Genomic DNA, 72,089 nt, shown 5'->3' with positions numbered 1-72,089 from the left:
TCAGCAGCTTAGGAAACTAAAACTTCAGTATGTCCTAGAGATAACATATTGCCAGGGGTCACTATCCAAAGGACCTGGTGTTTCTATAACTGTACCTTCCTTTCTGAAGCTCCCAAGGTTCCAAAGGTAGAAGAAGTACAACTTTCCTCCTTCACCCCTCAGTTTTACCATGCCAAAGAAGTCCCTAGTCTAGGAGGCTTAAAATCTGAGTCCTTTCTACCCACATGCTGGATGACTTAGCCAAATCCCATTCCCTCTCTAAACCCCAATTCCCTCACCGATGCAGAGTCCTTTTAGTTCTCAGATTCTATCACTTGCTTGAGTTCTTTTGAAATGCAATGCAAGGATTTCTATAAATAAAATTTGGAGGTTTTCTTTATTTCTCAGCTTCCTTTTTCTTAGACAAATCAAGGCAGTAGCTTTTGACACTTCTTAAGTGAAGGCTTAATTTATGTCAGAAGGAGACTTGTTCTCTGTGTGTTAAGGATGAGGAATGGACCTCAATTCCACAGGGACTTACCTTTGTATCTTCCTTAGGTCAAGTGAATGAATATGTCAGTTCCCACCTTGAGGATACCATTTCTCAATAATAGCATGGAAGGTAATGATTCTTGGCCACCTACTCACATCAAAGTATCACTACACAATACTTAAAAGGCACTCTATAATAGCACTTGTGCTGGGATAACTAAATGAGTGGAAAATGTCAGTAATCATAGGTATACATATTTCTGTGGGCTGCATTAGCCGTGGTCCCTTGGAGCCAGTGGGGCTGTTGAACTGATAGGGAAATTGTAAGTATGTGGGCTCAGGTTCTGTGAGGAGCAAATGCAGCCCAGAATATAAAGCATTTGTGGGAGGAAGTTGACAGCTGTAATTGAGGAGCATAATATAATAAGTCAATGAAGTGAACAGGAGAGATAAGAGTAGAATTCACAACTGCAGGATGGCAATAAAAGCCTTATACTTGATCATTTTTGTGTCCTGTTTCTCTGTCCATAGAGAAGAACTCCATAGAAATCAGTTGAGGATTGAATCCTGACCTCATTATTTATAATAGTGCCTCCTGAGCAAATCACTTACCCTCTTTTAGGCTTAGTTCCATCCTTAGCCTCAAGGATTTTGATGCTTTACAAAATAGTTGCAAGTAGCAAATGCATTGGCATATGTAAAAACCACTGTTGATAATGCTTCAAGTCAGCAAAAATATTTCCTGAGTTCTCATTGTTTGCCAGGCACTGTACTAACTACTAATAGAGGGATATTAGATACAAACGAAACAATTCCTTTAGTAGAATAGAAGCTGTGGATTAGAAAGACACATCATAACTACACAAGATCAGGAGGTAAACCATTGCTGTATCCTAAGAGAATCCAACTTATTTTAAAATATTTCTTTCAGGCATTTTAAAGATCTGCCTGATACCATTTTATTGTTGAAAATGATCACTTCCATAATTAAGTGAAAGTAGACTTATCTGCATATTTCATTACTATCAGATAAGTCATCACAAGAGAATTATTACTTTAATAAGAACTATTACAGTCACAAGCCACTGTGTTTGTAATTTCTTTCAAGATTCTGAGAGTTTGGGGATATCCCTTTTTAAAAACTTAGGAATTAAACTAAATTGTCAAGTAAAATTAACTTTCTAAATCATCATTCACAAGCACTAGCCAACCAACATGAGTGTTGGATCCAAGAGAAAAGACCTAATTTGAGGATCCAAAGAACATGTCAGTGGAGGTACCACCTGCTTGAGCCCTAGCTACTTAAAGAACCCAGGACTTAGAGGAGAAGATGAGTTCTCCCAAATGTACGTGGCTCTCAAATTCCCATCCAGATATAAGTCCTTTCTAAAACTCTAAATCAGCCCTTGGGGTCTCAGCACCTCTGTCTTTGGCTTCCTGGTTTGCCCAAGAATTATCCATGGAAAGCAGCTTCCCTAAAACCTACATTCTTTTTATGCTCACATCTTTTTGAGAGCATTGAAGTATGAGGCTATGACAGCTGTACCAGAAAGGTTGTGCCAGATGTAAAGGAAAAAGGATACCCACAGAGCCTTAGGAAAGAAGGCTGCCTGGAGGACAGTTCATTTGAGTTGAGCTTTGATTTGTTTTGATTTCAGAAGATGGAAAATACAAAGAAGGACTGAACGTTCTCCAGTAATTTCTCTGGACCAAAAACTGTGGGTCCAATGAGGCCATCACCCTGGCTCTTCTCAAATGGAAGAAGTTCTACTCTGTTTACTCTTAAAGGAATTCTGTGCTCTCTACCACCAAGGGATAAGACCTTGCCTCTTTCTTTACTCCTAAAAGAAAGCAGGAGGCAGAATAGGTGTTGACCATAGGATGGGATTTGACAAGGACCAGTGTCTGACCTACTACTTCAAAGTCCACATCTTTCCCCATCAACCACAAATCTATCTAGTATCTGAAATTCCTCCACTAGAGTGTTATTTCTTTGAATTTCAAATGCTTTCTGTATTCTCCAGCACACATACCTGGTGTTCAAAAAATATTTCAAGAATGACTATATGGATGAATACCTCAGAGAAGAGTGCACCTTAAACTTTTGCCAGCTACTACTTCATAGAGATTAATTGATAAATTAGTGAAAATAAGGTTATATGAGAATTAAAAAACAAGGATAACTCATTTACAGGGCAGTTTGCAGTTTCCAAGAAAGTTCTACATTCATTATTTTATTTCATTAGCCTGATAACCCTGTATATATCAATTTTTGCTATGTAAGAAACCACTTCAAATCTTGGTGGTTTAAAAACAAAAGCAATCATTTATTTTCAAAGAGCAGGGCTCAGTTGGGGGGGAGGCCCTTCTGATCTCAGCTTGTTCATAGATCTGGGGGTTGGCAGAGGGTCAGCTGATCTAGGCTGAGTCATCTGGGATAGCTTGGCTCTGCTCCACCTTTTGGAGCCCATGAGTTAGCCTGGGCATGATCTACTTGTGGCTGTGGTAGAAACAATATGAAGGCAAGAAGAAACGAAAAAGGCCTCATGAGACCTAAGCTCAGAATAACCATGCTGTCACTTACACCTCATTTTACTGACCAAAGCAAATAATAAGGATGAACTCTGAGACAGGAACTGGGAAAACATATTCCTCCACTTTTGTGAAAGGATCTGAAAAGTCAAATGTCAAAGTGCATGATTATGGGAATAGATAAAATCTTGGGGACCTCAGTGTAATTTATTACAAGCTGTGAAGTAAAAGGGCTAGTGTGACTATCTTTCTGTTCATTCTATGAGCAGGGAACCTGAAGCTCAGAAAGGTAAAGTTATTTTTCCACTGGGCGGAGATGGAACTTCTGACATCAAATGCCTTTTACTTCTACTTAATCATAGAAGAGTTACCTAGGAACCTGGCTGCCACAGTTATATGGAGGGGCCTCTAGGAAAAGTCTGGCATTTGAGAGACTGAATATACAAATATACAAAAATACAAATATATAAATATACAAATATACAAATATACAAATGGACAAAGGATAATTGTGTATACATATTATACCCCATTGTCCATTATATATATATATGTGACCCACAACCTCTGCAGCAACCAGCCTGGGAAGACAACCCACAATCTCTTGAGCAGTTGACCCACAACAGACAGGACTTGGTCAATATCCACCAGCTTCCCTGATTTTGCCTTTGCTTCCAATTTAGGACTAACCGAAGAATGTCAATTAAGCTTCCCTAGCCAATCACATAGGATGTCCCACTTCTATTAATAGTTAACCCATCTCCAGCTTTCCCATGGTGACAACTTCCAATCAAGGCATACCTGAAGCCTTCCTTTTTTTCCACCATAGAGCTTTCCCACTCCCTTGCTTTCGAGTGTCTAACAAGGGATGGTAACTGACTCCCTTGCTATAGTAAGAACTGATTAAATAAATTTTAGCTAGCCTTTGCTTGTTCTCATTCAGATGATTTTAAAAAAAATTTCCTCCCCCTGCTACCTACAGACTGAAGCAAGAGAATTTTTGGCACAGGGTTTAGGAGAATAGTTTTCTTGTTCCCAAAATAATTGCTTCTGATTTCCCCAACTTTTCTCATATCTTAGGTAACCTGCTTCACTCTGAAGAATATGGTAGGAAGTATTTACTTGAGGTAATAGCCGGACAGAAAAAAACAAACAAACAGATCTATGAATGCCTTTTGGAGATCAACCTTTGGCTTTGCTGAATATCCTTACTTTAATGATGTTGCTGTATTCTTGTATCCTTTTCCTGTGATAAATTATAGATTTGTAAACATTGTCATTTTAGGTCTTATGAAGCTTCTTAGGCAATTAGTCTCCAAGTAAATGCCACCATTAGTGCAGCCCAAAACTGGAACCAGTACAAATGTCCATGTGATGAAAATATTATAAACTAGATTGTGGTGACAGTTGCACAACTATGTAAATGTATAAACAAATGTGGTACATCCAGGCAATGTAATACTCCTTAGCAATTAAAAGGAAACAATTACTGATATGTGCTAAGTGAAGGAAGCCAGACAAAAAAACACACATTGAACGATTTCATTTTATGACATTTCTAGAAAAGGCAAACTTACAGAGACAGAAAGTAAATCAGTGCTTACTGCGGGCTATATATGGAAGTGGGTATTGACCACAATCAGGCAAGAGGGATCTTTCTGGGATGATGAAAATGTTCTGAAACTGGATTGTGGTGACAGTTGCACAATTATGTAAATTTAGTAGAAATTATTGAACTGCGCACTTAGAAAGCGTGAGTTTTATGGTATGTATTTTATACCTCAATAAAGTTGTTTTATTTAAAAAGCAAATTGAAAAACAATTGTGCCATCACAAATATGGTAGTTTGAAGCTGTATGTACTCTAGAAAAACACGTTCTTAAACTTAATTCTTTCCTGTGAGCGTGAATCCATAGTAAGTAGGACCTTTTGATAAGGTTACTTCAGTTAGGATACGGCCACCTCAGTCAGGATGGGTCTTAATCCTATCACTGGAGTAGTTTATAAGAGGAATGAAATTCAGGCAGATAGAAAGAAAGCCACTGGAAGCAAGAGCTGAAGGTCAGAAGAACCCAAAAGAGAAGAGCAAGGCCAAGAGACACTGCCTTGTGCCCTGGCATGTGGCAAGCTAAGGACCAAAGGTCACCAGCAGCCAAACTCAGAGTGCCACAGTCTTCAAGAAGAAAACATTATCTTCATGCCTTGATTTGGACTTTTTCCAGACTCAAACAGTGAGCGAATAAATCCCCGTTGTTTAACCTGACCCAATTCATGGTATTTGTTTGAGCTGCCTCGTAAACTAAAACAGAAGAGAATATAAAAATATCATAAAGGAAAAAAGTTGTCATACTAATTTCTAGAAATCAAAGTTTGGCATAACATTACCTTCTCTAGTCTGTGAAAGTTTTGTACTCCCTCCTAAAGCCTGACTCCACACTGGCTGGGACTATGACTTTCTCTGGAGCTCCAGCTTGACCCATTGCCTTAGCTTGGCTGACTTTCAGCCCACAGAATGTAAGCACTTAAAGCATGTAAGGTATCATGAAAATTTTCTTATGTACAAAAAATTGAAAAAATGGTATAATATCCACTACTTTTTAATCTTAGTTTTCCCTTAATTCTTTAATAAATAATTTCTAAGAATAAAAGAAGGTATCCTTCACGTATGTCAAATCAGAAGTCAGTAAATTCTCACTTGGTTTATTGAAATGTTCCATAATGTTTTTTACATCGCAGTTTAAATGGTGTTTGGATATGTGAGATACATAAGTGTATCCCATGAAATCCAAACTAAATGTATCCCCAATTCCATTTCCTCATAAATGGACCCCAAAAATGCCTACAGCCTACCTTTTGCCATCTGACAGTAGGCAATATGAAACGAAGGCAGATTCAGAGTGGGAAAAAGATAGTGATCTTAACTGAATATGATTAAAATACCCTCAGTTGGAAATTCACAAAAACAAAGGAGTACATTGCTAGCCTCTCCCCATACCTCTATTTTGTTTTGTTTTGTTTGTTTCTTTGTTTCCCTTTTTAAGAAAGAGATGGAAGAGCAAGTAATATTGTACAGAGGGATGGGTAGGCTGGGAAACCACAACCTCTTCCACTAACTTGCTTGTGAGATATACTGCATATACCTTCTCCTCTCTGTTCCCTGCTCTTTGTTTGCCAATAAGAATCACTTTATTCTAGGTACGAGTGTAACAATGTATTGATTGTAGATGAATCCAGGTGCCCAAGCCAAAACCATGAGAAACACTTGAAGTTATTCCTTTTTTCATTCTTGGGGATTATTATTTTCCAAGCATCATTTTTATTCACAACAAAAGGCTAGAAGATTGTTATCAAGTCTCCATTTTATGCATTATAAATATATCAAAAAATACCCTTTAGCTAGAAATAAATTAAACCAGATGAAAAAAAATTTTTTTCCAACATGACTCCAGAGAACCTTTTGTAGAAGACAATTGATTTCTACCAGCACACTCATTAATTTTTATGACATCCTTTCCAGGCTTTGGAAACAAATGGAGTTATTAATATTTGAAGACATTGGGCAGTATTTTCTAGGGCACCATTTAAAAGAGAAGGGGGGCTTAGAACCAATGTCTAGTTTTAGAGCTCGACTGATGAAGGGTGAGAGATTCTGCCATTGTCAAGAGAGGTTGGGCTCTGGAAGCATTGGATGCTTCAAAATCTTCAAAATAAATGCTTTTTAATCTCAAGAGAACAGAAAGCAAAGTGTATGAGATCAGGGAAAAGGAGATTTGAATTCCAGAATTGAAACTGAGGTGTGACCTTGGCTAGGGGCTGAGATTTAGTTTCTATCTTCTAAAGTAGAAATAACAATCCCTACTTCCAAAAGACGCTTTTAAGAAAGAGCAACCTATAAAAATGCCTTTTTTAGAAAAAGGGAGAACAGTGTAGAATTGAGTGATTATTGCTTTAAGAATGGCCACTTACTTAGCAGCCTTTTATAGTTACTAGCAAATTGCTCAGCTTTTTAGTGCAAGAAGACCTAAGAAAAAATATGGTCTTTTGTTTCAGGAAATGATGTGCCAAGTTAACTAGGCCTTGCCATCTTGCCATTAAATGGTGGTTGTTCAAAGGTTATTTTAATATTCTAAAAAAGTAGAGTCTTAGTAGTTTTCTTTCTCTCTTTACCTCAGTTTCCCTAGCTGAAAAAAGATGTGGTACTTCAGCCTTTAAGCTTTCTTTCAGCTCAGATACTCTAAAATTCCAAATATCTAACAAGATCAAAGGGGTCTCTGATGCCCTTCACCGCCCCCCCCCCCCCACCATTTCTGGGAACTTCTCTGTGAGTCAAGACTGTGGTCTTTCATCCTGTACAGCTTGAGAATAGAAAAAGGATCCTCTCTACTGAACTCAGCTATAGGGAAGCCCTGTGTGACCGGACACTTGGGACAACTCTCATGGGCCATGTCACAGTGGAGTCCAATATGAACACTGAGATTTCCTCACAATGCACCATATCCCACTGTTTTAGTCTCTTAGGCTCTTCAAAGCAGACACCATGAAATGGATTGACTTAAGCAGTGAGAATTTATTAGCGCACATTTTGAGGCTGAGAATATGTTCAAATCAAGCCATCATCCAGGCAATGCTTTCTTCCCAAAGACCAACTGACAAATATCCTTGACTTGTCTGCCACATGGCAAGCACATGGTGGTGTCTGCTAGTCTCTCCCTTCTTTTCCTGGTTTCCTTGATTTCAGCTTCTTGGTCCTGTGGTGCTTGCTCTTGCTCTTGCTCTTGCTCTCGCTCTCTCTCTCTCTCCCTCACTATTCATTCCATTTATAAAGGACTCCAGTAATAGGACTAAGACCCATCCTGAACGAGGTGAGCCACACCTTAACTGAAGTAACCTCATCAAAAGGCCTTGAGGAATTGTGGGAAGAAAGTGATGGACTAACAGGCAGAGCTGAATGCTCTTACAAAAGCAATGGAGAAAACCAAAATCTGCCCGAGGAACCTGCCTTGGGGGTCAGCAGAACAGGGTAGTGCTACACAATTCCCAGGAGGGTGAGAGACAGAGCTATGAAGAAGCCCAAATGATAAGCATGAGTTACCAAGGACCCATGGCATCCAGGAGAGGCTCCCCTCCCCCACCCCAAAGACAGTAAGCTGGGGTAAAACCCCTGGCTCACTGCAGCCCAGTGAGATGGGAGCAGACATCTTCCTCCATGTCAGCTATTTCAAGGAAAGAGGGAGAGGAGGTTGGGGTGCTTTTCTTCAGTGAATTTGACAAAAACAGCGAAGTCCAGACTGAAATACTTCATGGAAACATGCACTGACTAGCATCATCTTCTGGCCAGTCTGGACATTCCATGGACAAATACTGTTCACACTCTCTGTATCAAACCCATGGAGAAAATCTGCACCCCACTAGAGAGTCCCTGGCCCGATTTTAAAAACTTAAGCTGGGCAATTTTAAAGACTGAGAATAAGTTGAACCCACTATCAAAGAAGAGCTGTGAGAGGAAAAAACAATAGGCAAGAGAGAGAAATTTGCTATCAGAGTAAATTCACCAACATATTCAGATGCCTAGGTATCAGCAAAAAATTACAAGCCATACTAGGAAACAGGAAGAGATGGCCCAGCCAAAAGAACAAAGCAAATATCCTGATGAGGTACAGGATTTAATATAATTAATCAGTGATAATCACACAATTCTCCTAAATCACTTCAAAGAATTTAAAGAAAATATGACTAAAGAAATAAAGGGTATTAAGAAGCCACTGGGAGAGCATAAAGAAAATTTTGAAAGCCTGTAAAAAAAGTAACAGATCTTATAGGCATGAAAGACATGATGAATAAGATTAAAAATACATTAGATGCAAGTAAGACAAATTTGAACTCCTTGAAAACCGAATTAATAATTTTGAGAACAGAACATCTGAACTGGAAAAGACAGGAAAACAGAAGGAGAAGAGAATGGAAAAAATGAAATAGAGTCTCAGAGAACTGAATGACAATGCAAAACCCATGAACATTCTTATTATTGGTGTCCCAGAAGTAAAAGAGAATGGAAAAGGGACAGAAAGAATATTTGAGGAACTAAGGACCAAAAATTTCCGAACCCTCATGAAGGACATAAATATCAACATCCAAGAAGGAAAACGCACCCCAAACAGAATAAATCTGAATAGACATACCCTGAGACACCTACTATTCACAATGGCAAGTATCAGAGATAAAGAGAGGATTCTGAAAGCAGCAAGAGGAACCCAAAACATCACATACAAGGGAAACTCAATAAGATTAAGAGCCGACCTTTCATCAGAAACCATGAAGGATGGCCAACTGGATGGAGCGTGGGAGAGTGTGGGCTGTGGTGTGGACCATGGGACATGGGGTGCAGCGATGCCCAGAGATGTACTCACCAGATGCAATGGATGTGTCATGATGATGGGGAGAGTGTTACTGTGGGGGGAGTGGTGGGGTGGGGGCAGTGGGGGTGAATGGGGACCTCATATTTTTTTTATGTAATATTTTTTAAAAAATGAATAAATTGAGTAGAATTTGAAAAAAAAAAAAAAAAAAGAAACCATGAAGGAGAAAGGAGAAAGTGGGATGATGTATTTAAAGTACTGAAAGAGAAAAACTGCCAGCCAAGATTTCTTCATCTGGCAAAGCTGTCGCTCAGAAATGAGGGTGAGTTCAAAATCTTCACAAACAAACAAAAATTTATAGACTATGTTACCAAAAGAACAGATTTGCAGCAGATACTAAAGGGGGTGCTGCAGCCTGAAAGAAAAAAAACAAGATTTGGAGAAGAGTTTAGGAATAAAAATTATTAAGAAGGGTAAGCTAAGGATAAGAACACAGACAATAGAACAATATGACAACAGAGAGCCAAAGGACAAATGGATGAAGTAAGTAATGCCTTTACACTAATAACATTGGATGTTAATGGATTGAACTCCGCAATCAAAGACATAGACAGGTAAAATAGATTCTTAAAAAATGAGCCATCTATATGTTGTCTATAAGAGACCCACCTCAGACTTAAGAACACAAGTAGGTTAAAAGTGAAAGGTTGGAAAAAGGTGTCCATGTAAATAGTAACCAAAAAGAGCTGGAGTAGACCAGATAAATGTAAAATAACATTATAGTATATGAACAATATTTACTCAGTGCAACTGGAAAATTATTCCTGTGATCAGTATTCTGTAATTTTTTTCATACAAAATTTATACTTGCTTTTAATTGAGGAGGGCTGTAACAGAGATAAATATTTGGATACTTCATATTTCTTTAGCCCTTTCTTATTCATACTCTTTAATTAAAATAATCTATCTGGATCAATAATGATTTAACTTGACTACTGTTGAAAAAGATTTTGAGTTTTTCTGCCTCATAAAATTATGAGTTGGCAAATTGTTATCTGCTGTAATTCATTCCAATAACATGTGAAGAATTCCCAAGTAGGAATTTGATTATCTAGAAAGAATTATGGCCTAAATGGATATTAAATAACTAAACCAATAATTTATTTCATTCTTAGAGATTATTATGTCCAATAGTTATAATCATAATATAAAAATTCAAATTATGTTATAATTAATTTTGATTATATTTGAATTATTAGTTACATTTATAAAGGTTTGCTGTTATGCTTTCTATTTTTTATAATTGATTATATTAAATCAAACTGGGCCTTGCGTTCTCATTTAAAATTTGTAATATCTTTCAATCCATTTTTCTATTTATTTTAAATTCTACAATAAAGGACTTTTTATTTTTTTATTTTTAAAGAAGCTTTAGATTACATAATTGTTACATTAAAAATATGGAGGATTAGCATAAACTCCACTCCCCCTATCCCACCCACACTTTTCCACATTAACAACTTCCTCATTAGTGTAGTACATTTGTTACAATTGATGAACCCATATTGAAGCATTGCTACTAACCATGGACTACAGTTTACATTATACATTGCTACTATACAGGGACTACAGTTTACATTCTGTCCCACACAATTTTATATGTTATGACAAAATAGGCAATGGCCTATATCTGTCACTGCAATGTCATGAAGGGCAATTCCAATGACCCAAAAATACCCTCATATTACACCTATTCTTTCTTCTCCCATCCCTCAGAACATCTGGTAGCCACAGCCTTTATATTAATGATAACAGTTCTTCTATTGCTAGATTAATAAGTCTACAGTAGAATAATACTAACTTTACTTTAGTCCATTGTTCATTCCCAAATTTTGAGGATTTTGAGATGGTGATGCCCACTCTGCTTATAATTGAGAGGGAGCTTAGATCCAATGGGGAAAATGGATGGAACTATCTTGCTTGCATTTGCAGACACTCTGTTCCTTGGGATGGGCATTGTGCATCATCATCTCCTTGTTACTTGTCCTGGATGAGTTCAATGAACTAGAGAGTAGGTGTTGAACTCTGCTGAAATTCAGGGCTCAGCTGGCACATGAATGGACAAAGATTTAAGTCTCTGGGACATATATTTATCAAGTATAGTGCTAATTAGTGTTTCAAATAAAAGGGGCAGAAGAGCATTGTGTAGAGAACCTATAAATGAGTCTAACTCTGCTAAACTGGGGAGGATAGATTCCAAAGTAAGGCCCACTGACAGGGTGCTGAATTCCTGAGCTGTCTGCCCTTCCTATGTTTCTGGATGTCTCTAAAGCTCTCAGGAGCCCCACTATTTGAGGTACTCTTTACTGTGGCAGTCAATGAGATCCTGCTGAGATGTGCATGAGTGTAACCTCTGGAATAATCTCCTTACTCACTTTGAAATCTCTTAGCCATAAAAACTCATTTGTATTTACCATTTCCCACTTTTGGTCAAGGTCTTTTTCCAGATGCTTTGCTAGTTGGTGCTTGGTAATAATCCCTGGGTGCCAGGGAGGCTCATCCTCAGGAGTCATGTCCCACATCCGGGGCAAAGTAGTGCATTTATTTGCTGAGTTTGGCTTAGAGAAAGGCCACATAATAAAGGACTTTTTAACAGCTAAAGAAAAAAAAAGGTCATTGACTATACACTTTGGATAGATCATATGGTGTGTGAATATAAATAAAACTGCTTAATAAACATATAAATAATTGAGAAAAATAGCCGGAAATAACACCTATGTAAAGCAGAGGAAACAGAGATTGAGAGGTAACTAATTTTCTTGTTTGTTTGTCTGTTTTCTGTTTATTATTATTGAAATAATGAAAATGCTTTAATGATGATTAAAGTGATGAATGCACAACTATGTGATTACACCAAATACCATTGATTGTACACTTTGGATAAATTGTATGCATTATTAATATATATGAATAAAAATGATTCACTGTTGGTGGGAATGTTGAATGGTTTAGCCACTGTGGTAACTGTTTGGCAGTTCCTAAAGAAGTTGAATATTCACTTTCCATGTGAACCTGCAACACAACTGCTAGGCATACACCCAAGAATTGCTAGCAGTGACACGAATAGATACTGAACACCAATGTTCATAGCAACATTATTTACAATTGTCAAAGATGGAAACAACTCAGGTGTCCATCAACTGATGAGTGGATAAACAAATTGTGATGTATTCATTCCATAATATTCAATGCTCAATATTATGCAGCTATAAGAAGAAATGAAGTCATAAAGCATATGACAACATGGATGAACCTAGAGAATATTATGTTGAGTGAAGCAAACCAGACACAAAAGGACAAATATGATTGCATTACAAAGAACAAAATATATTGCTTAACATATTGTATGGATTTCATTTATATAAAATGTAAATATAAATCAATTTATAAAGAAAAAATTTGATTATTAGTTATGTAGGGCTAGGGAAGGCATGTTAAGAGTTGTGGAGTTTTTCTTTTTGGAATAATGAAACAATTCTAAAAGTTTTTGTGATGATGAATGCATAATATTGTGATTATTCTAAAAGCCATTGATTATACACTTTAGATAGATCATATGGTATGTGAATAGATCTCAAAGAAACTGCTTAATAAATAAATAAATAATTGTGCAAAAGTAGCCAGAAATAGCGGCTATGTACCACAGGGGAAACAGATTGAGAGGTAAAGAATTTTCTTGTTTGTCTGTTTTTTTTTTAATTATTTTTGAAATAATTAGAATGCTCTAATAATCATTGAAGTGATGAGTGCACAACTATGTGAGTTATATCAAATACCATTGATTGTACAGTTTGGATGAATTGTATGCTTTATCAATATGTATCAATAAAATTGATTTGTTAAAGAAATGGAGAGGCCTGGAGTGCAGAAATTTGGGATTGAAAAGGGAAAGTTTTTATTTGAGAAGAATGATAATGAAATCATTCTTCTTGATCCTTGATCCTATGGATTGAAATGTGTCCCCAAAAAGATATGGCTGAGTCCTAGCTTCTGGTCCTGTGAATGTGAACTTACATGTAAATAGGATTTTTGAAGGTGTTAATAGTTAAGATGAGGCCAAACCAGATTAAGGTGAGTACTAATCCAGTATACTGGTTTCCTTACACAGAGATGAAATGTGGACACAGAGAAACAGAGACAGAGAAACAGCCATGTGATGAAGACAGAGACTGAATTATGCCTCCGAACCAAGGAACACCATGGATTACTGGCTACCGCTGCCCACCCTCCCCCCCCAAACCTGCCCACCCCAGAAGCCAGAGAAGAGGCATGGAATGGATTCCTCCTTTAAGATTTTGGACTTCTTGCCTCCAGAACTGTGAGATAAAAAATTTCTGTGGTTTAAGTAAACTAGTCTGCAATACTTTGTGAGCAGTCCTGGCAAAATGAGAGACATTGTCTCCTTTTTGTTTGTTTTGTAGGTCAAGCCTCAGAGAGACATCCCTGCTTGCTTGTCCATTTTTGTAGCCAGAGTGCTAGCTTCCACATCTTTGAGCTATGGTTAACACTGTTCCTCCTGCCTTATCCCTTCCAAATCACAGAAATATGTGCTTCAACCCAGCTCTGTGAACTTGGGCAAATTATGTTCTTTCTCTGAGCTTTCATGTTTCCATCTGTAAAATGCTAATCTCTCATATTCTTTGGCCAAAAAATTGAATTAAAATCTTGGCATAGCACTTTTGAAAGACTCTCATTTCCATCCTAGACTTGGGGTCAAAACATTATATTATGATGGCTTTCACCTTTATTAATCACAAGGAATTGTCCTTCTTAGAATTTTTCTCTTTTTATTTAGAGGATAAAAAGAGGCAAAAACAAACCTCAGAATCAGTCCTGGGGATAGATGACTCATTCCCAATGTGTTATCTTTTAAATGGTTAATCGATACCTCTGTACCACCCCATTCCTTATCTACCTGAATACCTTCTCAAACAGACAAACAAAATGATTATGAAAAAGGCAATCTTAGAGAGATACTGTCAAGGCTGATGGACTCTTGTAATGAAATTATCCCAACCTCTGCCACCCACAAAGATCTGGCAAGAACAAAAAGATGGGTGTTTGTGCAGCGGCCTTGTCTTAGTGGGTAAGCTGCTCAGTTACTGCCACAGCCTCCCAAATCTCTCAGCCAATAGTAACTCCTCAGCCTCATAGCTGACCCAGAAGGAAGGACATTAGTATTCACTCTGAGAAGCCAGACAATTAGAGTTTTCCTAAAGCTAAAATATCATTGTCAGCTTTGCAAACTTACCTGAGGCTTTCTAAGTTATATTTGCAAGTTCTTACTCACAATGCGGGGAACAAACTGTTGTAGAATGTTGGGATTTAAGACCTAGATTGATCCTAAGGGATCAATAATGCACATTAAGCATCTTTTTTTTTTCTCTCCCCTTCCCTCTCCCCCCCCCCCATTGTCTGCTCTCTGTGTCCATTCACTGTGTGTTCTTCTGTGTCCACTTGCATTCTTGTCAGCAGCACTGAGAATCTGTGTCTCTTTTGTTGTATCATCTTGTTGCATCAGTTCTCCATGTGTGTGGTGCCACTCCTGTGCAGGCTGCACTTTTTTCATATTGGGTGGCTCTCCTTGCAAGGTGCACTCTTTGCATGTGGGGCACCCCTACATGGAGGATACCCCTGCGTGTCATGGTACTCCTTGCATGCACCAGCACTGTGTGTGGACCAGCTCACCACACAGGTCAGGAGGCCCTGGGTTTGAATCCTGGACCTCCAATATGGAAGGTATCAGTTGAGTCAAATCTGCTTCCTGCACATTAAACATCTTTAGTTAAGATCTCAGTCAAGGTGTCATCTAGCTTCACTCTGATGAGGATTACAACTGAGAACATGCAGCAAGAGCTCAGAGATACAGAAAGGGAAATACAGGGTCCAACAAAGAGACTAGAGATAGTAAGAATGAGGTCTGAGTCTGTTGGGTTGGTGGGATTGGAGGGAGGGATGGCTAAGAAATCTTGCAGGACACTAGAGGGAAGAAAGGGTATGTCTTAATTTGCCATGTCCACTATGAAAAATACCACATATTGGATGGCTTAAACAACACAAATTTATTTATTGGCTCACAGTTTGGAGGCTAGAAGTCCAACAATAAGGTATCAATAGACCATGCTTTATTCCAGCATCTGTACATTCTGGTGCTGGCTTGCCAGCAATCTCTGGAGTTCCTTGACATGTAGGTACATCTCTGCCTCCATCACATGATGAGTTCTCTCTCTTTCTCTGGCTTCTTCTGTGTCTGATTTCCTTTGCTTATAAAGACTTCAAACATATTGGATTAAGGCTCATCTTCATGAAGTTTAGCCATAACTTAACTAATAACATGTTCAATGATACTCTGTACCCACACATCCACAGGCCTGGGTAGCAGGATTCAATCCCCAATAGGAGATTATGAGACAACACCTTAGGCTTGGGAAATGTGGGAACAAGAACCCAGTTTAGGTTTCCTCACAGGTTGCATAAGCAACACATTAAAGGGCAGGGATTGGCTTGTCAGGTAGGGACTAGGGACTACACCAGTCCCTAGGCCGTCCATTCTACATTTTATAATATGGCTTTTGGACAACTCTTTCTGAACTGTGTTGCAAGGATGAAAATACTGGACTGGGCATAATAAGACTTCAACTATCATCCTATCTCTGCTAGTAATTACCAGTGTGACCTTGGACAAGTTAGGAACAATATCTGAATCTTAGCTATTTTAGGTGTTCTTTTAGTGCTGTGTTGGACTTGACCTTCTGTTCACTGGACTTTCTTATCTCACTGTAAGGTAAAGGCTAATTTGTAGAGTTTTATCTAATAGAGATGCAAAGAATCTCTGCCAAGTGGAACTGATCACCCCAGAGTTATAGTATATGATTGAACATTAGTCAGTCTTTATATCTAACCCAGCAATCTATTAAATTTCCTACATAAGCCTACCTTTCCTAGTAGTCTTTGGAGGACCAATTTGAAATCTTACTGATTTTCTCATTAATTAATTAGTTCATTAAAATCTTTGAAACTGTTCTTTTAATATTTTTATGAGAGAGATGATTTTACCTTTTTGAAAAATTAGATTGTAGCTGGCAATGCATTTCCAGGATTTAGTTTCCTTATCTGTTAAAAAAAAAAAAGATACATTAGGACTAGAGGATCTCTAAAGGCGTACTATAAGGTATGGGAATCACTAAGTCACCTGAGACCTGTCTTGCCCACCATCCCAAGGTCTTCCAAGAAAGGGGCATGCTCCAAATAAGCAACTGCAAATATAGCTCCCCAGATCCCCAGAGAGGTGGCTAGATCATACTAGAATACCTCATGCCTCAGCAATTCTAAGATTGTTTGGCAGATACCAGGAGCCAGAGTACATTGTTTTGCCCCATTTACTTACATTTCTCTGCCTCCCCCTACTCCCTAACCACTCCTTATCCACCACAACAAACTTCCTGTTTCTGGTTCCACATCCACAGGCTTTTAGCTTGATTAGCAGGGTAAGGCATCACCCCTGAGTGATCACCTCTTTGACACCCTTGAGTGGAAATCAGTGTCTTTTGGCCTTTGCTGAGGCAGCTAGGGTCAAACAACTACTCCACTCAGTCCCAGTGCTATGATGTGGTTGGTAGGTTAGAATTCTTCTCTAAAACCGCTTCCAACTCTGACATCTGATGAATCTGTCCTTCCAAATCTCCAGAGGTTTTTCACCCTCTGCCCTCTAGGCCTGAGAATGTCCAGGGTATATAACTTACTCTAGGCTGAAAGCACCTTGAATTCATTGGGGGTGAAGTTGTGGATGGGAGATGGGGCGTAGAACATGAAAGGTGGTCAGGCAAGGCCAACAGATGCATTTAGCACTTGTTGGATTCATATTTTTGGCTCTGAGCTATAATTAATGACCAATATATAGAAACACTTTTCCATTTTAGGGGATAACTGATTTTGTTACCAGCAGTTTCTGCTGAGCCTTTCTCAGGTCAAATGTCTATTTGCCTGAAAATCAGCTCAATGCTTACAATGTTCAAAAAATAAATATTTTTCTGTTTTGGATTCCAACTTGGCTGCCTGGCCTGACTGCTAATACTCCCTCTTGGCTTGGTGGTATAGCGCTAAATTTTTCTTAACATTTTTCCTCCCTCCAGTAATGTCCCAATAAAATATTTCAAGAATCAAATTAATTCCCAGCATGGATATGAAATAATGCTTCCCAGGCTGCCAGCCATATTCTGTCCCTCAACACTCCTCGTGTTGGTTATGCAGTTGGTTAGGGGATTTTGGGCTGATGTTTGAGCCCAATAAATAACTAATAAATCAAATAATATTCACAGGGCATTAAGTGATTAGACAAGTTACTGTAGAAACAAAATCATCAAATACTTGGATGTGGTTATCCTGGAAACCAAATTTGAAATCAACCAACCAATGGCATACCTAGCATATTTGACTCACTGAGCAGAGGATCTTTTTAAAACACTTTCATCCTTTATGGAACAGAGAGCTTGGGGATCCTCAGGTCAAGATAAAAGACAAGTCTTCCTAAGAACGTTGAGACATTTTTGTCTCTGGGAAAGAAGAGAACTCAATCACCTCCAAACAGGTTCCCATAATCCTTTATATTAGCCATGGGCTTTGGGTACACAGCTCTCTCCAGGTTCATGTACCAGGCAAGGCAAAGAAGTTGGAGGATTGGCTGGTGAGGGTGAACAACACTCCAGCATTCGAGCAAGGAAGTAAGCCTGTGGAGTGGAGAGTGAGAGGAGCTGTAGTCACCAATCTCTCTCCTCTGCCCCAGTGGACCCAACCACCTCTGCCAGGGGTGGGCCTTGACTTCCCAGCCAGCATAGCCCAGTAAGGTCCAGCCCTAGCCTCTGTTACTCCCTATTGCAGCCTCCATGCATCATCCTTACTCTGCCAGGCCAAGAAGTCTGCAGCAGGAGTTTGGCGACTGTTTCCAGTCCCTTCTAAAGCCAGCCTGACCACTGCAAGCAGCAAGTTAGGCAACTCCCATGGCCACCATCTCCATATCAATGATATGCTAGGCCCTGAGCCTCAGCCAAGTTGCAACACCTCCTCTCAGGTTCGTTGGACTTACCTAGGTCAGCTGACAGGGAGGTGAGAATGGTCAACCTCCACACCAGAGAACCAAGAGTGTCTACAACTGCAAGCAGGAGAATCCCATCCATCAGCCATGTGGAATCTAAGCCCCCTCTGGGTTTAGAGGTGGAGTGGACATCACCATCACAGAGTCTACAGGAGGAATATAATATGGATTGGAGTGGACTTGCTGGTATTCTACTATAGAACTATTGTGACTCTAGCAATGGAGGAAGTTAGGTTTTGATTTGAGTCTTGTTTTGCTCTGGGTCTCAGTGGTTGTGGGGAGGAGGAAGGACAAGGAAGAATGGGCAGAGGTGGAGGAGCCACAGGGGGTTTCCAAAGAGATATCCACTCTGGGCTTATTTCTTTGCCCCCAGGGTACCAATTCTGGCCATCAACCACATATTTTGGGGAAGGGAGAAGTTTGGACCTGGCCAACGTGGCCCCCCTGATGTGTGCTTCCCAACAGAGTTATTCCGGCCCCTCCTGGAGGAGCACCAGGCCTCTCACTTCTCCCCACCCTTGCTGACCTATTTTCGAATTTCCTGGAGTAATCAGATTTCGAGGGTGGAGATCTGTTCACAGTGTAATTTATTGTCAGAGCAATGCTAACACACATATTATGAAAGTGGCCACAGTAGTTGCTGAGGGCGGGAAGAGGGTAGAAGGGATGTGATGTGGGGGCATTTTTGGGACTTGGAGTTATCGTACATGATATTGCAGGGTCAGATGCTGGACTTTATATATCTTACCATAACCCACTGAATGTACTGGGTGTGAACTACAGGGTAAACTATTATCCACGTGGTGCAGCAGTGCTCCAAAATGTGTTCACTTAGTGCAGCGAGAGTGCCACAACGATGGGGGAGGTTGTTGGTGTGGGAAGAATGGGGTGGGGAGGTGGGGAATATACAGGAATCTCTTATGTTTTTTATAAAATATCCTTTTTCGTGATGTATGTATCTTCAAAAAATACAATTTATAAAAATGATGGGGTGGGGGGTGGGGAGTAGATTATATGGGAACCTCTTATGTTTTTTTAATGTAACATTCTATGTGATCTATTAACTTTAATTAAAGAAAGTGTTATTTAAAAAAAACCTCAATGAGGTTCTGAGGGGAGGAAGAGGGAAGAATCAGTGTAACATGACGGATACAATTTGTCATAACCTATAAAATTGTGTGGGACAGAGTGTAAACTATAACGTAAACCACAGACTATAGTTAGTAGCAATGTTTCAATATGTGTTCATCAATTTTAACAAATGTTCCACACTATTGAAAGATATTGTTAATGTGGGGAAGTGTGGGAGGGGTGGGGGTGGGGCATGTGGGAATCCCCCCAGTTTTTTATGTACCGTTTATGTAATCTAAAGCTTCTAAATAAATTTAAAACAATGGAAACTGCATTTGTTTAGAATTTAGGCTAGCGAATATTATCAGGGAAGAGTGTATTTTATTATACTGAAGTTCTGAACTGGCAGCACATGGTGATAATAAAGAGTAGACAACTTTAAATTGGTTTTGTTATTGATTTAAAATTCTCTGCAGTCAATGCACCCCTTCATAGCCTACCAGGGAGCCGTCCCATTGCCGCATCCTTAGTACTGGCCTGCAGCCAGATACTTGCAGCCAGGGTTTTAATAATGAAAGACTAGGGCTGCCTTAACTTTTACAAATGAAAGTATCTGCTTGATCTGCATTTCTACAATTGTGGTTATATCTAAATTGTGCTTGGAGGAGGAGCCAGAAAAACAAAGAAAAGTAGGCAAGGGGATGAGAGAAAAGAAAGGGAAGAGTGGTGTATTAGAACAAGTAAAATAAGGGGGAGAGTGTGAGAGCTGGGAGGAATTTGAAACTAATAAGCCATTAGTTTTAAAAAGTGGAATTTAATTTTAAATTGCATGATTCATATATGTACATAGTAGTTTAAGAAGGTAGACTAATTCTATGATGCTGATGACAATGGATAAACCCTTTCCCATCCCTCTCAACTGCTATTTTCACTCTCCAGATGCAGTCACTCTCATCTCTTTTTCTAGTATTTAGCTCCATGTTCCTAAAAATTCTTTCTTGATTTCTCACTTTTAGATATTATCCATTGATTTCCCACCATCAAAGATGAGGATTTACTTTTCTTACACCCCTCTGCCCCTACCCAGGTATATTTCTCTTTTCCTCAAACACTCTTAAATCATAATTTTTGTTAAACTAATATTTAATATTATGACTATGTGAATATTATTCATGACTGAGCCATGAAGAGCACTCTGATTGCATTTATTTTCTTGTCCAACAGCTTGTTACTCCTGAAGTTAATAATTGCCTTGGTTTTCATTTTTTGTTTCTCTGATTGTTTTTCTATATTCCTATCTAATTCATCCCAAATTCTATTGGAAGTATCAAACTTTCCATACATTTAAATACATAGGTATTCTCTCAGTCAGTTCCGTCCTTTTTTTTTTTAGTCCTCAGAAATAGCCCTTCCTGGAGCTTTCTGTCAGTTTGCTCCAATCTTGATGGCTTCTCTCTAGGCCAGCAGCACAGTCAGTATTCTGGGCACTGGGTTCTCCAATACTCTAGGAACTCCCTTAGTTTCTCTTCTGTTGGATCCCTTACTTCCCAGGCTTCATGTCTTCACTACACTTGGTTTATTCCTTCTGTTTTTTTTTTTTTAACATATCCTTTAGTAGCTGCTTGAAAACTGATGTACTGGGGAGGGGTGTGGTAAAATGTTTACCCTTTACATTTCTGAAAATTATATTTATTGTATACCTATGTTTGATGGTGCATAGAATTCTATGTTGGAAATACTTTTTCCTCAGAATTTTGATGGCTTTGTTCCCTTGTCTTCCAGCTTCCAATGTTCCAATCAGCTTTTCAGTGTGCCACACTTGAACTTGGGCAGAGAGACAGAGATAACTAGATATTTGAGGAAAGACACAGACATGGAAGGCAGAGACCGAAACAAACTAGAGAAAAGAAACCCAGAAGAGATAGAGTCAATGCAAGAATCAGAAAATTAAATATCCAAACAAAAGTGCTAATGCCTCATAGAGGTATTGAAATGTTGATAAGGCTGACACCATAGCAGTTCCAGGTCCTTTGTATGTGACCTGGCTTTGTCTGCTTGCTTTTATAATTATTTTTTGTTGTTGTTTTGTTTTTCCTCAAGAAGCTTTTAGGATCTTTATATCTGGTGTCTGAAATTTCATGATGTGTTTTGGTGTGAGTCTTTGTCCATTTATTGTGCAGTTGACCCCATGGTGGACCCTTTCAATCAAGAAATCATGTCTTTCAGTTCTAGAAAAGGTTTTTAAATTATGTTTTTCAAAATTTCCTTCCCTTTGTATTCTATTTTCTTATTATGGAGCTCCTATTGTTTGGATATGGCTTCTGAATCAATACACTTTGTCCCACACAATTTTGTAAGTTATGACAAAATATATAGTGACCTGTATCCATCACTGCAATATCATACAGGACAACTCCAGTGTCCCAATTATACTCCCATATTATGCCTATTCTTCCCTCTTGCATTCCTCAGAACCTCTGGTGACCACTGCCTTTAAATCAGTGATAATAGTCCTTCCATTGCTAGAATAATAATAAGTCTATAGTAAAATAATAATAAGTCTACTTTAGCCAATTGTTCATTCCCCAATCTTGAGGATTTGGGGATGCTAATGCCTACTCTCCTTCTAATTTAGAGGGGGTTTATATCCCATGGGGCAGATGGATGGAGCTATCTGCTTGCAGTTGCAGACACTCTCTGTTCTTTGGGATGGGCATATTCCATCACCATTGAGACAGATTTTAGATCTCTGTGATGGTTTGAAACTATATGTACCCCAGAAAATCATGTTCTTAAAGCTTATCCATCCCTGTGGGTGTAAACCTATTGTTAGTAGGGCCTTTTGATGAGGTTACTTTAGTTAAGGTGTGGTCCACTGTGAGTCTTAATCCTCTTCTGGAGTCCTTTATAAACAGGATGAATACAGAGAGAGGGAGAGAGAAGCTGAAAGCAATGAAATCTAGAAGAGAAGGGAAAGAACAGTAGATACTGCCATGTGCCTGCCAAGTGGCAGAGGAACCCAGGATTACTGGCAGCCGGTCTTCAGGAAGAAAGTATTGCTTTGATACTGCCTTGATTTGGACATTTTTCTCAGCCTCAAACTGTAAGCTTATAAACTCATAGATTCCATTTGTTAAAACCAACCCATTTTGTGGCATCTGCTTTGAGCAGCTGAACAAACTAAAACAACCCATAACTCATTGATTGAAAGAGAATCAAGCTCACCAGGAAGAAGAATGCTTCAAGGAACTCCAAGTCCTTCCCCCAAAGGACCCTCTGGTCTTATACTTAGGTATCTGTACATAGAGGGAAGGGGAATACCCAGACATTTTGAAGACTTTTGAATTCAGAGTTTGAATTGTTTTTGATCCCTGGGGGCAAATCCAGGACCACAGGAGACCAAGTAATAAAAAGTCCCAGCTCAGATCAGACTCACAATGGGTCCATTGGATCCGTGGATTCACCCAGTGGTTATTTCCCCAGGTCCCGAATATATGATTGGAATGGACACACATGGAAGATGGCAGAATCCTTTGTTGGTTCTTTCATCTGTGGGGTAGGAGCTACTATAATGAGGAAAGTTAAGGATTACCACCTCAAAGCCAAGATAGTAAATCAAGAACAGTATCACATCCCAGGGAGAATGGCAGAGATTAATATCAAACTTAAAACATAAAGGATGAAGCGGTAGTAACCTCTAGCATATCCTTTTTTAATTCACCCGTCTAGCCCCTGCAAAAATGAGTCAGATCCTGGAGAATGACATTGGACTATCTCAAACTCAACCAAGTAGTGGTACCAATTGCAGCTGCTATGCCAGAGTGGTATCTTTATTAGAGCAAATTAACATAGTTTCAAGTACCTGGTATATTGACACTACTCTGGTGAATGCATTCTCTTTTCATCCCTGTCATGGAAGACCAGAAGTAATTTGTTACCGGAAGGTCACATTAACTCTCTTACCCCCTGTCATGAGATAATCTGCAGGACCTGAACCATCTGGACATTCTGCAGAATATCACAATGCTCCACTACATTACATCAAAGCCATCATTTTAATCTGACCAGATGAGTAAGAAGTGGCAAGTGCATCAGATACCTTGGTAAACACATGCATTCCTGAGGGAAGCAGGTAATCCCTACAAAGATTTGGGGCATGCCACATTACTAAAGGTTTTAGGAATACAGTAATTTGGAGCATGCCAGGACAATACCTCCAAAGTACAGATCACATTATTGCACCTTGTACTTCCCACTACTAAGAAGAAAGCACAGCATCTGGTAATTTGCACTCCTCTGACCTGTTTCCCAAGTGACAGAGAAAGCTGTCAGTTTTGAGCAGAGCCTAGAATAGGAAAAGGCCCTGCAGCAGACCCATGGGGCAGTGCAAGCAGTCTTGCCACAAGGGCCTTATGATCCAGCAGATCTAGTATTTTGAGTTATCTGTGTGGGAAATGGTGTTGTGAGGTATTTATGGCAATCCCCAATAATAGTAATTCACTTTATAACACTTGTGTTTTGAAGCAAGGCCATGCCATCTGCATCAGAGGATTACATAGCATTAAAAAAAAATAATTCCTAACAATATAATGTATGGATTACAGTTATTAGTGTAATTATAATACTATTGTTTCATCAATTTTAACAAAAATACCACACTAATGCAAAGTGTTAATAATTGGGAAAACTGTGGGGGCTGTATATAATAGGAGTTCTGTACTTTTTTGCATAATTTTTCTGTAAATGTACAACATCTCTAATTAAAATACCCACTCCCCAAAAGAAAAAAAAAGCCTTAGTCAGAGAGACAGTTAATGTCAAAACTGGAAGAGACAAGACATGAAGCCAAGCAGGTAGAATGAGATGATTACTTAAAAATTATTTAGGATAATTACTTCAGCTTGACTTGAAGCCAGGTTGTAGCCAAGGGAATAGGAAAAACTCTGGAATGGGTCCATGATTTCACAGGCTAAGACTGATGTGGGGTACAGGAGAGATTTCCCTTGTACAACATCCAATGCAGACTCCAGGTAGGCAAAGCCCCTTAAGGGCATTATGCAAGGCTGGGTTCCTCACAAACCACGAACAGTAGTTTAAAGCAATAAATTTCATGCTGTAAAAAAATGGGGCCATTGGAGTTTTTTTGAGATGAGAAGCCATGTGAAAAGTGTGATGGCTTGAAAAAATTGTGATTAATGTGCATAGTCTGGATTGTAGAATCTGAAATAAATGAATGGATGAATGAATGTTGAATGATTGAACAAATGAATGGTTAAATATATAAATAAATAGTTAAATTAACAATAAACTCAATTAAAGATTAAAAAAAGATCCTGCAAGCTACTCAGTCATGGTAAAGATAAAACTCCTGATCATGAGATCAAAAGATGATGGGACCAGAGATGCCTATCATAAACTAAGTTCCAAAAGATCCATCAAGTCATAAGGCAGGGCATCAATCCATCAAAATATGAATGAGGAGCATCAGACTGAGCACAAGCCAGGGTTAGAGAACTCAAAGTCTCCAAGTCACTCCACATTGTTACAACCTCCTTCTCAGCTCATGCCTGGCCACATAGTGGAGGGAGGGGAAAAATTGTCACTTATGACCAGTCAGTGGAAGGAGGAAAAGGCCAATCTTGGTTCACCAATGGTTTAGCTCAGTATGTGAGTGAAAGCTGAAAACTGACAGTGGCACTACAACCACAGTTAGGGGTGGGCTTAAAAGGCAACAGGGAGGAGAGATCCTTGCAATGGCCAGAGCTTTGATTGGTGCATCTGGTCATCTGCTTCTTATGAAAAGTTAAATGAACCAGTAAGAAAGAAAAATATGGACTCATGTGCCATGGCAAATGGCTGAGCTGGTTAGCCAGAGTCCTGGAAGGAGAAAGTTTGGAAGACCAGAAACAATGAGGTTTCAAGTAAAGGAATGTGGATGGATCTATAAGGGTGGGCACAAGATGTTAAGATATCTATAGAAATCACCCAAGATGGAAGAGGCACTAAACAACCAAGAAGAGAGACTGTCTTAGCCAGTTGATATAGGCAGGCTGTCATCGGCAATGGATACATGAACGGAGTAGTCATGGAGGTAGGGTTGGAGGCTGCGAATGGGCCCAGCAGCATGGTTTTCCACTCACTAAGGGTGATTGAGATAATACCACTGTTGAATATCCAATCTGACAACATGACAGCACCCCTTCATCAGACAGTACAACTACTTGATAGCATGTTCATAACATTATACCCCCTCTATCCTGGAGGGGGCAGTGAATCATCTTCACTAGAAAAACACATAGTCCAGCTATGGGCTTATATTTCTTGCCTGCAAGCCCTCAGCCAGCACCACTTTTCAAGGGCTTATGAATTATTTGATCCACAAACACAGGATCCCACATGATAGCACATTAGACCAAGGGACCAAATTTGCAGCAAAAGAGAGAGAACAGTGGGCATATCACCATGGGAATTTCTTAACCTATCAAGAAATTACCCAGAAGTTGTCTGCCTTAGTGATTAATGATATAGCCTCTTAAAAATACAGCTGTAGTGCCAACTTGGAGATTCTATCTTATGAAGATGAGAATCATCCACCAGAATGCATGTTATACCCTAAATCAATGACCATTGTTTGATATTGTCACTTGAGTAGGTGACTCCCATAGGTCCAGGAACCAGGGGCAGGAATTAGAAGTAGCACTCTTTATCATCACTCACATTAACTAAATTGCAGTATTTGTGCTTCTATCCCCACAAATCAAGGCTTGTAGGTCTAGAGATCTTTGATGAGAAATGCTATCATTAAGGGACAGAGCAAGAATCCCATAACCAGCTATGGCTGTTCATTTCAGAGGACTTTTTGCAAGAGAACTATAGGCAAGAAAAAGAGGTACCTTCTTTATCATCAGAGGGAGATAGGGCTGCTGTTACACAATGGGAATGGGAAGAATATATTTGGCATCCAAGTAATCCACCAGGGTATCTTTTGGTAACTTCCTATCCAATTTTGACTCTATACAGATGAGTAGAGAAGTCATGGCCTGACAGGAGCCCTGTGAACAACAGCTCAGATTTCTCAGGGATGAAGTTCTGGTTAATACCATAAATTAGTCCACCCAAACCAGAAGTGGTGCCAGATGAGGGTAAGGGGAATTAAGAATGGGTAATAGAAAAGGGAGAACATGAGTATTGCTTGCAATTCCAAGACCATGTGCAATGGTGAGGGCTTAGGTAGCCCATTAAACTTCCTCTTAAACATTTCTTCAAGGAAAGGGAACAAACAGAATCCTGGAGGATCTTTTCCCATTGAGGCAAGTTAGTATAGGGAATGAACCAGCTGGGACCTGGCAGAGAACATGGCCATGAGAACCTGCCCAGAAACTCTCTGAGGGAAGGAAAGACCCCTCCAAGATCCTGGCCACAAGGTCCCATTTGGAACTCCCTGGGGCAAGAGAAAGCGCTGGATAACTCCACACAGAAAGGCCTCCCCATTGGTCCCCTGAGAGTTAACAGGTACAGACCGAAAGGCAACCAATCAGAACAGCAAAGAGCTGGAGGCCCAACCCAACATTAGGAAAGAGGAGGAGGGAAGAATGAAGAATGACTTCAATAAAGGCAACCCCGTCCTGGGACCCCAGGCATATCTCTCTGCCTAAAGGAAACCTGTACCCATGTCTTGGGTGTGTACTTTTCTCGTTTATCTCATTTCTCAATAAGCTTTTTTCACTGGCCTAATTAAACTGGCATGTTCTTAGCAGATTTGGCCCAATGCCAACCACATGGGAGGTCCAAGGTTCAAACCCAGGGCCTCCTGACCCATGTGCTGAGCTGGTCCACGCGCAGTGCTGTTGCACGCAAGGAGCACCAGGCCACCCAGGGTGTCCTGTCCCCCGCATAGGAGAGCCCCACGTGCAAGGAGTGTGCCCTGTGAGGAGAGCCGCCCACCAGGAAAAAAGTGCAGCCTGCCTAGGAATGGCGCTGCACACACGGAGAGCTAAACAGCAAGATGATGCAACAACAACAAAAGAAACGAGACACAGATTCCAGGTGCCGCTGACACAAGCGGACGCAGAAGAACACACAGCAAATGGACACAGAGAGCGGACAGCTGGGGGAGGGGCGGGGAAGGGGAGAGAAATAAATTAAAAATAAATAAATCTAAAAAAAAAATTCTTTTGGCAACATAACCAAAGAACCTAGAAGACTTGGAATGTTCTGACAACACCAGAAGCAGTGAATATTTTATATAAAGCAAGTGAATCCTAGTGGTGTAAGCTATAGATTGTAGTGGATGCTGTGATTTGCCACCCAGAGCCTCTTCTCTGGGACTGAGGCACTCATTACTCCAGCTTCTGGGATTATTCCCTGCTGAAGGCTTATGGCAGAGTCTCTCTCAAGGAAATGACCTCAGCCAAAAGTAGCTGCCTCACCTAGGATTATACCAGATGACAGCATTCAATCCTTGTTTCATGAATTCTATATGTTCTCTTATCTCTTTGGGGTGTACATAATAGCTTTAATTTTTAATATTTCTGGGTTGTTTTCTTATCCTTGAATCATCTGGTTCTTTTCTGAGTTTGTCACTGCTTTGTTTTCCTCTTCAACTTTCACGTTAGTGCTTTCCTCTAATACCTAGTAATTATTTGGTTATCTGTCTAAATGCAAGTGTGAGACACTGAAGAGCTGACTAGATGCTCTGGGTGATATTTTAGCACCTGAAAGGTTTTCCTCTGGAGTTCTTAGTGGAACATTCCATTGGAGGACCTCATCCCCACCCCGTTTCATGGTATGTTTTTTTAATTTTTTTCTTGAGCTGTTCAGTTTCCCAGATAGGAAATCTCCATTCTCCTGTGTGGATTAGGATATAAAGCTACCCCTTATATGTGGTAATGGACTTAGAGAGCTGGAAATCCTATTACGAATTATATAAGCTTGCACTATCTTTCTGACTGCTGGGTGGCACCCCCTCCCTCAGCTATGCCTGGTTCCCTGAGTTTGGAGTCCTTCTGGTTCAGTGTCTTCAGAGAATAAACCTCCAATCATCTCCATGGAGTGAAAGAAGAACTGTTACCTCGCTGCATGGAAGTGGGATAAGATTGTTATAAAGACTTTTAGTATATTGAATCTCTGGATTGATAATATGACACCCAGGCCCAGAGCCTCAACAGACTTCAGCTCCTACACTTTGATTTATTGGACTTACCCCACTCAGCTAACATCGAGTTGAAGAAGGTCAACCACCACACCATGGAGCCTAGAGTGTCTACAACTGAAAGCAGGAGGAGTGCATCCAGTATCCATGTGGAATCTAAGCCCCCACTTGACATAGATGTGCAATGGACACAACCAATCCAATGTCCACAGAGAAAATGTGGAATGGGTGTGGGAAGGGTAGCCATAGTGACTGCTGGGTTTGGGGAATGGGAGGAAGAGATGAGATGTGGAGGCATTTTCGGGACGAGGAGATGTCCTGGGTGGTGCTTCACGGACAATTACGGGACATTGTAGAGCCCCCCAGGGCCCACTGGATGGAACGTGGGAGAGTGTGGGCTATGATGTGGACCATTGATTAGGGGTGCAGTGATACTCAGAGATGTACTTACTAGGTGCAATGAATGTGTCACGATGAGGGGAGAGAGTGTTGCTGTGGGGGGAGTGAGGGGTGGGGGCGGTGGGGTTGAATGGGACTTCATATTTTTTTAATGTAATTTTTAAAAATAAATAAATAATTTAAATTAAAAAAAAAAAAAAGACTTTTAGTAATTCTCCTACTTAAGCCTTCCCAGTAACCACCTTCAGAATTACTTATTGCCTCCAGTCTTTTAGCTTTCTAGATGTGGGACACATGAAGTGGCTTGCATCTTGGTTTTCCAGGTGTCTAATTTCTGTTCCAGATCTCTATCCTCTGCTAAATCAGTTACCTATCACTAATCCATCAGGTTTCTAGCTTCTACCCATTCTCTTTGCCCTTGTGTGTTAATGCCTCTTTTCTCTCTTCTACTGTTATTCATAGGATTTCAAGAGAGATCAGAGGTAAATATTTACCTGGAAGATTTTAATCTAGGGAGTTAGAGAAACAGAGGCCTTTGGAGTGATAACGACTTGCCCCAAGTCATATTGCAGAACCTGGCTACAAATAAAGTCTCCAGATCCACAGGGCAGTATTATTTGTGAAAGATCCAAAAAGGTATGAAAGCAGGAGGAATGCAGAAATAAGGTAGGGTGGCTTGGTAGAGAGGAGAAGGGTAGTGCATCAAGAGAGAGTATTGGTGAGGGTGGTCTGAAAGGACATGAAAAGAGATGACTAGGATAAAGGAAATATTTTATCTTTGGGTTTTCTGTCTTTTCTACATTCCTCCAAGATATTTACTGTCTATATGAGTCACTCTCTGTCTTTACCGCTATCCCACTATTTCTAGTCTATATTCCACCTTGCTGCCAAAAATGTACAGTACTTTTTAAATGATGTTCTACTCAAATTGCCCACATTCTCACATACCTTCAATGATTCCCCATTGTCTATCAGATAAAATTAAAATTCCCTAGTTATCACAATAATCCAAGTTCGTAAACTGGGTCAGAAGAGGAGGTGAGAAGAAAAGTAGAGGGAAGAGATGGGAGCAACTTGACAAAAGAAGTGTTAGTGATAGGGAGGAAAAGAAATTAGAGATGACTCCATGGTGACATCAGCTTGGATCACTGGGGGTGGGGGATTAGAACAAGAGAGTCAGAGATGCTGAGGACCTTGGTGTAAAGATGGGAATATAGAGAACCGAGCATGTGTGATTCTGCCCACCATGTAGATAGTGGGCCCTCTGCTCATATGGGCTGTGGGTCTGCCCCACTGTGTGGCTTGTGCATCTATTCCCCAATGTGGCCCAACAAAATGCCTACCAGAAGCTTAGAAGTAGATGGTGAAAGATGAAGCCTGGGGTCACTGGAGCTCAGGATTGGCAAATTCTTCAGTGCTTCCCAACCCAATGCTCAAAGAAGTGACTATGATAGCTCCAGGGATCACCAAATCAAAGGGAATCTCTTTAGAATGCAGATATTTGGGTGTTAAAGTAGAAGAGAAGGAAGAACAAGAGCAGGTGGGCTATATTAATTTTTCCAATCTATAAAATACTCCTCTTTCTGTCAAAACTGAAGCATATCCAAAATATAATTGCCTGCTCACTGTTGTGATATCGATAACTATACTTGTTTCTTGTTGCTGCCATAGCAAATTACAATAAACTTTCGACTTAAAACAACACAAATTTATTCTCTTACAATTCTGGAGATCAGAAATCCAGAATCAGTCTCACTGGGCTAAAGGCAGGTGTCATCAGGGCTAGTTCCTTCTGGAGGTTCCATTTCTTTTCCTTTGCAAGCTTCTAGAAGCCACTTGCATTCTTTGGCCCCTTCCTCTATATTCAAAGCACATTACTCCAATCTCCTGTTCCATCATTCAATCTCCTTTTTCTGACTTTGACCCTCTTGACTCCCTTTTATAAGGACCCTTGTGATTATAGTGGGCTCACCTGGGTACTGCAGGATACTCTCCCCACCTTAAGATCCTTGAATTAAGCACATCTGCAAAGTCCCTTTTGCCTTGTAAAGTACTATTTCCATAGGTTCAAGGGATTAGAATGTTGGTATCTTGTGGGGAAGGGAGGAGCATTATTCAGCCTACCACAATTACTTTCAGATAACTTTCATGACTCTCAGTTCTTATCAAGATATGGTCTATATATGTTAATGCCAAAGAAGAATGAGAGAATGAATGAATGGATGAATGAAAACCTTTAAGTGATACAATGAATATTTACTGAGGGTCCATTATGTGCTAGGTCATATTTTAGACTATCTAAAGAGGAGATCCCTGAAACCAGTGCTTATTCTACAAACTTGCCCCTGTTTCATCTCAAAGCAAATTCTCTATCTTATTAAAATGACAGCCAGTCAATTGATTTGTGGTCACCATGAGTGAAAACAAAAGAAGAAAAGAAGACAAGCCTGTTGTCATCATTCTACGTAGAAATATTTGGTCATAAAAAAGCAAACGGAGCAACAACACAAGCACAGCTCAACTCGAGCCAATGATCCTGTTCATAAGGGTTATTCCATGATGGATTAAAAGGGGTTCTGAAAATTCTGTCTGCAGAGGGCTCCGGTGAACAGCTCCTCTGCCTTTCTTAGGCAGGAGGGAATCTCCTAGAGTCAGCGTTCTGACTTTGACAAACCATTATTTTCTTGTACCCATCAAGAAGCATATGCTGGTGTGACAGACAAGGCAGCCAGAGTTCCACTGAAGGTCCTGGACTGCATTTGGCTATTGAACCTGTCCCCCAGGGAGCCTGAATGTCTGACCCCATGTGGCCTATATCCCCTACATGGACCCAGTCCACACTTACACTGAGCAGGCCTGCCCCCTCTGTTGCCTATGACCGTGTCCCCTCTCTGGATTGCAGGTCTGCTCTCTGTGGGGCCTGTGGTTCTGTCCTTAGTCTGGACTGTAATTTGCCCTCCCTGAAGACAGTGGGCCCTCTGCTCATGTGGGCTGTGTGTCTGTCTGCCCTTCCGTGTGGCCTGTGCACCTGTTCCCTGTGTGACTTACAGCTCTTCACCCCCATGTGTGTAGACGATGGTAGATATTATTCAGCCCAATATCCAGATGAGGAAATTGAGGCCAAAGGGATAAATGATTTGTCCAAGGATATGCAAGATAAGTGGTAGAGGAATGTTTCTAATCCAAGGTCATTTGAAACCAACCTTGCTTATTTCCCTACTATACTACATCACCTCTAATGAGCAACATGGCTAGTCTTGAACCTAGAGAAACAGACTTGGACCTGAAGCCACAATTCCTGACTTGGAGGTCCAAGTCCGTATTTTACAGTGGTGGGATTTGAGGTAAAGCACATCTCTAAGCTCCAATTTTTACATCCATTAAATGAAAAATATTCAAGGGTTATATCATCAGCATGAAATGAAATAATATACATGAAAATGTTTTGTAAACTACAAGATTCCTTTCAAAAATGGGTTGATACAAATGCAAAGAATGTCTCATGGTGATGGAGGAGGTTGTTGTTATAGGGGGAGGAGTGGAGTGAGGGGTTGGGGGTATATGGGGACCACATATTTTTTTAATGTAACATTAAAAAAATAAATGAAGACAAAATAAATGGGTTGATAGTTTCCCAAAAGCATGCTGGTAGGTTGCTATTCTGATCTAAGAATGAATGTCAAATCAATTTATCTAAACAGCAGAAGTCCCTTCCTGGTTTGGGGAGTGCCAAAATAAATGTCATCATGCATCCCTCAAAGATTTATAGCAGGTGCAGAGAGAGACAATTCCACAGTTCCCTGGATTACAAAGCAAAACAAAATGACTGCTAAAGTGACTCTGACAAGCAGCTTGAAAACTATTCTGCAGAGTCCTAGGGGGCTTTATTTAAACAGTGGGCTCTGTAGCCAAGCACACGCCCACACACACACTCACACATAATATGTAAGTATATGTGATTTATAAAGATACTGTTTTTAGGGAAACGGACTTTGGCCCAGTGGTTAGGGCGTCCGTCTACCACATGGGAGGCCCGCGGTTCAAGCCCCGGGCCTCCTTGACCCGTGTGGAGCTGGCCCATGCGCAGTGCTGATGCGCGCAAGGAGTGCCGTGCTACACAGGGGTGTCCCCCGCATAGGGGAGCCCCACGCGCAAGGAGTGCACCCATAAGGAGAGCTGCCCAGCGCGAAGGAGGGAGCAGCCTGCCGAGGAATGGCGCTGCCCACACTTCCCGTGCCACTGACGACAACAGAAGCGGACAAAAGAAAAAAGACGCAGCAAAAAGACACAGAAAAAAACAGACACCCGGGGGAGGTGAGGGGAATTAAATTAAAAAAAAATTTAAAAAAATAAAAAAATCTAAAAAAAAATTTAAAAAAAGATACTGTTTTTAAATACATAGGTAAAAATACTTAAAACAATTATCTTATAGGAATGTAGAAGGAACACTCACTTGTGACTGGGAATATCAGGGAATGCTTTAAGGAGGACGTGGGCCTTGAGTAGGGATGAGTGGGAGATGAATAGGGAGATGAATAGGGAGAAAGTAAGGGAAGGGTCTGCTAAACAGATGGCATTTCATGAATAAGGGTACAGAAGTAGGAAAATATATGGCTTTATGGACTCACAGTCCATAAAGAATAGAGCAGAGGGTACCTGAGGCAGGAGAGAGGGAGGTAGGGAAATGGTAACAGGTGAAACGAACAAGGTAGACTGAAGGTTCTGTGTGACATATAAAAAGAGAGAACCTGATTGTGCAGATTAGCAATTTTCATCCTCCTGACATGGCAAAGGAAGCTGGTTATTGCAACTTGGAAGCTCGCTGGAGGTTAAAGAGGGTGAAAGCTAATAAGGGAGGGCATTACTTAAGAACTATAAAAACTAGGTTTTAGGTTTATTTTTTGCATCATCATTTTCTCCTGTTATCCCCAGGGCTTCAGTAAAGTTGTGTTCAACATGATTGCTTAGTCTTAATCAATTGTTGGGACAGGCTTGTTCTGAACAGGACTGGAAAAGCTGCTCCATCTTGGAGAAGCTGGTCAGGATTGATGAGTCTGCAGAATAAAAATGAGGTGCTGAGAGAATAGGAGGGCAGATTTATGAAACATGGAGGCATTCTTCAGGGACTCTCAGAAATATCTGCTGGGGCAACTTAGCAAAAGAAGAAACTTCCTTCAGTTAAGCAAGATGGAGCTTGGAGTCTCATTATTTAGAAAGTAGAGAACTCTGTGACCACACAAGGATGGGAACTTCATGACATTTATTCTTTTAGCAAGCTTTCAAAGGAATAAATCAATGCTAAACTGAGCCTATTTGTTCAGCAAATCCTGACTCACCTGCTGAAAGCTTTCTATTGATATTGCCTCCAGCCCTGGGCTGCGTAGTCCTGCCATGGCTTCTCATCCAACTTCAGGGCCCATTTAGTCCAGGGCTTCACCTCTTGGATCAGTTCTTGAAATGTCTGCTCCCATGTCTTAATATCTAAAACCATTCACCTCCTCTGAGGCCAAGATCAGTGTTTAGTGAGTAGCTTTCAGTCTTCTTAGTCACCCTGCAAAAGAAAAAAAAAATTCATTTTCTATGCTAGCATTTTAGAATGTTTGGGAAAACAAAACAAGTGTTGGAGAAAAACAGCACTAAGTGGGACATGGAGACTGATATGACCACAGGCAGAAAATTTATTGAGAAGCTCTCCCAAAAGAGGGGTTCTGAAGAATAGATTTCAGCCCACTCATGGAAGGTGCTGGTGAAAATTTATACAGTACATCAAAAGGCAAGGAAATGTTAGTTCATGGGGAGGGGGTTAGGGTCCCAAGTACAGCCTTGGGTCAACAAAGGGCTGTAAAAGTGAATTCTCTTTGTGTATGGCATTGGGGTGGTAGGCTAGGAGGTAGGGTTTTCTTGGACTGCAAGAGGGTTTCATGGCCAGGAAGGGATGAGGGTCCTTAACTGCTCCATTCCCATGGTGATATGGCTCACTCTTGGGGGGAGATACACTGTCCTCCACACGTAGGCAGTTTGCTCAATCAATTGGAATGGAGCCACAGCCTTATGACCTGGTAATCGCTGCAAATCTCTAACAACAAGTCTTTGTTCTGAGGACAGAGAGCAACAGATTTCTGTTCACAGGTTATGCTGAGAGACATCTGAAAACAGAATTCTGTTCTAGATTACAGAGGGACCTATAGGTTAGCTTTAGTTTTATTTTTCTCTTATTTTTGCAATAGGTGAAGCGCTGTTAGCACTGTGACAAAGGAGAATCATGTGACAAAGACAGAGATCCTAGTCCCATAGATAATCACACCCTCCTGAAGAGACATGGGGATGTGTGGCGGGAACACAGGTACCTGAGGAATCCTCACCACAGTCTGCTGAGGATGAAGTATTTTACAGGTGAACAGCACAGATAACTGGGTATCTTGCCCGAAGCCACCTAGTAAACAGTAGAGGTGAGATTTGAGCCTCAGTCTGTGAGACTCCAAAACCTGTCATCCCCCCACTCCCTTCCTGAGAGGAAGTTGAGAATAGCCTTTCAGTTTCCCGGCTAGCACACTAGGGTCATCTTAAAACCTTGACCTAATGGTTTGGTCCTGAGAGATCTCCTGGGTCCTGGGGCAAGAGCCAATGCTTCATAATGGTATTATTTAACTCTACCTTTTATAATATAAATTATCGTGCAGGGCACTTGAAATGAGTTCAAGGATTTGGGGGCTGGTCAAGAAAAAGGCTTGACCATGAGATGGCAGTAGCACACAAGTTCCGTGGAGTAGTGCTAGGATGGTTTTGCCTGAGAAAGGAAATCCCCCAGCCAGAGGGGAAGGAGATCAAGGGAACTCCCGGCAAGAGGCGAATCATAGAGGGGGTGTATGTGTCTTTGTGATGCCGCTTAGCAGCAGATGGGCAGTCTCTAGGTCAGAGAGCCCAGAAGCACAGCAAAGATTTGGAGTCCTGGGTTTGTCTTATCTATGAGTAGTAGATGTTGAATGCAGATTTGTGGGAATGCAAAACACTAGACTCTAAATGGTTAAAAATTAGTTTATTTGGGTTATATTTAAAACAATTGGATGTTTAAGAATTTGAATTTGGTACTTGGTGGACTTTGGAGCTAATGGTCTTTCCTGCTGTGAAAAAGTAAACATAGGGACCAATACATATGTCCAACTTATTTCTTACCACCTACCCTAAAAATGGTAAAATGAGGAGTGAGATGGAATGTGAAATCCAGAGCTATCTACTACTACTCAGGCCCAGGGGCTAAGTGTGCTGAGAAAATCATTCAGAAAAGCACAGATTTTGCTAAAATGACAATGAAAGAAACCCCAAAGAAAGAGCCAGGAGGAAGGTATAAAATCAAAAGAACCAAAACAGAAATATTCAAGTTTTCAAAGGGGCAGTTTTTTTTATGATATCTATGAAAACCTGCTTAGCTGCAGGACTCTCTCAGTACATTGCGGGGATGCTGGAGTTAGCCTAGATGGAAAACCGTGTGGATATTTATGATGGAAGGACTTTCTGTGAGTGACTAACTCAAGGTAGTCCAGCCAATTGAGGCCACCTACAGTGCTGATTCCCATACTTGAAGGCCACTTGCAACTTTTTTCAAGAGAGATGGTTTTAAAACCAGAGTCAGAGCTAGTTATTTGGGCTCAGTTCCAAGGCTGGGATGAAGCTGTGTATTCTACAGAAGCAGGATCTTTCACCACCCTTAACCTGGTCCATTTCCCTACTAAGGCCAGTGACAGAAAGCAAGCAGATTCAAAGCTGTACTCTTTAACTGGCTTTTCTCCTGCCCCTGACCCCTTCAACCAATCTTTCACTCCTGTCCTTACATCACCTCCCAAATTAACTACCTGCCTCAATTTCTTGCCTCAGGCACTGCTTTTAGAAGAACACAAACCAAGGCAAAGAGCCACTTAATTTCTTTTTCTTTATTTCCTTCCTGTGTGTGATTGTGTGATTTCCTTTCTGCATAATAATGAAGGCAACCCCCCTAGAGCTTGCAGTGAAATGATGGGAGAGCTGGGCATAAGCTTGAGGATGCATGACTACCTGTGTGCTTTTCTCTGGGAAAAAGAGCCAGGTCCCACATAGTTGAGAGTAAATCTCTACTCCTGATATTAGGGGGAGAAATAATGAGTCCAATCAGCCATCTAAACATACAACTAGAATCATGAAACCACCAAGTCATGGGAGAGCTTTAAAAGGTCCTTTAACTTTCATGCTAATGTGCTGGAGGTGCAGTTAATGTTGGGGTTTAAGATATATTTAGGGGATTTGAATCTCTGGACTGACAATGTGATAGCCAGATCCTGAGCCTCAACAGACTCCAGCACCTACAATCTGATTTATTGGACTTACCACACTCAGCTAAGATGGAGTTGAAGAAGGACAACCACCACACCATGGAGCCTAGAGTGATTACAACTGAAAATGGGAGGATTGCATCCAGCATCCATGTGGAATCTGAGCCTCCTCTTGACATAGAGGTGCAATGGACACAACCAATCCAATGTCCACATAGAAGAGGTGGCATTGGATTGGGAAAAGTGGACATAATGGACAAAGGGTATGGGGAAAGGCAGGAAGAGATGAGAGGTGGAGGCGTTTTCAGGACATGGAGCTGCCCTGGATGGTGCTTCAGAGGTAATCACCGGACATTGTAAATCCTCACAGGGCCCACTTGATGGAATAGAGGAGAGTATGGGCCATGATGTGAACCAATGTATATGAGGTGCAGAGGTGCCCAAAGATGTACTTACCAAATCCAATGGATGTGTCATGATGATGGGAACGAGTGTTGTTGGGGGGGGGGAGAGGGGGGGTGGGGGGGTGGGGTTGAATGGGACCTCACATATATATTTTTAATGTAATATTATTACAAAGTCAATAAAAAATAAAAAAATTAAAAAAAAAATAAAAATAAAAGGTCCTTTAAGCAGGAGGATTGCATCCAGTATCCATGTGGAATCTGAGCCTTCTCTTGACATAGAGATGCCATGGACATAACCAATCCAAGGTCCACAGAGAAAAGGTGGCATTGGAGTGGAGTGGGAAAAGTGGACATGGTGGCTGATATGTGTATGGGGAACGGCAGGAAGAGATGAGATGTGGAGGTGCCTTTGGGACTTAGAGTTGCCCTGGATGGTGCTGCAGGGGCAATCACCGGACATTGTAAATCCTCCCAGGGCCCACTGGATGGAATGTGGGAGAGTATGGGCCATGATGTGGACCATTGACCATGAGGTGCAGAGATGCCCAGAGATGTACTTACCAAACGCAATGGATGTATCATGATGATGGGAGTGAGTGTTGGTGGGGGGGAGTGGTGGGGTGGGGGTGGTGGGGTTGAATGGGACCTCATATTGTTTTTTTAATGTAATATTTTTACAAAATCAATAAAAAAATAAAAAATAAAAGGTCCTTTAAGTTCCATTCCTTACATGCTGACTTTGTAATGGTTGACATTTGAATTATAAGTACAAAATTCAGATACTATTCCCAGATTTATTTGAGGGAGGGGCACTAAACTTAAAATTAGAAGAAAAGAGTATGAGTTCCTCTTTTAATACTAAATGAGTTACTTAACCTCTTCAAACCTTAATGTTCTAGTTTGTGAAATGAAAATGATACTCACCCTTTTAGATTTAATGAGATATGTACTAATATGATGTAAGTATTAACTCAGATGGTATTATTTCTTAAAAAAAATATGAAGAGGCTTGAAACAATAACATTTTTATGCAATTGAGCATTTGACCTCATAATTTAGAGTTAGAAAGAGATAGAGCTCACGTATGGAGAGAGTATTTAGACGGAGAACCTAGAAAGTGTCTGTGTTTGTGTGTTGGAGACAAAAAGATGAGAAGATGAAATGAACAGCTAAATTTAGACAGCACTCTGTCTTTTAGAATGCACCCTTATCCCCACATCTACGTGGTCCCTACAATAACCCAATGGATTAAGAGTCTTAACAAGGGATGTTTTAGAAGGGGTGTGTGGACGGAGCTTTGTAAAATACAGATGTTCAGGCCCTACTACTGGAAATTCATTCCACAGGTCTGGAGCCCTGTATTTTAAAACCCTCCAAGAATGATTCTGGAATATACACCTGCATGAAAATCACTATAAATAAAAAACCTGAGGTTCAGGAAGTTTAAGCAATTGGCCAAGGTTTAAAGTTAGGTGTTAGGGTATGAAACCAGATGCTTTAACTCCCATTTCAGCTCTTTCTCCCTGCTGTGATTCTGGAAGACAAGGTCAGCCTTCATTAGTCTAGCCCTTATGGTTGAGGACTTGGCACCAGAAAGCAGCTTGCTGTCTGATGGATGAAGTCCAGGAGACAGCCATAGTCATAATGTAAGAATTTAATTAATAGCAGAACACATTGAAATCAAGAGAGGAGAGTTAAGAGAAACAGACAGATCACTCAGGGTCATTAGAATGAGGAGATGAGGAGACACCACATACCAGTAGGTATCGACTTGACTTTTTACCTCTGCAACCTCAGTCTGGGCATCACCGTGCAGATCAGACCCCAGTGGGGATCACTGTGGCCCCTCCTGACATCAGTAAGAATTTTAAATATGTGGAAAGAGCAGCACAAATGCCAGGTCAGTAGCAGGAAACCAGTAGGCTCAAAGCTACAGGCCCATCCATGGATGGTTTGGTGAATATGCTAAAGTGCTCCTGATATTACCTCAAAGCCAATGGTTTGCAAAGACTCAGACTTGTCCTCTGAAGGACAGTTCAAGAGTTTCTTGCAGTTTTACAATTTGAACTGGAGCCTTCCACTGTGGTCCTTGCTTTATCCTGAGTTCACTCCCACAAGTCATTTCTGCAGACTGTTTCACAGCACCTCTCTGTCTCTGTAGTGCACACCTTTTATTCCCAGCCACAGGATCTAGGATTAGGTTTTCCACTGTTGGAGAAAAAGAGGTCAGTTCTATCTCTCTCCTGCCAATCCTTCAAAGAGGTTTTTTTTTTTCCTCCCCATTTTCATTTTTAAAAAGCAAGATACAATTTAACTCCATTTCAGTGAGGACAGGCTGGCTCTATGAGCACCTTTAATTATTGGGTATCATCAGCATGTACAAGTCTAGAGAGAGAGAGATCAACGAGGCCTACTGCTTCAGAACAAATCTCTCCTTGTATATGGCACACTTGGAGGACAGTAAGACTGGGAAGATTACAGCTGATGAATCTTATAAAATTTGAGGGGTGGATATTATTGCACTGTTGTCTCTCCATTCTCTTCCCTTAAATCCCAGTATTTGTAATGCTCAGTCTTGTCCAATTTTGGCTGCAGCTGGATGGCTGCATAAAACTGTAAACCCTCTGATGGTTCCCCTTTTTGTGTGTATTTTCCCATTTTGTATTTTTTATAATCCATGTCACCCAAGAATGGATTAATTTTTGCATATACTTTTTGTTCTTGTTAAGCTCCTGAGGTATGGAAAATGAATATTCAAAGTGTTACTTTGTAGAACTGAGCTAAAAAATTATTCTGACATAGCTATATAGGAAGAAGGAAATGATATGTTCACTGGGGGAGTTTAATAAACATAAAGAAGACCAGTCTAAGGGTGAGAAGATCAGGATGTGAATCCAGGCTGCAGCAGTAGCTGATTGCCATGATCTGGATCATCACTTCACCCCTTTGCCTCAGCTTCCCTTTCTGCATAATAAAGAATTGCATTCGATGGTGTCCAAGATCGGTCCCAGTTCTGGCATTCTGTGTATGCATGGGGGCACCAGGAATGCAAAGGAGTCCTCCTATATTCTACATTAATGCTGTTGGCAACATCAGGTTGTTCCCAGTGTGCAGCAAAGTAGTTAACTTGAGTGCAGTCCTCCAGAAGGGAGAATGCCTACTTCCTGGGATAATTAATGCTTCCTTCAGAGAAAGCTGGGGAACTGAGGTAAAGCTGAGGCAGATGAAATGTAAAACACGCTTGCTATATGAGAAGGACAGTATCTATAAATCAGTGCCACAGAAGAGGGAAGAGAGATGAAGTAAATAGGACTATTTATCTTGAGGAAGGAAAGATTCGCAAGACAAAATAGCTATCTGCAAATACGTAAAGACATTTCATGGGGGAGAGGAAGCAAGTTATTCCTGATAACTCCAGAGAGCTGACCTGCAAGGAGAGTATTTCAATTCAGTCTAATGGCTAACTGAACAATACTGTCATTGGAAACTGAACAAAGACTTAGTGGGCTACTTCCTCCCACCAGCTCCCTCACTAAAGGCATCCCAGAAATTCTGATATAACATAAAGAGGGCCAGATTAAGAATTAAAGAAATGGATTAGAATCCGAGATTTCTCAGGAATGGGTTGAGTCACTATACAGGGTGACCAGATGGTAAGGATATTGAATAGGAGAGTTCAGCACCAAATTTTGGCTAGAGGAGACAATTTTAAGGTCTCTTCCAATATTAGACTTACAACAATTATTTGGATACATCTAACTCTTTCCCCAGAATTGAAAATTAAACATGTCCCGTACCAGCTTGGTACAAGGCAACTCTTGTTATGAGTGGGTGTTTGTTTACAAAAAAGATTCTTGAAGAGTTTAGGATACTTCATTCTCCATGGCTTCTTCTAGTCCTCAGGTCAATGAGCACAAAATGATCTTTATTTGTCTGTAGACTTCTGAAATGTTTCCATTCTTCTCTGTATAATTTCCCTAAGTGCTAGACAGATGTGAAGTGTAACAAGTACGACTGAACCTAGATTTATGAATAAAATGAATTGAGAATTGAAAACAAAACAAATCACGACAGGACCTCACTTAGAAACTGCACTTACCTCAAGAGGCATGATACACTTTTATTCTGCCAAGAGTTAGCTTTGATAAACAAAATCCATCTTACCCTCCTGATCCCATTCCATTTCAATGGCCGTCACCCCCATTCATTTAAGTTCCTGGGTCCCATGGCCACATATTTGACCTTGTTATGTTCTAAAACACCTACCTGTCTAATCACATTCCACTCTCTCATTCAACTACTCCCACTGTGCCTATTGTTAAATGTCAACAGCCCCTGACCTTTCTAGTCTCTCCATCCACCACTACTTTTACTTCCTTCTCTCTGCAATATGAATTTCAACACAGACTGTGACCTCTGACTCTTAAAACTCTAAGATTAAAATTAATCAACTTTTCACCTCATTCAAGATCATAAGCATGCTGAACGCCATTGGAAACACACACACATACACAGACATTGAACTCTTCCAGATTGTCCATAAATCTCTCTGCTTCCTTGTTTCCCCTCCACTAGAACTGTTTCAAATAGTGTGCCCTCCCCACCAAATTCCAACCCTGTCGTTTCACTACCTTTCCCTCAGGAGATGACCTTACTGCCTTCACAAGGAAAGCTGAAATCTTCAGATGAAAATTTTCTTGATTTTCTGCCACCAAAACTATCAACTGTCCTTGGTCTGCGCTCACCCTTTCTTCACTCATGTTTTGATAGTAGAGGTATCCTTCAGTCAATGTTGAATAATGACTTCAGTCCTTCGTCAAAACCTTGACATTCAAATTTCCCCTATTCTGTATCTCTAATCTTTTTTCTACTGGCCCCTTTCACTCAGCATTAAATATGTTTAAGTCTTTCATGTCTCAAAAAGCCCCCAACATTTACCCTTATCCCCAAACCCCTTCCAGCTACCCTTTCCTCCCTGTCATAGCCAGATTTCTCAATGATTCACCTACAGTCACTGCCTCCACTTCACTTACCTCCCACTTATTTAGCCCAGCACATTTGGCTTCTCTCCCTGACACACCCCTTACACCAGACTCCATGGTCACCATTGACCTCCTTTTTGTTAAATCCATTGGGCGATTTTCAGTCTTCATATTACTTGATCTTTATGCAGAATTTTTACTATCGACCTCTCTCTGAAAAAATTTTTCTCTGGTTTCTATGATGCCACACATTCTTGATTTTGTTTTGTTGTCCTCTGATTCCTAGCCACTCATTCTTAGTGTTTCCAAGTTCTTTATTTTATGCCTATTAAAATTCCTCAGAGTTTTCATGCTACATACTTCTGAGGAAATCCCATCATTCCTATGAACAATTGCCTTATATACCCTGATATCCATCTGAGTCCTGATATTATACCTTATCTTCAATTACCTCCTGTACATCTCCACCTTGATATCCACAGAAGAGTCAATGTATTCAAAATGTACCTGATTATTTTCTCCTCCAGACCACCTCCTTCATCTTTGTTTCTTATTTCACTTAATGATATCACCACCATCCACCTACTGGCATAAGCTGGAAGCCAAGATGCCAACTTGCCCCTCTTTCTCCATCTTTCTGGCCTACTACATCACACAAATCACAAAAATCAGTTAATTTTTCCTAAATCAATATTACTCAAACCTTTCCATTCCCTCTGTTACCACCAAGATGGGTCACCATTATCTTTGTCCTCCTTGCCTCTCTAATCCATTGTTCAACTTCATTCAAAGATTCATCTAAAACTCAGATTTTACCATACTAATCCATGACTTCCTCACCACTCAAGAGGAAGATCAAACTCCTTGACTTGACTCCCAAAACCTTTCATGACCCATCCATTACCCATCCTCTGTTTACCTCTTTAGAACCAAGGTTTCTCCATCTCAGCACTATTGACAGTATTGACTGAGTAATTCTTTGTCGTGGGCGGTTATCCTGTGTGCTGTAGATGTTTACCTGCTTCCCAGGCTTCTACCCGCTGGATGCCAGTAGCAAGCCCCTCCTCCTAGTTTTGATAACCATATATGTTTCCAGATGTTGCTAAAAGTCCCCTGGAGGGTAAACACCACCACTTTGGCCTAATCTCTTACTACACCCTACACTCTACATGTTTAAAGTTCTAGCCATACTCAACTTTTCTCTGTTCCTCTAGTGAATAATTTTTTATTTTTTATTTAATGAACACATATAGTATTTACTGTATTGTATGCACTATTCTAAGTGCTTTACAGATATTAACTTGCCTATGTTCATTATAATTGAATGAGGTAGCTACCATTCTTGTCCCTATACCACAGGTGGAAACACAAAGAACTTCAGTCATTTGCCAGCTATCTCAACAGCTGATTGATACAGAGCCAGGAGTCAAACCCAAGCAGTCTAGCTCCAGAATCTTGCTCTTCTGCCTCTCTGAATTCTGGGCCTTCCCTCTCTGTCTAGACTGCTTCTCTATCACCTCTTCACCTGGCCAACTCCTTCTCATCCCAAAGTCTTAGCTCAGTCTCTTTTTTCTCTAGGTTTTTATTGTATCCCCCAATAAAGTTTATGGGGTAGGTACTGGTATTTTTTCCTTTAATACTGCTTTCACATGTGTGTATCTATTGATGCCATTATACTATAATCTCTTCTATGAAAAACTCTTTGATAGGAACTCTTTCTAGCTGGTATGATACTGTACTCTCACACTTAGCAATGAAATGTCTGCCAAGTAATAGGTGCTCAAAAATATTTCTTAAATGAATGAATGAATCTAAATATCTATATTATAATATGAACCTTTGGTATTATTCCCTGAGCTTCTTAGTTCAAAATTTCAAAATTTAGTATTATTCCAAGAAGTTTTCAGCCTTCTTGTTTCCTTCTGATTGATTTTGGATTGATGGAGTACCAAACTGAAATTTAATAAATAAATAAGTAAATAACTGCTAATGGGCTTTCCTTTCCTATCAGTTATCAAAATTAGGTTATCCCATTTTAACAAACTGGGTGATTACTGTAATAGACTTACAAAGTTAAAGATCTGTCCCAGTAGTGTTTAAATCACTTCTGGAAATTGTCTCCATGTCTGAGAACACACTAAGAGGGATACATTGAAAACTTTAATATATTCTGGCCGACTCCCCATTATCCATTTAACCCTTTCCCCTGGGTAGCATCTGTGTGGTAAAGTGGGGAATGGTGAATTGTCCTACTCCCAGTCTCAGAAACAGGGGACATGCCAAGATTGATCTAAGCCCACTACTGAAATTGCATTCCTCTCCAAAAAGAAAATCAGAGCTCCCTCCCCTCCTGGATCCTGTGAAGTATAGAGATGTACCCTGGAAGTGCTACAACTATTTGCCTCCTTCAGAAAGCGTGGCCTTGGCATGAGGCTGACACTTCAGAGGCAGAGAAGAGTAATCAAAACTTGGTCCTTGACAATATAACTGGGCCATGGCAAAGGTAAACTACTACAAATCTAAACTTCTCAGTCTCCTTTTATCTAGCTCTAAATGTCTAAAGGTCCACAATTAATCCTTGACTGATTTGGGCCCAGCATTTGATAAGGGAAAGTATAAGCCTCTAGAATCATTTTCTTGTTAAATAAAATTACTGGGGAAAAGAAAGAATATTTAATTTGTATCCTGAGAATGTGTGACTAAATAGATATTTCTTCTAACAACATCATACAGTTTTATAAAGTAGATAGATCTGGAAGGATTGAAAGCCAAGAATATCTTTAACAGAATACAAACACCAAGAGTGCACTGGATCCTGAGGAAAACCAAAGCAGTGTAGGAGAGAACAAGTTCAAAAATATCTCCCATAAACCAAAGGAAAGGGAGAAGGAGGTGAACATACGGGGGAGAGGGGTAGGGATTAAGGAACAGATTCCAAAGATCCCATTTAAGCATAAAAGAAATCCTGGGAGGAGAAAAATTCAAACTGAGAGAAAATGCAAGAAGGAGTCAACTTTCCTTGAGTCAAAGGAAGTTGAATTTGAAAGGATACATAAGGAGCAGTTAAAAGAGAGTCCTACACATATACATACTTTGATAAAAGTTCTGTATATCAGAGGGAAAAAACACCCTCTATTTTTCAGAAAGGGGTGGGAGAAAATAGCTTTTCTACAAAGAAACAAAATTAGTTGGCTTCAGATCATTTCTCAGTAATATTAAATACTAGAAGAAAATGAAGCAACATTTGCAGTGGTTGAAAGAGAAATAGTCAAGGCTGAAAAATCTATCAAGTCAAGTTACTTTCACATGAAAGGGGGAAGAAAAATTTCTTAACAAGTAAGAATTCAGATAGCATATATATATACTTGCACTTCCTGGAAACCTTATTAAAATAGTGCTCTGAAAGATAAATAAAATACCTCTAGAATGGGAATGTCTTCAGTCAGTATTTCAATATTAAATAAGTTTTGCTGTTAGTGTCTAACAAAAATTTTTACCATATTTGAGATATTTCATATTCTTAAAAATTTTACATAATTTTAACCACCAACATGGAACCTCCATGAGGCAGGGTATTTTACCTGTTTGGTTTGCTCCTACTCTCCAGTGACTAGAAAAGGGTCTAGTACATAGTGTTCAAGAAATATTTGTTGAAGAAATGGATATATTAACCAGAAATGGCTGCTGAACAAATCCCAATGCTATTCTTTCATATGGTTTTACTCTTTTAGTAATTAAAGTTCTGATTTACAGTCATGAAATTCCCAATCCTGAAAAGCCCTTGTACCTGGGAATACCTCTTTTTAGTTAAGGTATACTATTCTTTGAAAATATACAGCTGCATTTCATTTGCTATGATTTTTATAACTGTGCTTATAGTAGATATTCTTGTTTTGTGTTTTTGTTTAGTGTGTGTGTGTGTTTGACTTGTTTTTGTTTTGTCTACCCAGAATCCATTCTTTCTTCTCTTGTAAGAGCCCCTGATTTTCCTTTGGAGAATTACTCTCAGCCCATGAAGTTCTGTCAGGCTGACACCACCTGTGCTTGAGGGGTTGACCCAGAATCTACTCCTTGCCAATTGAAGCATCAAATCTTCTGACCACAATGAATGATTCAGAGATGGGCGTGAGACCCAACTTGGACCAAAGAGACCTCGTTTAGAGACAAGTGCTGGAATTGTTGGCAGAGAGGTGCTTTTATTCTGCTGGAGTATCAAACCAACAGACCGTCAGCTTGACCTGCTGGTAGATGTCTAGCACCAGCCAGGGGAAAGTGTGCTTGAGAATGAGGCCAGTGCAGAGGAAATCTTTAAGTACTTTTCCCACCATGCCAGAAAGACATACTCTCATATTATTTGGTAACATGAGCAAATAAGCCCCTCCTTTACATTAGCCAGTCTGACACAATTAATGTACTATTCATAAGTTAGAATTGTCTATTTTTATGTTTTGGGCTCTCTTTATCAAGTGTGGATGTCAGATCTACACCCTACTCAAAAAGATTTAAGAAGATTTTCATCCTTTTACATTCTAGAAATTGTGGGAATGCTAACTATTCACCCATCCTTCCATCCATATTCAGAACACATTGGAAAACAGACACTGAACTAGAAGTGTTTGTACAATATACACTTTATTTTTGGCAAAGCTAAACTGAAAAACATACAGCTCTGCTGCCAGAGTGGGGTCTTCCTGAACTGAACTTCCAACCCAGTCACTGGAAGGTGCTGGGGAACAAAAGCCTCTCCCAATGATGCCCCTACACACACACACACACACACACACACACACACACACACACACACACACAGTGGGGAGGGCCTGAGGGTTCTGTGCTGAGTCAATTTTATTTCAACATTCCTGAAAAAGTAGATATTTCATTTAGATTTTTCATCTAGTTAAGCTTTTCTCATTCTCAATGCCTCATATATTTCATTTTCTGCCTTATTCAAAGCCTTAATTTCTAGGGACTTGATTTTTATTTATCTTTTTCAAAATCCACCCCTTTAATTCATTAATTCAGGGTTTTTATTTTTAGTATTCTAAGATATTAATTTTTGCTTTTCTTTCATTAGTTACATATATTAAATATAGTTGGCTTATTTTGTTAATTTTTCTACAGTCTTGAGTTGAAATCTTGGTTGTTAGTTTTAGTCATTCTTGATTAATAGTAAAAATATTTAAATCTATGAATAGTCCTTTAAGTACTACTTAACACCAGCTCTTCGGTTTGCTATGCACTGTTCTCGATTTTGTTGACGTTTTAGATAATCTCAGAGTACTTTTAATTTCCTTTCTTTAAAGAAGTGGGATTTTGTTTGGACTTTTTTTTTTTTAAATTTTCAAGAGATTTCAGTTTTGATATAATTTATGTGATCTAGTTTGTGTGGTAGACCCAAAATGTTGTACATAAGATTTTTACATTTTAAAATGTATTATGAAGGATTTTCTTTGTAACTCAGTACATCAAGATTTCCTTCTAATTATATGGGCATGTGAGAATATACATATATTCTCAATGGGGCACCAAGTGCTACATCATATAGTAAATTGATTTTATTAAATATATAAATTATTTAATTAAAAACTCTGTAATTGCTCTTTTATTAAATTTTGTTTATATATCCTAGAGTTTTGCTTTCTGTGTTTTGCTACACATGGCTTAGAGTACTGAAAATTTGTGACAAGTACATAGTCTTGGTATTTTTAATCAAATAGAAAGTGTTCTCCTCTGTTTTTGTTCTTGACCTCAATTTTTACGGCATCGGAGGTTAACATCGCCACCTTTGGTTTCCTGTTTTTGTGTTTTACGATATGAATTAAATCTTTTTATTATGGAATATAATATGTGGAAAAATGCATAAAACATGAAAATATGGCTAAAAGAATACCCCCAGGTCAAGAAATAGGGTGTAGAATATTGAACTTCCGAATCCCCCAGTTCTTCTCTATCTTTCCCTCCAATGTTAACATCATTCTGGCTTTTATGGGAATTGCCTCCTTTTTCTTCTTTATATTTTAACCACTAAAGTCTATATTCCTTACTTTAAGGTCTCAGTTTGTCTGTGCCTGTTTCTGAAATTTATATAAATAAAAATCGGTATAAATTTAATGTCATACTTCTCTTGCTCCGTATTGTGTTTTTAAGATTTATTCACCTTACGTGTAACTCCAATTTTTTGGTTTTGGGTGGTAGTAGTGATGCTGTATATTATTTCATTCTATAAATGTACAGCAATTTATTTTTCTCTTCCACTGTTGCCTGGCATTTAGGTTGTTTCCAATTTGGGGCTGTTTTGTATAATGCTGTCATGAATATTGTTGGACAAATTTCTTGTGCACTCATTTCCACTGGTTATTCAACAATAATTAGTAAGTATCTTCAAGTTTAGGAGAGATCCCCAAACCATTGTAAAAAGAAAATGTCCTTATTTATAATTTCAAAAAGCATTTATGAATTGCTATTGCTTCACATTCTTACCAGTATGAGATATGATTCATCTTTTTAATTACAATCATTCTGGTGACTGTGTAGTGATATCTTCCAGTGATTAAAATTTTGCATTTCTGGGATTATTAGTGAAAGTAGGTGCTTTTTTTACATTATTAATTGTCTATTAGATTTCTGACTCTTGTTAAATACCTGTTCAAGACTCTTGCTAACTATTGGATGATCTGCAATTTTCTTATTGATTTATTTGTTAAGTTATATTTTACGGATATTAATCCCTTATATGTGTTATAAAAATCTTCCCACATTCCATGGCTTGCCTTTTTGCTCTCTTAATGGTGTCTTTTGATCAACAGAATTTCTTTATTTTAGTATATTCAAATTTCTCTTTCTTTTCCTTGTGGTTAGTGCTTTTTGTGCCCTTTTAAATAATGCTTTTTACACTGAAGTTGCAAAGGAATTCTATTTTATCTCATTAAAAAATGTATTTGTTTGTCTTTCACATTTAGGTCTATAATCCTCTTGGGAGTGATTTTTCAAATGTGGTGTGAGTTAGAGATCAAGCTTAATTTCCTCCCAATACCATTTACTGAAAAACTGCCCTTTTCTACTCTGCCACCTCACCTCATTGTCACCTTTATATCAAATATCCATATACAAGGGGGTCTTTTCCCAGGTTCTCTGTTCTCTTCCATTGGTTTATATCCCTGTACTAAAACTAAACTGTCTTAGTAACTGTAATTATATAAGTCTTCCTATCTTGTGCAACATGTCTTCCTACCTTGTTTTCTGCTCCAAAAATATCTTGGCTGTGCCTCTTTGTATCTACATATAAATTTTATAATCAACTTGTTAAGTTTCCAAAGATAATAATTTTGGATTTTGAATGGGATTATATAGAATCTTTAGATCAATATCTAAAATAGATATCATATTTACAACACTAAGTCTAGTCCATGAATATGTTATGTCTCTCCATTTAGTTTGTTTTCTTTAATGTCTCCCAGCAATGTTTTATGGTGATCTGCAAAGAAGCCTTGCACATCTTTTGTTATATTTGATCATAGGTATTCAACAGTTTGGAATGCTCTTGTTAATAGTAAATTTTTACAATTTCATATTTTTAAATTGCTGGTTGCTGTGATATATGAATACATTTGGCTTTTGTATGATGATCTGTGCCTAGAAAACTCACTAAATGTTCTTATTAATTCTAATAATTTACCTGCAATTTTTCAAATTTTCTACATATACCATCATATATCTATAAATAATAACAATTTTATAATTTCCCTTCACAACTTTTACACATTTTTTATTTGTCTTGCCTTGCTGCATTATATAGAACTTCCAGAATAGTAATAAAAATAGAAGTAGAAATCAGGTATTTTGTACTGTTCTTACCTGCAGAAAGAAATCTTCAACAATTCACCATTAAGTAAGAATATGTTGAAAGATTTATGTAGCTACCATCCAGGTTTGCTAAGATTTTTTTTTCATTGATTAATATTGAATTTTATCAAATGCTTTTCTTCATCTATTCATATGATTATATGATGTTTTTCTCTTTTATTCTGTGCATGAGACTAATGATTGATTTCATGATTGTTGTTCAATGAACCTTGAATTTGGTAATGATGTCAACTTAAATGTGAGGCATTACCCTTTTAATATATTGCTAGAATCCATTTGTTACTATTTGTTTAGGACTTTGCATTTATAGCTATAATATAAGTGAAATTGACCTGTAATATTCTTTTTTCATACCATCCTTGTCAGATTTTGGAATCAGGACTATGTTGGCCTTCAAAAACAAGTTGGAAGGTGTTCCCTCTTTCTATTATCCGGGACAATTTATGAAAGGTTGGTATTATTTCTTCCTTAAATGTTTGGTAAGATTACTTATGAAAGCATTTTAACCTTGAGTAATCTTATTCTGTGGTTTTCATTTATATAGTTTCTATGCTTTGTTCTTGTGATTTTTTTGAGTTCTACTATTTCTAACAGAAAATAGAAACTATTTCTAATAGAAAATAGAAAATAAAAAATAGAAACTATACTGTTTCTATTTTTCTAACAGTGAGTTTTAAACATTTAACAAACGCAATTAAGCTTATCCTAATAAAAAATTGGATTTAAAAAAATTAGGTAATAACTATGCTGATATTCCCACAAGAAGAGAATTTTAAAATGCTTTACCTTACTTTATCCTGTTTCTGCCTAATAAAATAGTTGGAATATTTATTTTGATTTATTAAAATATTACTTTCAGGACAGTTGTGGGTGCCTGCCTCCCACATGAAAGGTCCCAGGTTCAGTTCCCAGTGCCTCCTAAAGAAGATGAGCAGACACAATGAAAAGAAACAGAGAACAGAGACAACAAACAGACACACAAGCAGACAGAGTGAGAAGACACCATGCAGACAGACAAGGCAGCCATCTCAAGGGGAAAAAAAACTTAATAAAAATTTTAAAAAAAATTACTTTCAGAATCCCTCTTCTATTGTCTTAATTTACTGAATTCATTCAATAATCAGAATTTTTTTATCTTCAACTTATTAATGTGGTATATTATAATGATTGATTTTCTTATGCTGAACCACCCTTGCATACCTGTTATAAAACCCATATGATCATGGTGTATAATTTTTTTAATATACTTTTTTATTTTTTAAAAAAGAAACTGAGATCACAAAAATATTACACAAAAAATATAGGGTATTCTCATAAGTCCTGTTCTCTAGTCCTCCCACATTTTCCCACATCAAAAACATCCTTCATTAGTGTGGTACATTTCCCACAATTGATGAACACATCGTGGAGCATTGCCACTAAGCAATGATTATAGTTACATTGAGTTTACACTCTCTCCCACACATTTTTGCAAGTTATTACAAGATACATAATGGTCTGTATCTGTCATTACAATGTCATTCAGGATAATTCCCAAGTCCTGAAAATGCCCCCAAATTACACCTATTTTTTCCTCTCCTTCCCATCAAAACCTCCAGTGACCACTGCCCCCACATCCATGATACAAGTTCTTCCATTGTTAGGATCACAAGTTGGGTATTTTCATAGAAGTTACAGCTACAAATTACAACTGAGGGAGTGCTGATTTCCTAGCCAGGGGAGATCTGTCATATTCCCCAATGGAACAGCAACAGTCCCTCAAGTGCAAGGGCAGAGCCCAGTGAAGAAGGATGCTCCAGTGATTGGCCCTTGATACTGATGACTATGCTTATGAGCCTGCGTGTCTGAAATTTGAACTAGGCCAAGAGGAGGGTACCTAAGAGTTACCTCCTGAGAGCCTCCATGTTTCTCAAATGTGGCAACTCTCTAGGCTAAACTCAGCATGTAAATAAATTAACTTCCCCCGACCATGGGACATTACTCCCAGGAATAAGCCTCCCTGGCACCAAGGGATTACTACCAATCACTAACTAGTGATGCAATAGAAAAAGACCTTGAATAAAAGGTGGAAATGGTAAAGACAAATGAGTTTATATGGCTAAGAGTCTTCAAAAAAGAGTCAGGAGGTCATCAGAGGGGTCACACTTATGCATGCCTCAGCAGGATCTGAGAGACAGCCAAAGTAGATACAACCCCAGGTACCAGTGCCACGGAGACACACAGGTTCTATGACCATGACATTTGACTCTGGAGTTCAGTGCCTGGTCAGTGGGCCCTACTTTGGAATTTGTGTTCCTGAGTGTGATGGAGTTGGACTCAGATGTGAACTTTCTACACATACCTCTTCTGTCACTTGTACTGAACCTGGGGTTGGTGCTGGGGTTGGTGTATACCCAGGAGACTTCAATCTCTGGATTGGCCATGTGCCAGTTGGGCCCTGAGTCTCAGCAGAGTTGAAGCTCCTACTCTCTGGTTTGTTGGACTTGCACAGGTCGGCTAACAGGGAGTTAAGGATGGTCAACCACAACATCAGGGAACCAAGAGTGCCTACAACTCCAAGCAGGAGAATCACATCCATCAACCATGTGGGATCAAGCCCCCTCTCAATATAGAAATGGAGTGGACATCACCAACCCAGGGTCCACAGGATGGAGAAATAAAATATAGATTAGAGTGAACTTACTGGTATTCTACTATAGAACTAATGTGACTAGTAATGAAAGAAACTGTAGCATTGATCTAGAGAAAGTGGCCATGGTAGTTGTTGAGAGCAGGGAGAGGGAAGAAGAGATGAGATGTGAGGGTATTTTTGGGACTTGGAGTTATCCTAAATGATACTGCGGGGACAGATGCTGAACATTATATATCCTGCCATAACCCACTGAATGTACTGGGGGAGAGTGTAAACTACAATGTAAACTATAATCCATGCAGGGCAGCAGTGCTCCAAAACGTATTCACCAAATGCAATGAATGTGCCACAATGATGAAAGAGGTTGTTGATGTGGGAGGAGGGGGGCTTAGGGGGTGGGGTATGTGGGAATCTCTTATATATTTTAATGTAACATTTTTTGTGATCTATGCATCTTTTTAAAAAAAAGATAATTTAATTAAAAATAAAAATAAAAAACAAGTGTACAGTAGAACAACTGTAAGTCTACTCTAGTCTATCATCCATTCCTCAATTCTGAGGATATTGTGATGGTGATGCCCACTCCAACTCTAATTGAGAGGGGTTTAGATCCCATGGGGCAGATGGATGGGACTTTCTTGCTTGCAGTTGTGGTCTCTCTCTATTCCTTGAGATGGTCATTGTCAGTCATCATCAACTTGTTATTTGTCCTGGGTGAGCCCAATGATCTAGAGAGTAGGTGCTGCAAGTCTATTGAGATTCAGGGCCCAATTGATACATTGATAGCCCAAAGATTTAATTCTCTAGGGCATACAACTATCAACTCTAGTACTAACTATAGGTTTAAATAGAGAGACAGCAGAGCCATGTGTAGGGAAAACACAACTGATTCCAATTCTATCACACTGGAAGTGTAAATTCCAAAGTAGGCCACCAAAATCCTGAGTTGTGTGCCCTGCCTATAGTGTCTGGTTGTCTCCAACATCCTCAGAAGCTCTGCTATTGGGCTGGGCAATGCTTGTCTATAAGCATGGTAAGGTGGGAAGGTTAAGTTAGACTGTCCACGGAACTGGGGCAAGGGTTGGAGGAGGGAGCAGGTAAACTCTGGGGATTTGTGGGTATGTTGTTGAAACTACAATGCTGGGAATGTTCCTTTGGCAAATATGGCAGGGAAGTGTTACTGGTTTAAGGTGTTGGATGTGGAGGACATGAGGGACAGGTCATACCTGGGGCAGGCTTCTAGGTAGTGTATAGTATTCATCTTGTCATAGTGTGTTATATCAAGGGATGGAGACTCGCATAATGAGCAGGAAAGTGTTGGACTCTTTCATTGGGAGTCCTGCTGTGATTACAAACAGACTGACAGGAATCTCTTGAGAGCAGAAACAATGCCTAATAGTGGAGGACAGCCCACTCATTATTGTTGCAAGTAACTATGAATCTGGTCCTTCAATGAGTTAATCTTGGTGGTTACCATGGGTTCCCAGGGAAGAGGGAGGGAGGAATAGAATATATGGAACATGGGACATGTTTGGGAAGATGAAATTGGTCTATGTGATTCTGCAAGGATAGATTCAGATCACATCAAACTTCATCAAAATCTATAAAAATATATGGTCCAAAATGTAAACCAAAATATAAATCATTGACCATGGTTAGCAGCAATGTTTCGATATTTGTACATCAATTGTAACAAATGCCCATCCACATGTAAAATGTTTTTAATAGGGAACAGGGAAAAAGGGAGAGGACGTTGGGTATACGGGAATCACCTATATTCTGTATGTGAGTTTTCTATAACCTAAATCTTCTTGGAAGTCAAAATGAAAAAAAATAAGACATTTGGAGACTAAATGGAAGCAAATGTCACTGTACATACAAGACAACAGATCTCACAGTGATGAAAGACATGTTAAAAAACTTTTGCAATTTAATATTTTTATTTTTATATTATTTCAAACTTTTAAAAATTTTTCATATTTTATTTGTTATTTTTAAAACCATCATTATTATATCATTTTCCTATTAATTATATTCAGTGTATTTTGTTGGCTTCAATTTCAAATAAATTTTGGATCACAAAAGAGTTACAACTGTGGCAGGGGAGGATAGCTGGTGCAGGGATAGGGAATGCATGGGAAGAGGTTCACCTGGGGCATACCTATAACACATATGAATACCTTCAGGTGTTCATGGGGTATTGTCACAGTAGGTGAAGATCCACACAATAATCAAAGAAATATTAAATTCCCATCCTGGGAGCTCTGCCACATTCTCTAAAGGGACAGCAAGAATCCCTGGAGTACAAGGGCAGTGACTACTGAAGGAGGATGGACCATTGACATAACCTCAATATTAACAATCATATTTATGAACCTTTACTTTTGAAATTGAAACTTAGACTATTTTTATAGGTTGCTAAGAGTTACCTCCTGAGATCCTCTTTGTTGCTCAAATGTGGCCTCTTTCTAAGCTGAACTCAGCATATAAATGCATTACCTTCTCCCCAGCATGGGACATGACTCCCAGAGATGAGCCTCCCTGGCACTGAAGGATTACAACCAAGCACCAACTACCAATGCAATTGGAAAAAGACCTTGACCAAAAAGGGGAAAGGGGAAAGACAAATGAGTTTTTACGGCTAAGAGACTTCAAAGTGAGTCAGGAGATCTGTTAGAGGTTATGTTTATGCATGTATCAGCAGGAACTCATTGACTGCCAAAATAAATGTTACCAAAAATCAGTATTTTTAATGTATATTTTATCTTCTCTAATATCATATCTTTATCTTGATTAAATATCAATTTAGAAGGTCTACTTCTTCAAATACTTTGTAAGAGGTTCACAGGAACATGCTTAATTCATGTAGTCCTTGGTTGTGTAAGCATCTAAAATCACAGTCCTTTTCTTTTATTGTTTCTTTTCTTTTTTTTGTAGGTACTGGGATATGAACCCAGAACCTCATACATGGGAAGCAAGTGCTCAGCCAGTGAGCTACACCCACTCCCCACTCCCTTTCCTTTTGATATTCTAGCTTCCAGTGTTTCAGAGAACTCTTTTGCCAAACCCATTCTCTTTTCCTTGAAACATACTCTCTTTCTAAAAATGTATAAAATGTGCTTTTATCTGTAGAACTTAAAATTTCACCAGAAAGTGTGCATTCACATTATTTGTATTAATTGTACATGTAATTCTATGATTTTTAATTTAAAAATATTGGTTTGTTATTTAGTCCCAGGAAATTTCTATGCATTTTTTTTCAGGTCCCAGGGCTGGGAATTGAACCCCAGACCTCTCTATATACTTTTTTTTTTTTAAGATTTATTTATTTATTTATTTATTTATTTATTTATTTATTTATTTATTTCTCTCCCCTTCCCCCCCCCCCCCACCCCACCCCAGGTTATCTGTTCTCTGTGTCTATTTGCTGCATCTTCCTCTTTGTCCACTTCTGTTGTTGTCAGCAGCACAGGAATCTTTGTTTCTTTTTGTTGCATCATCTTGTGTCAGCTCTCTGTGTGTGTGGCACCATTCCTGGGCAGGCTGCACTTTCTTTCACGCTGGGCGGCTCTCTTTACAGGGTGCACTCCCTGCGCGTGGGGCTCCCCTATGCGGGGGACACCCCTGCGAGGCACAGCACTCCTTGTACACATCAGCACTGCACATGGGCCAGCTGCACACAGGTCAAGGAGGCCCAGGGTTTGAACCGTGGACCTCTCATGTGGTAGACGGGTGCTCTAACCATTGGGCCAAGTCTGCTGCCTCTATATACTTCTAATTATTGTTCCTCCATTTTTTTCCTTTCCCTCTCCCCACTCCCTGAAGTTGCTTATCTTCATCAATTATGTATCCCAAATCTATCTTCTCTTTCTCTTAATCTCACTTATAGTCTTCATTTATTTGTCTTTTTGCTTCGTATTTTGGAATGTATTTTTAAATCCATCTTTTAGATCAGTAATTTGCTTTTCAGCACTTCTGTAAATTTTTTCCCCTTCTATAGATTGTGTTTTAATATCAGATATCAAATATTTTATTTTTTTTCCTAATTTCTGAGGGCTTTTATTACCAGCTTTCTCTTTTATAATATCTTCTGAAATCTCACTCAGAATTTGTATTAGAGATTTCTCTTTCTTGCTCTCCTTTTTCCTCCATTCTGTTTGAAAGAGTCCCACTTTATTTTGATTTTCCACTATTATATCTTTTCTTCCAGGCCTCTAATTTTCTAACATTTCCAGCACTTATTTCATTTTATTTTAATTTCTTTTGTACTTCCATTATTATGAAGATAGACCTTTTGGCACCATCAGCCAGTATAAGTTCCCACAAAACTATTCAGGCTGGGTTGTTAGGGGCTTTGAGAAATCGACTCCTTTCCAGGTAGGTCAACAACAATGGTATAGAGAAGTAGGATTCCTGCATTGAGGAAGTGGGAAGGTCATTGAATTCCTGAGCTTCTCCAGGTACGCTGAGGGAAAATGGAACACCGGAAAGGAGCAGAGCTGCTCAGCAGGAAGAATAGCTGGCATCAGCTAGGCTGATCTTCTCCTCGGGCTGGAAACAACATGCTAACTGGAAGGCAGGATTCCTGCTAGGCTTTGCTCCTTGCCCTCGGAGATGCAAACTACCACCTACTGCAAGTAGATCTCAGACTATTACCCGAATCAATGCCATAGAAGCTGAGGCTGCAGTCAAGACAATGGGACTCTCCCATGGTTCCTTTCTTCCCTGAATTTTATTATTTTTATTTCTATGTTTTTAAAGATTTATTTTATTTCTTTCTCTCCCTTTCCCCTTGTTGTCTTCTCTCTCTGTCCATTCGCTGTGTGTTCTTCTTTGTCCGCTTGCATTATCAGGCAGCACTGAGAATCTGCTTCTCTTTTTTTGTTGTGTCATCTTGCTACGTCAGCTCTCCATGTGTGCAGCACCATTCCTGTGGGTCAGCTTTTTTTCACATGGGGCAGGTCTCCTTGCAGGGCACACACCTTGCATGTGGAGCATCCCAACACAGGGGTGCCCCTGCATGGCAAGGCACTCCTTGCACGTGGCAGCATTGCGTGTGGGCCAGCTCACCACACCAGTCAGGAGGCCCTGGAGATTGAACCCTGGACCCTCCATATGGTAGATGGACACTCTATCAGGTGAGCCATGTCCTTTCTCATCTTCCCTGGATTTTAGCCACATACTTAAGCCATCTCAAACAGTGCTGAGACAGGGAGTGAGGTCAAAGCATGCCATTAGAGTACTTCATTTCCCCTCTACATTCTTAGAAAATATACTCCTTTTTTTTTTTTTTAAATCAGAAGGCAACAAGAACTTGTTTTTTAAAGGAAATGCAAGGTATAGTGGAAATAATCTGTGTGTGGAGTCAGAAGACACTGTACTGGATTCATAGCTTGGAACCAGTCTGACCCATATCCTCCTCAGTGTAATAAGAAAGACCCAACTCTTTCTGTGAGAAACAAACAATGTGAATGTGGAAATACCTTGTTGGTGGTAAACCACCATGAAAATGCTGTTGGTGTTACTGTTAATATCAATACGAATTGGAGCTATCATAAAAAAGAAATAGGCTAACTCATACAGTAATAAACTCCCTGGCACCCCTCTCTCAGAGATGTTTGGGAAAATTAATAATAGGACATTAGCATCATTAATCTCTGGATCTCTTTCCAATTTTTAAAAGTTTGTGATGCATCTAGTGCTTAGAAGTGTTGTAAGTCTGAGAAACAAAATTTCCCTAAAGTTATACCTAACTTCATGAATTCAAAATCAAGTAAGAATAAATATATGTTCTAAACTGTGGTAAAGTATGGCCTCAATATGTGGTTAGTACACACAGGCTTCTTCTCTCAGTAAAATAACTAGCTGCAGCCCTCTGGCAGGGTCCTGGCAGATGAGGGAGAGTTGGATCCCAGAGTTAATTAGCAAAATTTGACAGATCCTCTCTTGAGCCCTGAGCGCCAAACCCATCTGTTCCTGCTACTTCCTAGGCTCAGAACTCAAAGTCTCTAGTCTGTGCCTAGATGTGGTATAAATGAATGAGTTTGTAGGCTACCAGTTATCGAGAGAAGCCAGATACCCATGCTCAAATGAAACCTCAGTAGGATTTACATTTCTGTCAGTTATCATATTCAATCTATTCTGAAAATCAATGATCCTTGCTTCCTTGCTAGACTTCCACTGAAAACAGACAATAGAACCTTGTCCACATGAAATGAAAGTATCAGAATGACATGTGAAAAGGGAAATCAATCTGGCTATTGAGACTTTGCTACTTAATTCATTAATTTAGCCAACATTTACCAAGAATCCTTTATGTATGAGATACTTGGCTCAGCACTTTTCTGGAGGGGATCCAAAAAAGAATTAGTGACATGTTTTGCCCTTAAGATACGTATAGTGATAGGTATCAACAAATCATGACAAAGTAAAAATAATTGTGATAAGATCATTAGACTTGGGAGGTCAGATAAGGAAAGAGGTGGAGAGAGGGATCAATGTTGGTGCCAAGTATTTTGGCTGGGAGTGGTGGGACAGCCAGCAGATCAGACATCTCACAGTGAGCAGATCAGACTGCTCACTACCAGAAATTTTCATTCCATGGCCTCGGAGCTCTCCCAAAGGAAACTTTGTGGAGAGAGAAATGATACATTAACTGCAGGAGTTGGCAAGGAGCAAGGACTAGGAAACACTAATTACAGGCCAAAATAATTAACCAGCAAGACTAGGATCAGCTGCATGTAACCTCAGCTCATCTGCTCCTGAAAATGGCCAAGGGAGGATGAGGGGAAGAGTGTAGGCAGGACATTTTGCAAATGCTAGGGGACCAGCTGAGCTCAGACCTTGGTGACACTTGAGTTTGATGTGCTTGGCACTTTGACTCAGTTCTTTGAGCCCTTGGGGTGCCAAATGCACCGCAGCCAGCTGGCCAGTTGTCCAAACGTCACTTATGCCTCCAGACCACTAATTACTGGGCTCCCCTTTAGCCTTACTGCTACCTGCCATTAGGGGCTAGCTGGTAACAGCCACAGGAAATGGGTTGGAGCCATTAGACGATCCAGGTCAAGAAAGGTCAGGTCCTGCCTCCTGAGAGAAAAACCTAAGCTCTAGCTTTAAAATCTGGTGCCTGAAGCAGGAGAAAAACCTCAGGACTAGGAAAGAGGAATATGTTCTTTTCTCAGCCAAGCCATAAGGTCTTGGGCAAGCAAATTTTCTCACTCCATTTGCTTATCTGTCACCTGAACATCAATAATCCCTGGTTGTGAAATCAGATGGTATCAGAGGTATAGAAGCACCTTGTAAACTGTAAATGCATTTAAGGTGGGGGTTCTTACAACAAGGGGTCTGTGAGCTTGAATTGAAATTCAAAACAACATACTTGTGGGGACATGGTGGTGGGGGTGCGATAAATTTATTAAATGATACAGAGTTTGGTGTGGACTTAGTAAGGGGTCTGTGGTTTTCACCTGACTGGAAAAGGGGTCCATGGAACAAAATAGGTTAAGAACCCCTAATTTAAAGAGTTGTGATTACTGCTGTTGATGCTAATTGCTAACGTGAACATTTACTGTACGTTGAACTGAGAATGAAGAAATCAGCACTTTAGTCTTGCATCTTCCACTGCCAGTTGTATGACCTTGGGCAAGCCACTTCTTTTTAGACCTCACTTTTCTCATTTGAACCTGAAGGGGTTAGTCTAAATCAGTGTTTCTCAGACAGAAACACACATCAGAATTGCCTGCGGGGCTTCTTAAAAATGCGAGTGTCCAAGCTCTATCCCAGATATATTGAAGTAGATTCTTAAGAAATTAGAATTTTATGCTCACTGAGCACCCTTGGAATGGATAGTTAGCCTTGCCTGCCTTCCGCCTGGATGTAACTGCCCCCCACATGCTTCCAACTACTTGATCCCCATCCTAAGGATAAGCCTGGCTATACCTGGCAAACACTGATCCTGTCCTCAGGCTGAAGGCTCAGACCAAAGCTCTAGAACTCAGCAGCAAGTTCTCCTGGTGCTAAACTGACTCTGATCTCTTGTTCAGTCTCAAACCTAAGCCCCATCCAGCCATGGGGATGTGGCACTCACCTTCTTCTCCAGGTGAGCTTCATTGTTGTGCTTGTCCAGTCCTGTTTGTTGAACCACTGTGTTGCTTTGCTCAGAGTCTGGGATCCCATCCCTAAACCCCTGAGCCATTGAGAGGAAAGCTGCTACGAGCAGAAAGATTGTCATGCTATAGGGAACACCTCCTAGATTATCCAAATATCACCCATTCTTGAACCCCCCCTTTGATCATGCCACCCTCACAGAGAACCTACTGCCATCCTAGATTCACAATGGAAACTGCAATGTTCTTCCCAGGACCAAACATGGCCTGAAGCCTGACCAAGCATGTGGCATTTTCTGCCTGCTACCTGCCCTCTCTGAGGCTTATGGCTTCATCCCTCCCTCTTCCCCACCTGAATCCTACCCTGCCCAGCTGCAGTAAAATACGTTTGATCAGTTCTGTCCCATCATGGGATTTCAGTGGCTTTTAGTACCCCTCCCACCTGAAAAGTCAAACCTCAGAAAAAGCACTTGGCCTTGGTTTCCTCCTCTGTAAAAAAGGAGTGACAATATCTGCCTTGTAAGAACATTCCCTCTGACTAGAATGCTCATTCCCATATTTGAGCCGAACTCCTACTCATCCACAGACCTTAGACCTTAACCACTGCTTCAGAGAGAAGGCTGCCCTTATCAACACACCCCCGCCCCAACTGGGTTAGGACCCTACTGTTACATGCTCCAAATGTAACTCCTTAAACTCATGTAATTCATTAATTATTGGTTTAGTCTTTCTTTGAGGGTAGAAAACACCTTGCTCACCAATTAAATATCCCATGCCTGGTACGTAGTAGACATGAGATACATTCCTGATGCTGACAGATGATAGCACGTAGCACAGGCTCAGTGAATATTGTTCCCTCCCTCCCTCTCCTGTAAAACACTACAAAGCCTACCCCAGTAAATGAGCCCTGGCACAGATGAGCACCAGGGCAGAGTGAAACTGGTTCTTGAGGTCCATTCCAGCCTTCCATCAAGACCCTGTGCAATCTACAACCCAAGCAAGGAGCCAAAAGCTTCTAGAAGTCTGGAGAGAATCATGCCCAAACCAGTGGTAGTCAACCTGAAATTCTCAACAGTAAAAAAGCCACATCAGGGGATCTTTTAAAAAATATTGATGCCTGGGGCCTTCCCTTAGAGACTCCCTCTTAATTGGTCTTGCATAAGGCTTCATGGGTCAGAACCACTGATCTGGTTCAATCATCAATTTTTCAAACATGACTGAAGACTGAGGCATTAGTCCAAGAACCCTCAGTAGCTTTAGCAGAATTGGAGCTAAAACCTAGAAAAGCTGACTTTCCACCCATGGCTCCATCCACTTCATCAAGTAACAAATTGAAATCCCCTTTATCAATAGCAGAGGCAGCTTTCCTGGCACCAGACAAGGCTGGGGCAGGGAGCTCATTTTTTCCATCCTGAAGATCTGTTATTTAAAGCCTGTTTATGCAAGAAGGATATAATTAAAAGTGAATGAGTGTAATTCCTTTATCACAATGAATATTAATTAAAGATAAACACAGCATCAATATTCATTTAGAGGAAGATGGAGGCTAAAAGGCAAAGTGCTCAGATCAGGGTTGTCAATCATATCAGAAAGTAATGGGATGACAGGACACCAATAGCAAAATGTTGCTCTATTTTTTTCAATCCTCTTGGATCTAAAAGTTAGCCAAGATACAGATTTACTGTCTGGTAATCCATGTAATCCATGGCCTGTTTGGGTCCCATGTCTGCCTTGCTCAGGGCACAGCCCTCAGAAGATTTTAAGCTATAAAGACTCTTTCTTATGCCAGGTCAGGATGCTGGAGGCTACTGGCTTCTTAGGCCTTCCTGGCTAGGGGATGGTCAAATAGACCCAATAATCAGTCCTGTTGTTCTGAACTGTGAGCACTGGGAAAAGGACAAATGCATAGAACTTCCCAAGGAAGAATTCCCAAGACCACAGCAGGTCCCCTGTCCCTTGAGTTTCCTAAATCTGACAAATCAGACTCATCTGGGGAGGCTTTTGAAAACTACATATTTACAGTCTTCTACTATATCAAAATCTTTGAGGCTTAGGCCTGGAAATAAGCATTTTTAGCAAATTCACATTTTTGTCCAAGCTAAGATGCCTTCCTGCCTCCCTCTCTTCCTTTCTTCCTTCCTCTCTTCCTTTGATAAGCATTTATTAATCCTAAGGCCCTGTGCTAGTAATGGGTGAGGACAGAAAAATGTACTCTGTTTTTAGGTTTCTTGTGGTCTTACAAGAGAAATTAATACCAAAAAAAATGTAATAGTAACACAAAGTGATGGCTCCTGTCATGGAGGAGGAAAAACAATGTGAGAGCTCAGAGGCAGGAGAACCCAGTCTTGCATATGGAGTCTAGGAAGGCTTCACAGAAGAAATGAACATGGAATTGAGTTGAGTTGCATGTTTTCTAGCTGTGAAGGTGGGGAAGTATGGAGACAATGACTGAACTGTGGATTTAACTGGGAGGTAGAAAGAGTCATGTTTCATGAGGCTGATGTAGTCTGGATTATAAAAAGCCTTCAGTGCTATGCCAAGGCATTTGGATTTCATCATGAAAAAAAAAAGTAGCCAAGTTATTTCATAGAACATGAACATAAGTAAGGAGGAAATGATATTATTAAAGATTCAAAGACTAAGCCACACTCACTCTTCCTTGGTAGAAATGCATTTAGAGCTACAGATTTCAATGCTTCTTTATTATATTGGTGTTGGAGAAAAGGGGGTGCTCACTGGGACATGAAGAATGATTGTAGGCAGAAAGTTTATTGGGAAGCTCTCCCAATGGAGGGGGTCTGAAGAATAGACTTCAGTCTCCCCACTGGCATGGCAGGAGTCTGAAGAGAGACTTCAGCCCACTTCTGGGAAGGGGGGATTTGAACTTATACAGTACATCCCTAGGCAGGGAAATGATAGTTTGTGGGAGGGGGTTGAGTGTCCGAGTGAGGTGCAAGGTCCAATAGGAAGCCCTAGAGGTGAAATTTTTCCCTTGTATGGCTACAGGGTAGTGGGTTACAGGGTACAGGGCATTCTTGGAATGCTGGAGGAGCCGCTGGTGCTTTGGTCTAGAAGGGGTGAAGGTCTCTATCTCACTGTACTTCCATTTCCACGTGGTTTCTTTGCTCTACCTTTGGAGAAGTGCTGTGCTTTCAGAAAGCAGGCTTATGGGGGGACTTGTCTTTCCTCAATGCATGTCAGGGGGACCTGAGTCACAGCTTGTTAATTATTGCAAACTTAGTGAGGGGGAACTTCTAACAATTGGATTTTCCGTCAAATAAGTTTTGGGGGGATTTTTCAAAGAAATGCCAAATAGAAGATTGAAATCTACTTGAGCCAAGACAGTAAATGTTTAAGTAATAATAGGAGACAGAAGAAGAGACTAAACATTCAGAGAAAAAAAAACAATATCTTCCTAGAGAAGCCTGAATAGACAGGGAGGAGAAAAGAAGGTATTTCAGACTTGCTGGACACTGGGGGCAGCAGCAGCCCTCAGCATGGGCCCTTAACTACTCTCATAGAAGGTCTCCCAGAAGGTCTTGATGGGCCTTTTTACCTGGGACTGGGGGCAACTGCCTAAGAAAGAAGTGGGCACTGTTTGTCTGCTGTGGTGCAAACAGGGCAGCAGCATGCATGCCAACTCTGATGACCAAGAACTGGTGAGCCCATGGTACATTTTAGGAAGGAGTAAACTGATTCTGTCTTCCTAAGACTTACATAATCACAGACCTAGAGGCTTCCAGCTCAGGGTGTATGGGTTCTTCGATACCAATGTTCACAGTACAGAGATGAACAAAATGAATGTCTGAGTGCAGTAAGTCTCACAAGGTCGCTTTGCCATCAAGTCCCACCTGAAGTACAATCTCCTTCCCCCTTGATTAGAAAACTCAGCTGGACATTGGAATCATCTGGGAAGGCTTCTTTAAAAAATTATATTGGTGCCTATGTCCCCCCCACACACATACACACACAAACTCTGCATCCCAAAGATTCCCATTTAATTGGTATAGGGTGGGGCATAGAATTTAGATTTATAAAATCTCTCCAGATTATTCTAATGTGCAGCTATTCCTCTTTTTACTCTTAAACAGTCAACCTATAGGTGTAACTAGAAATTAAAGAATTATTCAGTAATTGAAGTATTACCTAAGAATGCTATTCCCATTTCAGTGGGGGGATTCTTTTTTTCCTTTTATAGATATTTTGCTGATTTTCCTTTCAAACTCCAAAAGTAGTTCACAGTTGTTGATGTAGTCCAAACAATACAGTAAACATATTTTTCTACTATCTAAAATTAAGCTGTATCTATATCCCACCACCACCACCACCACCACATTTACAACAACAAAAGAGTTAACTTCCTCCTCCCCCAGTCAAAATGGATTCTGGATCTAACATAATATCTATTTACTATTCATAGTCAACTCTTAGTTAGACTTGATTATAAGCTTATTTCTTTACCCAAGAATGTTTTCCCAATGATTTTCTCTTATATTCCTTTTCCATTTTGCTGAACTAGCGCTTTCAGAAATTCTTATAGTGAGAGTTATTATGCAGACTTTATATATCCAAAATGCTTTTATTTTACCTTATATTTCAATGATCATTAAGCTCAGTATAGAATTCCAGGTTCAAAAGTATTTCCTCCCATATGTCTTCTCACTCTTAAGACAGATTTTTCTCTGGCACTGGGATATTTTCTTCTATAGCATCTTTGGTTTTTCTACTATCTATTTTGTCTGTTTTCTCCAACTAGAACTCTTATTATACACATATTGGACTTTGACTCTGTCTCCCAAGTCTCTTAACTTTCTCCATTTTTCTACCTCTTGCCCCTTCTGCTCTAGAGACTGGCGGAATTGTTCAGCTCAGTTCAGTCTTGCAGCATACCAATGTTCTTTTTAGTTATGTCCAATATACTCTGCAGTTCATTTGTTGATTTTTTTCATTTCAACTATCTTTTTTAAAAATTTCTAATATCTCTAACTGGTACTTTTTTATATTGGCATGTTTTTGTTTCATAAATGTAAATATTAATCATTTTTTTTGTTTATTCCATTTTTTTCTTCTCTCTAGTACTAATATTTTTGTTGACTATTGTTCCTTTCTTTCATAGTGTTTGTTTCCCTTCAGCAATTCTTGATAACATGCTCAGCTTTGCATTAGAGATTTCTTTTGAGGCCATTAGAGATTTTTACCAAAATCTGACTCCAGTCCTGTGTTAGAGGAGTGGGATGTTCTGTAGTCAATGAATTGTGCCTGTGGCTGGATTTCTTCATATGGGAGCTCCTCTTTACCTATGGGAGTCACAATTGCTGCCGCCTCTCATATCCGGCACCCAAAGGCACTTTCCTGTTCTAAGGGCATTCATCCATGAATCTTGCTGCTTTGCTCAGTGAAGGGAGAGATAGAAGAAGGTGAGGACTGACAGTCCTTGCAGAGGGTCTGAACCATCCAGATCAGTGTGAGTATACTGCCAATGCTTACATGAAGTGTGCCTCTTTTTTTATTTTTATTAGCAATGAGCTAAGAGACTGATAGTGACCATAGGGATCCAGCCTGACCTTACCCTAACATCAACAAGATCTTTGAAAACTTCACCATACCACACATTTTAGTTTCCTAAGCTGCTTAAGTAAATACCGTGTAATGGGTTGGCTTAAACAATGGAAATTCATTCACTTACAATTTGAAGCTGGGAAAAAGTCTTCTCTTCCCAAAGACAAATTGCTGACAATCCTCTCCTCTGTCACATGATAAGGCATACGGCAGCATCTGCAGGTCTCTCCTTTCTCTTTCAGTCTTGTTGATTTCAGTTTCTTGTTTCCATGGTGTTCTGTGTGAATTTCATTCTGCTTATAAAGGACTCCAGAAATAGGATTAAAATCCAACCTAACTGTGGTGGAACACACCTTAACTGAAGTAATCTCATCAAAAGGTCCTACTTTTGATTAGGGAGATTAGATTTAAGAACATATTTTTCTGGGGTACATATAGATTCAAACCACCACACAACATCTCCTTAATCTGGGAATATGCATATGTAGATATATAAAAACTTATTTATATATACAAACATTATAAGGTCACACCCTAGCACTTAAGTGTGCATGATTAAGTATGTAAAATATTTGCCGCAAGACTTGACACTCAATAAAGGTGAACTAATATGATAAAGCATTGGTAGCAGAATGTATTACTATTATGAAAGGTCACATACTCTCCTACACTCTTTCTTTTCTTTGAAATCATATTTTGAGTTGGAAGGAGCTTTAGAAGCCACTTATTTCCATCTCTTCATTTTCACTTTTTTAAGTGAAATAAGTACATTCTCATATAGAAATTATGGAAAGGACAGAAATGTAAAATAATATAAAGAAAAATATCACCCATATTTTGATTACCAGAGAAAAGTGACATTTAAAAGTATCTGTTCCATAATTTATGAACTGTGACTGAGGAAGGAGAAATGGTGGGCCAACAACCCATCAGTGAGTATATTACTGATTGAGACTCCTCAATACCAGTCCTCTGTACTTCTCTCTGAAACAGGTAGGCTTTATTTTTTCTATTGCTTAGAGGAACACAAGATTGGCTACAAGCCTGGACAGAGTTACTGTCTCATTTTTTGTGAGAAGCCTGGATGAACCTTCAGCTCTGCCTGCTCTTGTCTTCTTTCTTGTCCATAATCATATTAGGCACAGCAGTTTATGTCTCTTGAATTTCATGGCTTCTCAGAACTGAAGAAATCATTCTGCTTTTACTTGTCTTAAAGTATTAGTGTGGCCTGTGTTTTGTCATTACATGTGTGGAGGCCATGCTAAGACCAGTCTTGAGGAGAGAAATGAATAGAACCATGGAAAACTATGCAATTGTCCCCCTGAACTGCCTGGAAACTCCTCTAAGAAGCTCAGATGTACCTCCAAGTTGAGTCCTTCTTCCTTTGCCCAGGTTGTTAGAGTATCAGCTCTGTGCTCCTTTAGCATTTAGTATATATCTCCCATATAGCATTTATAGGCATTTGTTTCTTTGCAGGTCTGTCTTGTCTGACGGATTATGAACTTCTTAAAGACATGGATCCAACACCTATAAAAATTCAAGGCAAATGTCAAGGGCTCAATAAAAGTATGATGAGTGAATGAATGACTACTGGATAAACTTTACCAAGGAGTTTTATCAAATATTTCAGAAGCATTTTGTTGATATGAAAGACAGCCCCAAGAACAAACAGGACAACTTCACCTACCATAATAAGCACAATGTAACAATAGTGTAGTTCACAGCTCAACCATTTTTACCAGTCTCTGAGAAGCACTTGTGAAGGTCACAGCCCAAGAGCATAGTCTCACTGAAAGAATGGGACCAAATCATAGGATTATAGACTGTATCCCCTCCCTCCATGCATTTACCACCTCATCAATAGGGCTCCAATATAATAACAAGGATTACAACCTAAAAGGACCTAATTTAAGAGGAAATCTCTAGGAAAGTCCAAAGACAAAGGAGAGGCAAAAACAAGGACAGCAGAGGAAATTTTAGCCTCTGACACCTACAGGAAACAGTAAGCACAAGCTAACTCCTAGTCAAACAAATATAAATCTTCACACTAAAGGCCTATTTACCTGAAATGTTTTTACCAGACACATCACATATGGCTTTCAACCAAAAATTTCAAGATACACCAAAAGGCAAAAAAAATAATAATAATAATTATCTGAAGAGGCAGAACAAGCATCAGAATGAGACTGAGATATAGTAGAGATTTTGGAATTATCACTGAAAATTTAAAATAATGATTAATATGCTTAGGATTCCCATGGAAAAAGTGGATAACATGCAACAATAGATGGACAACATAAGCAGAGTGATGGAAATGCTAAGAAAGACTCAAAAGGAAATGTTTGAAATAAGAAACATAGTAATAGCAATGAAGAATGTTTTTGATGGGTTCATCAGTAGATGGGATACATCTAAGAGAGAATCACTGAGCTTGAGAATATATCAATAAACACTTCCAAACTGAAATGCAAAGAGAAAAAAGAATGAAAAAGATGGAACAGAATACCTAAGAACTGTGTAACAATTACAAAAGGTGTAACATATACTTAATGGCAATAGCAGAAGGAGAGGAGAGAAAGGAACAGAAGAAATATTTGAAGTAAAAACAGCCAAGAATTTTCCAAACTTAATGGCATACACTAAACCACAAATCCAGTAAATTCAGAGAACCCCAAGCAGGATAAATACCAAATCATATTAAAACTGCAGAAAATCAAAGAAAAAAATTCTTGAAAGAAACCACCCCTCCCCACAACACACACATACAAATAAAACCAACTTTCCCATATAGCAAGGACAAGAATTACTTATCTTCAGAAGCCAAGCAAGATAGAAGAAAATAGAGTGAAATATATAAAGTAGTGAAAGAAAAACAACACACCAACATATAATTCTATATTCAGCAAAATTATCCTTCAAAAGGAAGGAGAGGGGAGCAGGTATAGCTCAGTGGTTGAGCACTGGCTTTGCATGTTCAAGGTCCTGGGCTCAATCCTTGGTACCTCTTAAAATAAATACATATATACATAAATAAGAAATAAAGACATTCTCAGACAAACAAAAGTTGAAGGAATTTGTCCCTGTACACTGGCCATGCAAGAAAGGTTAAAAAGAAGTTTTTCAGAGAGAAGGAAAATGATATAGGTCAGAAATGCAGATCTATAGAAAGAAAGGAATAAAAATTCAGAAGAAATAAATGAAGGTAAAATTCAATCTTTTACTTTTCTTCACTGATCTAACAGATAACATTTTGACCAATATAATAGTTGCAACAGTGTTTTGGAAGAATACAGCTTATTGGTAGCTGAAATATATGACTGAAATTTTATGAGAATGGAAGGGAAGAATTAGGAATGCTCTATTATATGATACCTGCCTTATTCATGATGCAATATAGTATTATTTAAAACTGGACTTATATTAGATGTAAATGTATATTGCAAATTTTAGGACAATATCTAAAAACGCTTTAAAAATATATTATTGATATGCAGAGGAAAAAACAATTAAATTATATAAAATGTTCAATTAAAACAAGAGAAGAGAGAAAAAAGAGTAAAAGACAAAAGAAGAAACAAAAAAACAAGAACAAAGAATAGAAAACAGCTACAAACATGGTAGGTATTAACCCAACTACACTAATAATCATTTTAAGTGTTTGTGTTCTAAATACACCAAATAAAAGAGACTTTTCTCAGAGTGGATTAAAAAAGCAAGACCCCACTCCATATTGTCCACAAGAAATTCACATTAAATATAAAGACACAGATAAATTTAAAAAAATAAAAAAAAAATAAAGGGATGGAGCAAGATATACCATGCTAACAATAATCCTTAAAAAAAGCTGAAGTAGCTATATTAATTTCAGACAAAGCATATTTCAGAAGAAGGAAAATTATCAGTGATAAAGAAAAGTTAAAAGCCATATGTGATGTACCAACAAAGCATCAAAATATTGGATAGAAAAAAACCAATAGAACTGCAAGGAGAAATAGACAAATTCACTATTACATTGGAGACTTCAACACCACCTCTCAGTAATTGACAGATCCAACAGGTAGAAAATCAATAAGGCTATAGTTGAACTAAACAGCATCATCAATGAACTGCATCTAATTGATATTTATAGAATACTTCATTCAAAACAGTAGAATACATATTCTTTACAAGCTCAGATGGAACATTATTGACTATATCATGGGCCATAAAATAAACCTTAACAAATTCAAAAGAGTAGAAATCATACAAAATATGCTCTCAGACTGCAATGGAATTAAACCAGAAATCAATGACAGAAAGGTAGCTTGGTGATCCCAAAATATCTGCATATTAAGCAACATACTTTTACATAATACATATATCAAAGAAGAAGTCTCAAGAGAAATTCTTAAATATTTTGAACTAGATGAAAATGAAAATGCAACTTAGCAAAATTTGTGATATGCAGCAAAAGCAGAGCTTGGAGGAAAATTTATAGCATTAAATGCATATATTAGAAGAGAAGAGAGATTTAAAATCAGTAATCTAAGCTTCCACCCTAGGAAACTCAGAAAAAGAAGAGCAGTTTAGTCCAATGTAAGCAAAAGAAAGGAAATAATAAAAATTAGAGCAGAAATCAATGAAAATGAAAACAGGAAAACAATAAAGTACACAAAGCCAAAATCCAGTTCTTTGAATAGACCAATAAAATAAAATTAATATATCTTTAACCAGTCTAACCAAGGGAAAAAGAGAGAGAGATGACAGAAATTTCTAATATCAGAAAAGAAAAAGGGGCCATCACAACTGATCCTAACAAAATAAAAGGATAATAAAAGAATATTATGAACAACTCTATGCCCCAAAATTTGATAACTTAAGTGAAATGGATCAATTCCTTGAAATACACATCTACCAACATTCACTCATAATAAAAATTCTCAGCAAATTAGGAATAGAGAACTTCCTTAACCTGGTAAAGAATATCTACCAAAAGAAAATTACAGTTAACATTAATATTGAGAAAAGAGATGCTTTTCACCTAAGGTTGGAAGCAAAAAAAAATATCTCCTCCCACCACTGTAATTCAACTTCATACTGGAAGTCCTAGCTAATGCAATAAAGCAAT

General features: G+C 39.4%; 1 long non-coding RNA gene across 1 annotated transcript; it reads right to left on the bottom strand.

The window, feature by feature from the left end:
- Positions 1–34,473: 34,473 nt before the first annotated feature.
- On the bottom strand, positions 34,474–68,505 carry LOC139438816 (uncharacterized). The gene is made up of 3 exons (XR_011648543.1): positions 68,344–68,505; positions 67,110–67,259; positions 34,474–34,682 (listed from the first exon to the last, which is right to left on the bottom strand). It is a non-coding gene; the product is annotated as an uncharacterized lncRNA (long non-coding RNA).
- Positions 68,506–72,089: the final 3,584 nt, after the last annotated feature.

This window comes from Dasypus novemcinctus, chromosome 4, assembly GCF_030445035.2.
Source record: "Dasypus novemcinctus isolate mDasNov1 chromosome 4, mDasNov1.1.hap2, whole genome shotgun sequence".
NCBI lineage: Eukaryota > Metazoa > Chordata > Mammalia > Cingulata > Dasypodidae > Dasypus > Dasypus novemcinctus.
The sequence above is the reverse complement of the archived record's forward strand: the minus strand, read 5'-3'. Positions and strand labels throughout refer to the sequence as shown.